Genomic DNA, 72,089 nt, shown 5'->3' with positions numbered 1-72,089 from the left:
TCTTTTTTCTTTTTTTTTTTTTTTTTTTTTGGGCCATTCACATTTTTACGCCAAGATTGCCGCCTTCGGCGGCTATTTACCTTTACTATCTATCTCTAAATTTTGTTATCCATCTCTATTTATTTTAACCTCCCCGCCCATTTCCTAATAAAAACAAAGATCTTTCAAAAAACAGCTTTTTTTTTTATTTAAGTAAAGCAAAAGAAAAAAAAATACTCAAATTCCCCGTAGTAGTGCAAAAAGTAGTGTTTGACAAACATTAAAAAATATCGCTGTTTTTATTGAATTAAATTCGCACAACCATGAAATGTAACGTAATATAGATACAGCAAAAGATCCAGTTTGTGTGGGGGGGGGGGGGGAGTGCAAAAAGAAATAAATGCAATCCCTAAATAAAACAAAAAAAAAAAAAAAAAATAATAAAGAAGAAAAGCAAGCGCTGCCGGAAAAACACGTAGTCATCACGTCATAAAATGTAGAAGAAAGCTATATAGTAAAAAAAAAAGATTAACATTGCTTGAGATTAAGATTCCATCGTAAATATCGAATCGAAATCCAAGTAGTGACGTCACAAGTATAAAAGATTGAAGAACGCTTTTTTCGACCGATGCGTGAAAAGACATGATGTGTTCAACATTAAAAAAAATGTAAAAAAAAAAACTATTCCGTATTTTTAAGAACTTTTTTTTTTTTTTTTTGAAGAGGGCGAAATGTTTTTACTATTACCAACTTAAAATTTATAAATGAGGCTTTGATTCTACTCGCAGGATGATATTAGAAAAAAATAAAGCCCTGGAAAAAATGCAAATTAAAGGTTTTTTCAAAAATTCATAAAAAATATAAATATTGCTCAATCTTCAAAATTTTTTCATTCATCATATTTAAAATTAAATTTTCTACACTATAGTACAAAAAATATTTGTATGGTGCGATTGGTTCGGGGTCTGTGAGGTAAAAAGTACTAAAAAGTGCAAAAAAAACGCATAAAACCTTAAATAACTTTTTTTCTAATTAAAATATCAAAAATCGAAGCCCGAGGTGCACATCCTCGGCAAAAACTGCACCAGTATACCAAATTTGATCTTTCTAGGCCTTACCGTTTTCCCGGGATGCGCGCCACACACACACACACAAACATCTTATTTTATTATATGTATAGAAGATATAGATAGATATAGATTGATTGACACCGCCACGAAATTTATTTAAGCAGCCGCCGAAGGCGGCAACATTGGCATAAAAAAACGAATGATAATACTGATTTAGAGAAAACATTGATTAATGTCGTCGCTAAATTGTTTAAGCAGCCGCCGAAGGCGGCACCCCTGGCGTAAAAAGGCGAATGGCGTAAAAAGGCCGACCAGCTGGTCGCCGCAGGCGGCTAGTCTTTTAATATTGAAAGGCAACTTTTGAGGTCCCAGGTATTTCGAAATTGCAAAATTCATCCCCCGCCTCACTCAACCCTATTACAAACAGGATGACATTTAGTTATACAATTTAAAAATAAAAATTTTTTAAAACAGATGTGTTAAAAATTGTATGTAAATGTTAAAAGTAACTACGATATTCCGATTTTATTTCTGACAAGTTTGATATGCTTTTCATCAATGGCTATGACGTGGCACAGATGAATAAATTCTGCAAAACTTAAGTATCAAGAGACTTATGCTTTCGATGACTTCTTGAATGGCAGTTTTGAGATGAGATAATATATATATATATATATATATATATATATATATATATATATATATATATATATATATATATATATATATATATATATATATATATATTGATAATTTTCAAACTTTTGCTTTAACATGCCTCGCGAAACTGAAGAAATGAGCCACAAAAGATAAAGATCAGGAGGGAGGTTTGCAAGTGATTTCCGCTAGTAGGCTCTGGATGCCACATGTCGGGCATGGACTTTTAGTGCTCATCTAGGACTTGGAAGCTTTAAACCCCTATTAGTCCATCCGTCTGGTTATGAACCACACTTTTTCAAACTGTAAGTCACTTTTGAAAATAGAGGCGATTATTTTGAAATTTTGACACATCGTATAACACTCAGACTCCAGTTGTCTTCAGCTTGCCTCAGTCAAAGTTCCATTGAATCGCAATTGGGCTGATATTGCTCGAATAATAGGCCTTGTCGATCAATATAGACTCAGAAACACTGTAATTCAACATTTTTACCAAAGAATAAGCAACAATAATGAGCAGGCTCTGAAAACAATGAAAAATTCCAACATGCCTTGAATTCAATCGCCAAGTTTTAATTGACTGTCTCTTACGGCTGATTTTTTTTTTTTTTTTTTCGTATTGCTTAGTAATTGGCATTCTGCACATACTTTCTGTCATACATAACTAAGATAACAATTATACAACAAAAGATTTGGTTTGTCTAACCCCTGAAATTTTGATACCTTTGGCAACATAGAATGGAAAAATGGGGCATGTTATGGCCCAACTTCTTTTTGGCAAAATAAATGCAATTTTTTAGCATTAATGCCTATAATAACATTTGTACCTCTCTTCTGATTGATTAAGATAAACAATTAAAAATTAATAAATATTTTTTTTTAATCAGGACAAAAAGCTAAATTTAGGAAAAATTATTTTATTAGGAAAACTCAGACCGACTGCTTTTCTTGCTAAATGGTTCAAGTAAAAGTCACAGAACCTGTATGCTTCAAAAAATTACCAAAGCGTGAGAATGCTTATTTTTCAATTGCTAGTCAATGCCAAAATGACAAATGATCAAAATAATACACGGGTTAGCAATAGCTGCTTCTGCGCAATGATCTTGATGTCCCTCAGACATTTACTAATCTAATAAACTACTATCCAACAATCCACAATACAACATCTCCACAATAAACAGGAATAGACTCTCTAGGTTAATGAACATCATACTCCTTGAAAAAGTTCTGATGCAAAACACTATAGGCAATATAATGGCTTTATTTTTCTATGAATGTGAATTTAATCAGGAGAAGTATAAACAGTTAACCCACTTCTATTGACAAAAATGGTGATCAAATCGATGACTTTACCCAGATATTACTTAATAGCTCCAGAGTGATAAAAATTGTCACAAGAATGAATCTCCTTCACTTTGAACTTACAAGTAAAAGCAAAAATTTATATCTAATATTTTCATATCTGTCAAAAATTTGCTGAAGTGCTGTAGATCGTGCTAGAAATGCCTGCTTACTTTAAAATTGGTTCCCCATTCCCTGACATTAGCACATACTCATACATCTCCAAACCTGTAAAAACAAACGGTTGTGAAGAGAAATGCCCTATGCAAAATCTTTTTCTGCTGTAATATGAAAGAAATTTTTGCTGAAAAGTTCTTCCATTGCACTATTACGTTTTAGGTACAGGGTGTGGCAGAAAAAATCTCGTATTTGCAGAAAAAAGAAAAAAAACTAATTGTAAGCATTCTGTTTCAAAAGAATAAATAAGTTTTCCAATAGGTTTTGTTATGGCTTTGTTATTCACAGTTGAAACATTTAAGTTATTTCTGTCACACCCTACACAATGATCTTTTCTACTACTAATGATCTTTTTTCTTTGTATACTACTAGCTCCTACTAGCCGACAGGTGCAAACATTTGAGCTCTACAGAAGGAATTTAAAAACCCGGTTTTTAATAATATTTTTTTTTTTTTGAATTAATAACAAAAAAGTGAAGTGTTTTGTTTATTTTTCGCCGATAGCGGTAAAAAAATCTTAAAAAATGTATCTTAGTTTTGAAGTTTAATGAAGGTCATTCTCACCAAAACAACTTTGAGAAATAATATGATACTTTGTTTTACCTCGCTCTACCAGTTTTTAAAAAATTTAAAATAAACTTTTTTTTCTGATTTCAATTGGACAATATAATTGTGGTTTAGAATCCTGCACCCAATGAGTTAAGATTATATATTAATGGAAATTTTGATCAGAATTCACCCGAGGAAAAATTAGTCGTTCAAAACCTAAGTTATCTGGACAATGGGAGGATCAGACTCATGATGACCTTTGTGTTATTAACAGAATGCTCTTACCAACTGAGCTAATAGGAATCCATCTCCGGATGCCATACACTAAAGCAGTTCATTATAAAGCAAAAAAAAAAAAATTATTTTAATGCTTCTACTTTTGAAATATATTTTCAAAAGGTTTTAATGTGATTTTCTATGCTAAAACTAATGTATTGTTCCCTAATTTTAACAACAATAGAACTTTAGCTCAGAATTCTATTTAGATTATGGAAATTCAGATCAGAATTACGATAAGAAGAGGAGGAATTAAAACGATTTTTTTCGGTCCTTGTAGATTTGAAATCTAAACTTTTGTAAAATTAGCACAACTCTCTAACCAACAGAACCAATAGACTTCCATTTTGAGATGCTATTCATTGAAGCAATTTAAAATAAAAAGGAATAAATCAGTTTTTTGACAAAAGAACCAAAATATGAACTGTCTCTTTGTTTTTCACCAAAAGCAGTGAAAAATATCTTTACAATGATGCCTTACTTATAAAATTTGAATAATTATTGAAGAAGTTACGGCGTTTTCACAAAAAACACCTTTGTGAAATAGTATGTATCTGATAAGGTTGATTTGCACAAATATTTAACTCTGCTGTTTCATTCTTAAAAATACTTGTGTCAGATAATAAAAGCTAAATTTTCTTGAAGTTAATACTTAATTCTTTCAAATTTAACTATTATCATTTCTGACAAATGATGTTCATTTGATTTTCCAGTTTTAAACCAGAAAAACAGGTTTCTGTTTCAGGAATAAAATTTAGTTGGGTCATTATAGTTTATCGAGGAATCCCAATTAAAATAGAGTCATATTGTGGGACCAGATGAACGCCAGACGCGCGACCTTTGACGTTCTCTGTCCCCCACAAAAAATGTGTCCGACCCACGTCCGTCCACTGCTTCCAAACACGCATGATTGTGCTGCTGTTACGCTGCACACGAGCGGCTATTGCACGATAAGACAATCCAGCTTCACGAAGGCCGAAGATTCTGCTCCCATTCAAACTCCGAAATTTGCCCAAATTTCGCTTTGTTTCGTCGAAGAGGCATAGTAAAGATTCAGTTAACGTTTACTCTAGCATATAACCACCGATAATCTTATACGCCTCGCTACAGCCGTCTATTTTTATTCGGTTCGATCCGCCGTTCAGAGGGCGTTGCTCAGCATACGCATGCGCTACCGGTCTGCAATTCTAATCATTTGCATATCATGCCCTACTTTACATTTATTTCCTGCAATTTTCAGCTCACTCGCGTAAGTGTTTCGTGGTGTTGCAATTTTCACAAACAGGAGTGTATATGTATATATTTGAAATTTGAAAGGGCCACCCTCCCATTTTTGTTTACAGCGTAAAATAAGACTTCCACAAAAATTTTAGACAGAAAAAAAATGTGTTTTAGGGGTCGCTACCGAGCTTCAAAGTTGTGCAAATTCAGCCTTTTTTCTAAATTCAAATAAACTTTACTGTAAACTAAAAAAATGAAAAAAAAATCAATACCGCCTGCTGTTTACACAAGAAGTCTACCTTCCCCCACAAGCCCCGGATCTATAAATCCCCTCCCCCCCCCTTCAACAAACTCTGTAGGGCCCCTCCCCAGCGGCCAGCATTACATATTTTCAACTTCAATAAGTCATGGTGCTAGTTTTTTTTTTTAGATTCTTGGGCCGCTGGGTCTCTTAAAGACGTGCACCCCCTCGCACTGCGGACTCTGCGGATACGCAGATCCGGCCGTGTCTCCATCGTACAAGGTAAAAGGGAGTCAAATTCAAGTTTAATGTTTTGATATGAAATTTTACTACCATAGAGAGCAAGACTGGTAATTTTCTTTTCTTTCATTCGGGAATGTAATACGAATAATAACGCCGCTGTTTTGGTAAAATGGGTAAAGTAGATGTAAAATTGTTGAAGGAAGAAGTAATGCTCATTAAAAAAGGGATTAGTTTCGAAAAAAATGAAGCAACGTGATGAAGAAAATACAAGACTACTGTTTGAACGAGTATCAACTAATTTAGAGGAAGATGAAGGTAAATGTGACTTGTTTGAAAGTTACAGCTGTTCTTTAAATGCAGACCAAAGTTTATCTTGCAACTTACCCCCTTGCAAAAGAGAAAGAGGCAGGAAGAACATTCTAAATAATGTTGTTGCTGTGAGTCTTGATGCATCAAAGTTGAGTGATAGAAAAGCAGCTGTTGTCTTGGCAACAACGTTTAAAAGCGTAGATTGTGATCCATTGGAATACAACTTAAACAAATCCTCTATTCGGGATTTCAGAATGAAAAGCAGAAAGAACGCTGCCTAATATTTGAAAAGTAAATTCTCAGTTGATGTTCCATTAACCGTTCACTTTGATAGAAAACTTTTGGAAGACATTGTAGGCAGTGAAACTGTTTACCGAATACCAATCGTTTCAGGAAAAGCTATTGAGCAATTACTTTCGGTATCGAAACTCCAATCGGAAACAGAAGAAGCAATAGATTCGTTTGTTTGCGAAACCCTAGAATCCTGGGAAATCAGTGACCAATTCAAATGCCTGTGTTTTTTGATACAACTTCGATAAACACAGGACCACGAAAGGGGGCATGTGTCCTCATTGAAAAAAAAAAAAAAACTGAACTGAGATTACTCTGGATGGCTTGTGTCGCTATCATATTCTTGAAATAATGCTTGAGGCTGATGTGGTTAAATCTATTAGATCATCAGGCCTTTCATTAGGCCTGAAACATTGACATTCAAACGATTTAAACATTTTTGGAGCTCCGTCAATCTGAGGTTTTTATCCACGAGAAAGTAATCGAAAATGCACCACATATCGTCGAGTTTGCCAAGAATCAACTTGACCAGTTCCAACCTCGAGACGACTACAAAGAACTTTTAAATTTGACCATCATATTTCTTGGAGAAACTACCAAAAGCTTCCGAGCTCCAAAGGGGTTACATCGTGCTCGATTGATGGTAATGGCAATTTAAGAGCTTAAAATTTATTTATTTAGAAATCAATTTTGATTTTCCGAACAAGAAAAAGCTGGTATTCGCGACATAGTCTCGTTTGTAGTAAAATGCTATGTAAAGAGGGGGTTTCTAGCAGCAACTGCTTATTTTGCCCCAAAAATTTTGTGCAAATCTTAAAAATCCTAAAAAAAAGTAAGAACGAATTAATTAGTGTCTGGTGGGGGAAAATGGTCAATGGGGTAAAGTGGTCATACGTCAAATAAATGGCTATAGCTTGGAAATAAATGTTCGAATGAATGTGAAAATTTTATTTTAAAGTAAGGCAGTTAGAAACTACATTTTGAATACAAAATTTTACAACTGGCAAAGCTTTATTCGGTGAAAAACTTTCAAATCTAAACACCTATTTTAACATCCTTGGGAGATTTTGTTTGTTAGAATTAGGAACAGATTGACTGTACAAGAAGCTTCCTACATGTCTCAAGAATTTTTACTCATTAGCAATTAGCTGAATCTATTTCAGATAATTTTTTAGAACAATTTAAGCAAGATGGGGTAAAGTGGTCATAATATTAGGCTTAATGAATACTGTTCTTCTAATGTCACTTAATCTTTAGGCGTAAGGCAGATAGAAATTAAATATTAATTTTACTTAATATGTATTGTTTTTACAGTAAGCGGGGTTAAATATACGAGTATATGCGTATATATACGCATATATACTCGAGTAGACATGTACATAGACGTATTCACATAAATGCGCCAATAAACACGTGTATGGGTATCTGCAAGTATTTTTTATCCATACAGCTATACATTCTACTATACACGTATATGCTCGCTTATACTCGTATATATAAGAACACTTATATACTCAGGTAGATACGTATATATGCGTACGTAATCGAGTAGACACTTACATACAAGCATATGATATAAAAGTATACAGGGTGAGTTTACATTCTTGAGCAAATTATTAAAACGTATTAGAAGAGAGGATAAGAAGCAAGAATCAATGAGGAACATATGGTCACAAACACAATGCTGACGCGCTACATGCACGCAAAGTGAGAAATTGATGGATGCAAAAAAATCACAAATTTTAATATATATATATATATTACACAAGTTTTATACAACATTTTAGGATTTATTAAAGTTTTAAAGCGATTGATGAAATTTGCGGCCTTCATCTGTAATACACGCGTCGCATTCACAGATCCCTCTCTGTTACAATAACGAGACTTTTGAAAAACTTTCATCAGCCGCTGCGCCTTTGTTGCGATGCGTGTATTAGAACTACTACAGACCGTAACTTTCAACAACTGCTCTAAATATTTCTTTAAAACTAAAATGTTAGATATAATCATCATAGTGCAACAAATTTGTGCCCTGCTTTGCATCCATCAGTTTCTGGCTTTGTGTGCATGTAGCGCGTCAGTGATTATAACTTCCTTAGGATTCTTCGCTTCTTATCCTCCCCTCTCACGCCCCTTTGATTCTTGCCCAAGAGCTTAGATTCACTCTGGAGGCCGACATGTATATAAGCGTATATTCTCGTGTATACATACATGTACCGGTTTATACACGTAAATGTACGTATATACGTCCAAACAGGTATTTAATCGTGTTTACAAGTATACATGCGTATATACTCGTGCTTCCATATTATATATACGTGAATAGACACGTACAAAGACGCACTGGATGTATCCGCGAATTAACTCGTGTATACCCGTATATGTATGTATGTACACTTATATATATGCGTATATACGTCTACTATACACATATATACTCAAGTATGCACGTATTTTCTCGAGATACAAGTGCATACGCGCATATGATGTTCCTTTATACGCGTATATACTCGTATTTACACGTGACACGTACATATATGTGACACGTATATACATGTGACACGTACGTACTCATGTAGACACGTATACACTCCTGTAGGTAATCACGTATACATGCTTATATACTCGTATATATACGTATATACTTGAGTAGGCATATGCATGCACGTATCTGATGTATACATTAGGGTGTCCCAAAAAAATGAAAGTCGTTTTTTTAAAACGCATACCCTCTTATTTTTTTCCTTTTACATCAAAACCGTTGTAAAAAAAGTTTCATGCAATTTGAAGCACGGTAACCCGTGCCGACTTGCGCCTAAAGGCCTAAACACGTGTAAATAGCACGCGTATTCATAAGCAAACGAACGCTGGCGACGCGATACTTTGCGAAGCTCAAAACAGCTGTAAATAGTGCACAGAAAACAAATGAAAACAGAAAAAATATATGTTGGGGGGGGGGGGGGGGCTTATCCGTGGCAATTTGCAAACCGTCAAACGTGACAGTACGAATACATTCCGGTCAGCGAGCGCAGTATAGTCGTTCCATAGGGAACGAAACATTGCACTGGAATTGCAAAGTTCGAAAAAAAAGAGATATTTTTAATAGGAGTCGTAAAACACCAAAATACGGGTTTGAAACTGTCCTCTAACGGACAAGTTCTGTCTGTTTTGTTTTATAACATTCGAGAAGTAAATTTAACCATCAGTGAAAGTGCAAATGTTGATATTCGGGAATGCATCATCTTTTGGGAAAAGGCACGCATTCCCACCAAATCGCAGCCAAATTGTGTGAATAAACATAAAAACCTATATCAAATTTGGAGAGACTTACAAAAAATGTAAAAAAACTGCAAGAAATTTTCAGGCAGCGCCAACAAGAATTTGAGAATAATTTAAACAATTTATTCAATATTGCACATGCTGATGCACTTCGGTTAGTCAAAATAGAGAAAGATGTGAGAGCCCGGCCGACGTGGTCACTTTAGGTGGAGTGGATAAAATACTGGCTGACAAAGAGGAAAGGGCTCAACTTTGAGCTGTCAAAGAAGAAAACAGGCGCATGAAATACGATTCCACTTCAACATCCTTGGAATTGTATGAACCTGTACAAGAAAATTCCTCTTCGAGCTCTAGTGAAAATATTAATTCAGAAGATTTCCCTGAAACATATAAAGCAGTACCTGGAACAAGTTTATCAGAACCTGGAACAAGTATATTAGAACCTGGAACAAGTATATCAGAACATGGAACAAATATTCCAGAACCGGGAACAAGAATTATCAGAACCTGGAACAAGTAAATATGTAATGAGGCGCGATTTTATTACTCCAAAGTCAGTTGCTGCATTGGACAGGTGTCCAAGTATACGAGATTGTGTGTTTATTCTTGAAGCTACGATTGACGCACTTGAGTATAACATTGATGAATTTCCCATAGATATCTTCAATTCAAAGAATTCGAACGGAAAAGCGGAAGGAGCACGAGGAAAGAATAAAAATTGGTTTTCAGTACGAGGTACCACATGTAGTGAATAAACTGTTGCCTGCTTTGAGTGCTCAAAAATCAAAAGAATATCACTTATTTATAGTTATTTCATAAGGATGTGACAAACAACTCATTGCTGAGTCTAAACTGGATAATTCTACAGGAAAAGAACACACAGGCTGTTTGAAAGGCAGTTTTAGATTGGAATCTCGAAGACAAAGTTCAAAGCTCTTTGTTGTGATACTACAGCTTCCAAAACAGGTCCTTTAAGTGGTACTTGCGCTATTCTTGAGCAAATATTTGATAGAGAAATGCTTTCCTTTGCTTGCCGCTATCATATATATGAACTGATCTATCCCACTAAAATACAATGCTTTGGAGGAGCTGCGGAGTAGTTACGAACTGTAGCCAAACTTGGAAAATGTACTTGACTTTTACCGCGCTGAACTCACTAATATTACGGTCAGGAATGACTATCAAGAATTGATAGAACTGATTATCATATTTTTAAGTGGAGATACAGAAAATGAATTTAAAATAAGACCACCGGGGGCCATGCACCAAGCTCGATGGACGGCGCGAGCGATTTACTCCCTAAAACTATTACTATTTAGTTCACAACTAAAATTAGATACGAAGGAAAATGAAACATTGTTTGATGTCTGCTTGTTTGTAGTAACAATATACGTGAAACCATGGCTTCAATGCATTTTGGCAGTCAAAGCACCCAACAAAGATTTGTGCTTTTTTAAAATGTGTACGAAAATGTGGACCCAATTATCTCAAAAGCTGCTCTACAAAAATTCATCCAGCTTTTATGGTATGGTCAATAATATTTCATTCTTAGATGTGAAAAAGACTGTTTCAATGCTTAGAGCAGTAAATGATGCAGCTCAAAGAGCGGTAAAAATGATGCAGGATTTTCATGGCTTGCTTACAGCTGATGAGGAACAAAAACAATTTGTGTTACGTTGCGTTCAAGAGCACCGGAAGCTTTATCCTGACTGCAAAAAGCAAACATTGAAATAAAAGTATGTGCAGTAATGTTTCTTGTAGTCTAATATTGTTGTAAATATTTGCTTTAAATAAATTGATGTCACGTGTAGTAAGGAATTATACAGTTAGCAATCTTTCCACTGTAGTCGCCGTGCAGGAAATCAGGTCCAACTTTGACCTCAAGTCGGAACGGGTTCCCATTATTTTACTGCAATGAAACTTTTTTCTCATGTTTCTGAGGTAAAAAGGAAAAAAATTGGTGGGTATGCGTATTCGATTTCTCAATTATGTTTTTCGCCATTATATCTTGGGACACCCTAGTATACATGTATCTACTCATATAGGAATGTGTTTACTCGTGTATAACACGACACGTATATATTCGTGTATACATGCATGTACTCGTGAATATACTTGTAACTATAAAAACAACTGAAATATACAAATATTAGGGTTCTTTATAATGGTTTTGCATCTATTTTTAACTATGACCACTTTACCCCATGCTATGACCACTTTCCCCCACCCCATGGGGTAAAGTGGTCATAAAAACATAGGGAAAAGAAAGTTCTATAAAACTACTAAAATCAATATTTTTCTTCCAAAATTTCAATCCACCGTGTTCTTTAGTAATGCAATGTAAAATAACAACAAAAAAGTTAGTGTTTAAAGAATTTGTTGCATTTATTATCCACCTAAGTTGGAAACCTACGATTTTATGACCACTTTACCCCACCAGACCCTATTAATTATGTGGTTGCAAAGTGTGCATTGAACTAGTTTGTTCGCCATTTGTGCAGTGGCGGATTGGTTGAAAAAATCAGCCCTGGCATTAGGAGATGTAGCGGCCCCATAGCTCTTATAGATATTAAATTTTACCTAACGATTGGGATATCACTTAAATATGACGAAATTATTCTTAACAACTAAATATGTTTTATTTAAATGAAATTTAATAGATATAGGAACACTTCTGCGCTTTAATGGTGAACAAATTGATACAGTATTAGCTAAACCTCATTTTGGGGGAAAATTGTGATCGTAATTGTCCATTTAAGTATTTTTATAATGCCTGGAACTTGATTGAATATTTCCGTAATGATAACACTGCTTGGCAAGTATGTCCTTTTCTGCAGTCATGACAAGTAATTTAATTGCCCTGTTTTATGAAACTGATCTAGTGATGTTCATGGGTGAAAGACTAGGGCTGTCTTAGAACGTGATAGGTTCTAAGACGTGATAGGTAAGACTTTGTGTCGAGAGCGACACAAACATACATTACTGGGCCCTGTCATAAACATTCCCTTTTTTATACTGTCATAACCAGACGACCCCCAGACTCAATACGAGGTCAAAAACCTGGTGGGAGGGCTCGGGTACGAGTTTGGCAACCCCTTAATTTTTTTTCAAACGCATGTATCAATACAAAAAGAGAGAGAGAGTGAACTTAGCTTTCTGGCTTTTGAAAGTCATTAAAGTATTAGCAATATAAAATTAATGGAAAGATTAACATTGAGTCTGAAATAGAGGGTCCAGGGGGCTTCTCCCCCTCAAAATTTTCGAACTTGTAGTCTTAAAGACTCAATTTTAGAGAATATTTGCTGATGTTAGGGGAGCGTAAGGTTCAGGGTTTCTCCTGCTGCAATTTTTCGGAAGTGGAAATTCAAAAAAAAAAAAAAAAAAGAATTTTAAATTATCTTCGAGTATAACTATGAAGAGCGGTTCCGGGGGCTCTCCTCTGAAATTTTTTTAAAAAATATTAGCTCTGAAAACGCAGTTTTAGAAGATCTTTGGTGATTTTAAGTCGAGAGAGATTCCGAGGCCATCCACCAGATAATTTTCAAATTGAAGTCTTAAAAGCCTTTTTTGGTGTAGACTAAGGCACCGGCAGTAACTCGAAAGTTAAGTTCCAAAAACGAAATTTTTGCCGACCTTTAGTGATGATAGGAAAAAGAGTTTTCAGGAGGCTCAACCCGGAAAATTTTCGAAATTGAAGCACTAAAAACGAGATTTAAAACGTCCCTCATTGATGATGTCGAGAGAGAGGAGGGGACAGGGACTTTCCCAGAAAATTTTTGATACCGTTAATTTAAAAACAGTTTTAGACCATCTTGGGAATGTTAAAAAAATGGGAGAGTTTCGAGTGCTTTCCTCCAGCAAATTTTCGAAATTGTAATTCCATGTTATGGCGGTAGTGGATTCGACTGTTCTCTTATGAAGTTATTCAAAACTGAAGCCCAAAAATTTAAATGTTACACTATCTTCGATGATATTGGGAGGAGGGGGGGGGGGAGGTTCTGAGGACCACCGGAATTCTTTCGACATTGGTTTTTATCAACTTATTTTCTTTTTAAACTGAGGGGCCTGAAACCGTGAGTTTGTACAGCGTACAGAATACTTTGTTTCGTCAAAAAATGTTTGAAACTCACATTTCGGCGGCCTTTGGCCTTTTATTTGATAATGTTTGTGTCCTCATTATTATTTTAAAATTGCATTTTTTTAAATAATTTTACAGGGAAAAATATTTTGTCACTTCTATTTCAATTGTTATAAACAAGATCGCCGAGAGCAAAAGGGGAAAAAAATGACATAGGTAAATTTTTTTTCACAGGCCCCTTCTACACCTTTCACCATTAGGATATTTTACCCTCTGCACGAGTTCAATTCCAATTCCGTGCCGGACCCCTATTCTCCAATAAGCTGACATGACCTCACGTCGGCCCTTGTTGTAAGTTGCATTTTAGAGCAATTGTGAATTGTCATCCTCATATAAATAATAGACGATGATAAAGTAACCCCTGTGTTTCAACAATGAAACTCGCGCCACGGCATAATAGTTTGATAATGTGTTTTGGTAATGTTTGACATGCAGGGAAAGGTCTGGAGCTTAGGGTTAACTGGTGTTAGAGTTAAAACTTAACCACTAAGATATCACCAAACAAGCAAATGCTGCGTTCAAATGTAGAAGCAAATTTTCACCCGTCGAACTATGACGAGCGACTTTCTGGTTTATAAATAAAAGCGTCAAAAGAACTAAGAACTAAAAGTATTTTAACTTTTTACGACCGCTAGGTTTCCCTGTTTTTTTTTTTTTTTTTAATTTATACATTTATTTTTTCTTATACCACCAAAAATATATTGGCAGCCCCAGGGCCCGACTAACTAAAAGTGAGGCTCTAGGCCCAAATTAATTTGGAGGCCCTCTGCCTGAAGACTATGCAGTGTTTGATTTACATTTTTAAAACACGAATGCACTTTTGAAGGCCTCTTTGTCTAATCACACAACTATGTATAAATCACTTGTGTGCATTTATGAATTCCTTTTGGGCTTCCTCATAATCGTGACCAAGGAAATTCGTTACTGGCAGAATGATTAAAAATTCCTCTTTAGAGAAGTTTTTTTTTTTTCAATTAATCAGTCATAAATTTTTATTTTTTAAAAAAATGCATGTATTTTTCATATCGTTGCAATGATATGCATAGTTCTTTGAAAAATTTGGGGCCTCTTAGGAACATGGGGTCCAGGCCTAGGCTTAGTCGGCCTGTGTGGTAATCAGGCCCTGGGCAGCCCCATTTCAGAAATCCCCCACCCTCTTGGTGACAGCCCTGCCTCCCTCCACCCGCAAGCTTTAGACCATGCGTAATAAGGAGCTGAGTCTGTATTTTGTGAATTTGCGTTCTTTTGAGCGCGCAAAATTGACATTTTGATGTAAATAGACAGGCCCGAAATACTTTGCTGTTAGTTGATCGGCCCGAAGCATGACCGGCCCACCGGCAAAATGCCCGGTTGCCCGCCGGCTGTATCCGCCACTGCATTTGTGGTATCTATCAGAGAAGCTCGTCGTTGTTGCGTTTTTTGGCGATTGTGGTTCCTCAAGAAATGAAAGGGAAGATGGTGGGCGCTTTAAAAAAAAAAAAGAGATGACAAACCGAATAGATCCAGATGCAATCTTTCAAAAAAGTTTGAATGATTTTGCATCGAGCAACAAAAATATGTGACAGAATGGAAAGAAAAATCCTACAAGCAAAGTAAAGAAGATGTTAGTTCACTAAAAGTTGTAAATAATGTATCGGAACGTGGAGTTGCACTAATGGAGAATGAGAATAAATTTCTTACAAAAGACAAAGAACAAAAGCAGTGGTTTTTGCTGTTAGTGAAACAGTTCAGAAGCAAATATCCGGACTCTAAAAAAGCATCGTACTGCCTTAAAAGGCAATATACTGTGATTTGGTTTTTTTATTTATGTCAGTCAAAAGAGTTTTTTTAAATCTTATTAGATGTGTTTAATTATAAATTGAAAGAAATGTTTAATAAATACTGTTGTTTTTACTAAAATGGCGAAATTTCGAAATTTTTTCTAAAAATTCAAAATTTTCAACAGCGGTTGCGATCCCTAAAATTTCTCTTAAAGATCTCAAAAAATTACAGTAATTCTTTTTTATGTACTAGATCAAAACTAGGGGGTGGCCTGTTGAAAATTCAATTTTAATTTTTAACCTCAAATAAGGACCACCCTAATATATATATATATATATATATATATATATATATATATATATATATATATATATATATATATATATATATATATATATATATATATATATATGTATGTATGTATATATATATATATGTATATAAACAGGCTGTTTCTGAACTCTTAGGCAAAATTTTAAGGGATGATTGCATCAGGACAAACAATATAAAGTCCAAAATAAGAGTCCCAAACGTCTTCCGAAGTACTTAGGTGCCATTAAAGTTTAGGGTCCAAAATTTCAAATGATCATAAAAAACGGAAAAATCGGTCGATTTGTTTATAGTTTTCGATAAAATTATTCTTTTGATCAGTATTTTCTTGAAAATAAATTTTGAAGTTGTTGTTTAAAAAATGCCGACAGATGGCGCTTTAGACATTGGAGTAACGAACAACTGTTCTTTACCGCTATTTTTGAATCTTATTAAATGTTTTCTTCTGCTTGGACTTCAACTTAAATTTTTAGATCAAAATCAGAATCATTGGGAGTGATTAAGTAGCGCAAACTGAACAGTGTTCAGAACTTGAAATGCATTCTGTAACAAAAAAAACAAAAAAACATTCACCTAGAAGGAAACGAGCGATCTTTACGAAACTGAAAATGCATGTGGCCTATGAGAAGATAAGGAAATGATTACAAATTCAAAACAAAAAATTGTTTTATTAAGAAGTTACGGCACAATAAAAATTACAAAACCATAAGCAGTAAGCCTCCTCTAGCAGCTATGCAAGACAAAACACGGCGTGGTATGGAGTGAAATATGTTACCTATGATCACTGGGACTAAATCGGGATTCATCTTTGAAGATGACGCGCTTCCTGTCTGTCACAGCCCAGTTAATCAAGTGGGCGAAAATCCAATCCATCGCAATGGACGCCGGTTCGAGATAATAGTCTTCCAGTCTACTCTGGATTAGTAAGTCTCAGTAGGACTGGGCCTTAATCAGACCCTGAGTGACTCTCACAGCTTGCAAAAGATGCTGAAACTCATAAAACAGTATTTGTGTCCATCAATGAGGCAGAGCAAATGAACACTACTTGCCATTTTAGACATGAACAATAATGACGCTCAAAAACAAATTAAGAAGCTATCAAACAAATTGCTACTGCAAAAGCTAGGAAGATACCTCTTTTCGGATTGAATATGGGGAATAAACCATCTTAATTTCATACTTTATAACATTAAGCAGATATCAACTTAATCGTTTCCCATCTTTGTTCGTCAAATTTGCGCGCTTTTTTTTTCTAATAGGGTTGTTTCCATCAGTCAAAAGTACTATTTTTCGTTACTGAAGTTTATAGAATGAAAAAGAAATAACACGGAGCCAGGAAAAACTTTTATTTTCAAAATTTTTAATTAATTTTTCAAATAAGGCATGGTCTTTATGACATCACAAGTGATGAACTTTGGCACACTGAATGTTGACGCTTGCTGTCTAGCGCGTTTCGAGGTTATGATAATTCAGAAGCGAATTAAATATTGTGCTCTGCGCTAAAGGCATCAGTGAATGGTATTTCATCACTAGTGATGTCATGTGTAGAAGTGTAAAAAAAGGAAATAGAATCTGCGCACTGATTAAAATAACTTTTAAGAATATTAAACTTTGTCAAATTTATTTAAAAAATGGTCAAATCCTATGTTTTTAAGCGTGCTCTTTCAGGAAAAAATATTTCTAATAAATTTCGGAAACAATTCCATTCTATTTATATCTTTTGTTTATTTTGGCCAGTTCAAATTGATATTATTGATCTGAAAAATAAACCATAATGTGTTAGGTTAAATAATATTCATTAATTTTGTGCTTTTAAATGATTATATATGTTTTCAGATTGATTTAACTGCATAGTGAATTAATTTTTGATTGCTTCTTTTTTATCTGATGTAGTGACATTTTACAGATAAATATAATTTAGTTTTTCAACAGTATTCCTTTTTTCGAAAATTGTTTTTGAAAAGCTAACACTTAATAAATATAAATAAAAGTTTCATTTGCTACTTTTTTAATATTAACTACCTATATAATTCAGATTTTTATCCATTAACGATTAAAGTACGAAGACGTTCGTCTATTGTGCATTGAAGTTGCAACGAACCAGCTTCATTTTTCTGTTCGCATGGGGGCGAAGTTAACGTCATGTCTTCGTACGTCCTCGGTTAAGGACGCAGAAGTTAGAGCAGAGGAAAGTAATACAAATTAATAAATGAAAACTATATTAATCTTTATTGTAACTCCTTTCGAATTTTCTACTTCTTTTAATATGTTTTGAAATAAAAAGGAAACATGATTTTAAATTTAAAATTTTTGAGAATTTATCATTTCTTCAATATGTTTGTTCTTCATTTTTATCGTTTGCTCCTTAAGTATTTTATTTATTCATTATTATTTTTATTCATGAATTTTGCAGACTAGAGATGCAAATCATTCAAAAAGCCTCTTCATTTTTTTTTTTAATCTTAAAAATTACTCAGAATTCAAATTGAGACTTTTGATTTCAATAATTGTTTTGAATGCAACAGTTGAAGCAGAGCAAAATTAAATAAATCAATACATAAAAAATAACATTCTATCCTCAAAAGAAAATAAACTCGTTTCAATTCCAATAATTAAAAAAAAAAGAGGAGTGAGAGATCAGGGATAGGTTTTTATAAAAAGTAAAACAATTTTATATAATTACTATACAATTCTGTTAGCTTCCATAAAATTTTTGCAACAGAAGAGTGAAAGATACAGTTTAGCTTTCCCTTTCTCTCTTTTTTTAATAGTGTTGATGGCATTGCACTATTTTTATATCTTGGTAAACTAAAAATATTTAACTTGTTGAGTATGATGCTGAAAATTTGCATTGAGGTACAATTGTAGTTCGGCAGCTTGTGCATGGAGCCATCTTGAGAATGCTAGCGATGTTCTATATACGCAAGTGCGTTCAGTGCCAGAAGGAGCGGGATGAATCTTGACGTTATCAGCGGAGATGGAGAAACTAGGGGGGCGGGGCTAATCCGGAGACTTTAAGAATTAATTAAAAAATAACTAGCAGTCCCAATGAACTGAAATAGGCGTGATCTTGGCTGAGAGAGCAAATGAAGAAACCAATCTGACTTCTGGCATTGCTTTTATCATGATGCACAAAAGGACGAGGTATGTATGACATCACTAACAGAAACTTCAAGGTCCTTTGCAATTAGTTTTCAGCCTTCCCAACTCCAATTGGAGCACACTCAGTCAGCTGATACTCAACACTTCTACATCCATTATGGAAACTTCTAAAGGGAACAATCATCTTTTGACAGCTGCTGTCAATATTTAAAAAGTGTCACATGTGAGTAATATAAAGAAGAGAACAAAAGCCAAGAAAAGTGTAATTACCCCTTTTCATTTTAATTTAATCATTGTCTGTGTTTGAGAACCTAATATTAAAACATTTCTCTAACATAGTTAGCAACCAAAAACACCCCAGGATATGACTAATGAGTACAAAAAAATCCTCTTGTAATAAGCGAGAATAAAAAGTATTTTAATTGGTAAAACTTTTTGAAATACATGTTACCTCCCAAAACAAGGACAAGCAGATTTTGATTACTTAGCTCTCTATTTTTTTATTATACTATGTTAAGGGGAGAAAATCAGTTTAGACAGGTCAAAAAATCCACTTTCATTAATGCCGTAAAATGTTAGTCAAACTATTCAAGAATATGTTGCTAGAATTTCAGTGAAAAATTAGGATTAGTTCCGATGCTATGGGCACTAAGTGACTGTGGAGAATTGAAAACATTCCAGAGGTTTTTTTTCCACCTCATTTTCTCAAAACTATATTTCAACTGGTGCGCATTCTAGCTCAAAGAGTTATTGACTAATTGTTCTGAAAAGTTGTGTGAATATTCTTTATTCAATTATACTCTATATGAACCTAATTATGAGATATTATTAGTAAAAAAAATTTTTAATGCAAGAAATGCAAAAAAAAGGTAGAAAAACATAACATTGTAATCAAACACCTTAAAATGTGCAATTTTCAATCACAAGTAGGTTCATATTCTTAGGAAGTATGTTGCTTATGAGAAAGCAAAATTGTAATGATTACAGATAAACATTGTGGCTTCAGTAATGCCCACCAGCAATGAGCTCTGATGGCGACTGCCCACAGACAGCAGCTTCTAACTCCACTATTTCTGGTGGAAATAACTTCAAAAAATTACAAGGTGTACTTCAAGAGATGACTAAAATATGCTCCAAGTTTAAAGAAATTCTGATTATTTCTTTCCTGTTAAAAGTATTCACAAAAAACATAGAAATTTCAGCCTCCTAAACCGGTCTCCCCCCCCCCCTTTTATGTACATAAAGGAAAAACTACTTAAGAAATCAAAATTCTATTCAATAATGCTTACGAAAGACACAAGTAAAAGAAACAAGTTTGTATATAACTTATTTTTATTGCAGTTATAGGAAACAAAATTCAAACTATTAACTTTCTGTGTTACAAAAATATATTTTGTGAAACATTTGGTACTGTAGATACTTTATTATTTGAAAAGTTTGATGAAAGTTTTGTCCTTTTTTGTTTTAAACAGCAAGATTTATTCCATTTCAATCCCATAGTTTTCTTTTGTGAAAATGAAAGTAAGTTTAACACTTGAATTATTTTGTGATAATATTGCAGTCAAAAAAGTAACTGGATATTAAAATTGATGAATAATTAGAATTCACCTTTTCTCTCTTTCCTATTTTTGTGATCATCATAAATAATTTAAATGCATCATCATAATGGTATTATACATTTTTTATTGTGATGAATAATCTCTTTTGCTCTAAACTTTTAAGTGCAGAGCTAAATGAATCATGTTAAATGAAATGACACAAAAAAGTTTTTTTTTTTTTTTACCCAGACTTAGTATTTTGTGTAGACTTCATCTTGGATAGTAAAGTATAAAATATACAAAGAGTAAAGAATGATTGCACAATAGACTAGATGAGATTATACTTGGGAGCAGTCAACGCTGGAATTTTTCACTTGACTACAACACAAAATATGATCTCTTGAATCACCCCAGCCACCATTGCCTTTTGGTGCTTTAAATGGTTTTCTAAAACTTTGGTGAACAGTTAACGATGTAGGGAACAAATGTTGGCTTGAAGAAGCCAGGACTCTCATGACTTTATGTACGACTTTATCACTGCTGCAGTCTTTTCCTTTGTGATGTACACCACTAAGAAATAAAATAACATTGTAATGTAAAATAATAAATAATGAACGATAGAGCAATGTTGACTGCTATATGTGTAAATTTATAAAATTGCCCAAAAAAGTTTATTTAACCTTCAGGCATGAAAGTTATTGCAATAAGAACAAGGCCACTCAGAATTAGATATATAAATTAGGATGTAATGAAATGCATTAATATACCTTAATGATTAATAAAACGAATAAGGATGTAATATAAAAAATACCAATGATTTATTAACAACGAAAAATAAAGGGGAAGAATAACTAAATTATTTAAATAAATACTAAAACGAGAAGATTAAGTGTTAGCATATGCTAAAATAACGTTTAAATTTCAGAAGAATTGAGATACAGAATGAATTTTGCAGCATGCAAAAGGATTGAATTCTAAAACATGACGTGCCATTTACAGCTATGTTTTTTCTTATGTGTTTGAATGTGTTTGAAATAATTAAAAATCATTTAAACAATAACAACTAGCATTTAAAAGTTCTCTATCCACATTTTCGGTAACGGTTTTTCAACAGATTCAGATCAATCTCGAAAACAGGCAGAATACATGTTAAAAATGAGGGAAACTTTCATGCCTGAATCTTAAAAGAACCAAAAAGAGTAAACTGTAATAGCTTAATTTTTGTGTTTAAATCTTTGCATTATCCCACATTTAAAAAAAAATCTCTATATTTGACTAAATGAAAAACAAACCTATCTTAATAATATATCTGAGGAACGAATTATTTTTAATAATTTTTATGGAGCAATTTCACAGATAACTGACTGACATTTTTGAAGCAAAACAATACGCATTTTGTAATGTTCAATGCAAAATATAAATTTCAAAACATCTTTTTCCCATAGAATATTGTATATTTTTTGGCTGAGTTCAATGGTATAATTAAAGTCCCATAATACATTTTTGAGGGTTTAAAAAAAAAAAAAATGTTAAAAGCATGGTATCTGCAGACATACCTGTTTTCAAAACGTCAGTCAATTACCACATTTTTATTAATATTTAAAAATCATCCAAAATGTTTTTTGGGAATTCAATTATCATTACATTTAGCTTAAAAAATACAATATTCCAGAGCAAAAGATGGTTTGCACAGCATTTATTTAGCATTGAATGTTACAAAATGCATATAGTGTTGCTTCAAAAATGTCAGTACGTTACCTGTGGAATTGCCCTATATGGCTAATTGAAAGTTTTTGAAAGAAAATCAGTTTAACAGGAAATTCATTTGCTAAACCTGAATTCTATTCACAACAAAAGTGGTGAGTAAATAAAACTAACACAGAACTTTGAGCAATATGTACAAAGCATTTTGCACACATTTCAAAAACAGATTTTCTCACTTTCACCAAGACTGAAGATTTCAGAAGAAATTTTTTTTTGTCTTTTCTTGACAGTTATCAAAATGTTCAGGCTCTACCTCAAATAGAATTTGTAGATATGTAGTGTGACTCTATATTGTAAATGCTTCATGAAATTCTTAGATTTTTAGTTAAAGTAGGTGTCCAAAAAAAAGACAAAAAAAATACATATCTTCTATCTTTGATACACTATGAACAGTTAAGATAACTGAAGAACAAATAGTCAAAAGTAAAAAACTCGTAAAAGATCAACAATAGGAGAATACAGTCGAACCACCATATATCGAACTTCCACATATGAGGCAGTGAGAAGCAAAGGGATGTAAGTGGACATTTTCAAGTTTTGAGTAAAATGCATTTAAAGATAACACCCTAAGTAGACTTTTATTGATTTTTTTTTCTAAATCATGCTGTATATCAGCAACTACCAGGGCTACTAGTACCATCTCTTGCCCCAAGACAGAAGAGAGGTTAACCTACTATGTGTACTGGTTATCTCCTCATTTTTAGTTTTGCCACTTACATCCCTTCGCTTCTCACTGCCTCATATCGAATTTTCTACATATCGAAAAATCTATATATATATATATATATATATATATATATATATATATATATATATTGGGAAAAACTTTCGAGACATTCATAGATTTTTTTTTTTTTTCTACTTAAGACTTTTTGTCTCATGAGAAACGAAGGTTAGGGAAAAAAAATTATGTTCACTAAAGGTTGCTAAGAAATGCATAAGGAATATGGGGTTGAGGGGTGTGTAGATAGGACGTTATTCTGTTTTAGAATTCTAAATTCCCCCCAAGTTTATTTTCAATCTTAGTTGCAACCAGTATTACAATAAAATCAATCGGTCAGTAGTCAAGTCAGTTGTCTGTTGATTATCATTCCTAATCTTTTTAGCTTCAATGAAAATCATTCAAGTTAAGTAGATTGATATTTTACTTTTCTCTCAATTACAAATCAAAACGAAAATCCCCTAATGTTGCAGATCAAGTTGAATTGACGAAGAATGAAGGCGCAAAAATGTCATTTCTGGTAAATTTAGTATTTCCACAAGCAGAGTGCCTGCTATTATGAGAAATCGAAAAGCTGTTATAAAAGTACTGAAACTTAGACAATTTTTACTAAGAAACATGAAATGGAATTACAGTTGATTTTTTAGAACCTATGCAGTGCTCAGTAAATGTTTCAGTTAATTTTTTAATTATTGAATTTCATTTTATCCAATGCTTGTATAAATTAGAAATTGGGTTTTACACGAAAATTAGCTTTAATTCTAAAATATTAAGATTTTTTTTATGTTAAACTAAGATCGTTTATACGAATTTTTTCCCCGGCAATATGCTTTTTTTATAAATGGAGGTCAGACTGTACTTTACAAATCCAACTGATTATAATGTATGCAAAAGCATAAAAAATAAGAAAAGCCAAGTTTCTAATGAATACTGAAATGACATCCGGCTCATAAGGGACATGTGATGGGGGATAAGGGAAAACATCTAAAAACTACTTTCAAAATGCGAAGTTTATAAAATATATAAGGAAATATATGAATGCTGTAAAATCTGTATTCCATACTTGAAAGTATTCATTTTATTTTTTAAAATTTAAGTTTTACAAGATATTTTTCCAATCAGAAATATGATGGCACAAATTGCTTCGACATCATATCACAGCCCAGCAAGAAAAGTGACAACTCGGGGGGGGGGGGGGGGGGGGGGGAGCAATGGTGAAAATCAAGGTTTTACGAAATAATAGTTAAAAGTGATTTAGTCTGCAATGCTACAATATGCTCGAAACTATTATGATAATACGTTTATTGGTTAGTTTTTGTTGTCTACATTAATAATGCACATTTACAGTTCGAAAATTTTTCTTCTAAATTAGGAAATTTCAATAACTTGTAGCTATTGATTACATTGTTTTAACACCATCATGCACCAGTTACGTAAACTATCTTTGTGCGAGTTGCTTGTGGCATGAAAGAGCATTAAATGTAGATTTTAAATCAATCTATTCTAATAATATAAAGCTGAGGAGTTTGTTTGTTTATTTGAATGTGCCAATCTCAGGCAACTACTGGTTCAAACTGAAAAATTCTTTTTGTGTTGAATAGTCTACCTATTGCGGTAGGCTATACTGCTGTGGGCAGGTAAGCAGCAATATCTGCCAGAAATGAGACTTTCATATATTTGAAGAAACACATTTTGGATTTAATGCTTACCTTTGGGAAATGTCGGAATTAGATGTTTTTTCGCACCTTTTTTTAAAACGAAAACCAAATCAGCAAACGTGCGCAGTAAAGCTAATGTACAATGGATGAAAAAATGCAAAAAAATGAAAAATTTGCAGTTTCAGCCCTTTACCTGCCCAGGGTAGTATAAGGCTATAATTTACATTGATATTTTAATTAGAAAAAACTTATTCAATATTTTGTGATTTTTAGCAGTTTTTAGTACCTTTTACCCCAAAGACCTTGAGCCAATTAAGCCAGAAAAATAATTTTTGCACTCAAATGTAGGAAATTTAATTTTAAGTATGATGAAAACACTTTTTTGCAAATGAAAATATTTTTGTACTTTTTATGAATTTTTGAAAAAAAAAAAACCCTTTATTTCGCATTTTTTCCTGGGTTTAACTACCAAGCATAGCAGAAGTTATAGCAATCTTTAATTTATGATGGTCATTACCTCATGGCAATGATGTCAAGGCCACATGATCGAACTGCAGCTCTTGCTTTTGGTTCTTTTTTTTCCATTTAGGAATTTTATTCATTTATTCCCCCCCCCCCCCCCGACGTTTTGGTGTTGCTATTTCGCCTTGCATATTTGTGTGCATCTGATTCAATAAAAGCAGTGAGTTTTGTTAAATCTTTTGAGCACTATGGGGAACAGAGAGCTTTTTTTTTTTGGTGTTATTTTAATGAAATAAAGGGCACTTTTTTTGCAAGATCTTTGTTTTATATACATAGAAAATGATTGTTAATTGCCATCAGAGATAGATATGCATTGATCGTACAGATAGATCGAAAAATAAATATAGAAGTTGATATAGGTAGATGGTCAGTAAGAGTTAGATAGGCCGGTATTTAAGGAACTTCAACCCAGATGATCAATGCCACCCCCCCCCCCAACACATTCCCTGACTTTGAAATAAATAAAGCATTCACATAAAAGTGGATGTGCTTTTTGTTATTTTTCAACAAAATGGGAAATAAGTGTACACCCTCCCTCCCTCCTTTTGGGGCTGCCTAAATAGGAAGGGGAAACAGCTGGTTGCCACAGGCAGATATCTTTTTATGCGTTTTGGCAAACAGTTTTGAATTCCAAAGAGACTTGAATAGGTTTTTTGAAAAGTTGTGTACGCATTTCAGTTGAAGAAAAATTATCATTTCACATAAGAACGGGGGACAGGTACTTTTTTTATTTAATGGACTCCATTTAAATTCTTAGCAAGGCATCGCTGGGTACCGCAAGTAGTTTTTTTTTTTTTTTCAAAATTTTGAGTTCTGTCACTTTCCTTGCTGGGTTACAATGTGAGAAAATAAGAACAGGGGTAGAAGTGATCGAGTCACATATAGGACATTTTCCACAAAAAATATAGGACAAATATAGGACACATTATAAGAATAATTTTGCTATGAAAAAAGATATAATACTTATTATATATTATTTAGTTATTTTTATCAATGATTTTGTTTAAAAAAAACTGCAAACAAAATTATAACTTACAACTGAAATGACTTTCCTGTAGTTGGAAGAATAATTTTTGAAAAAACAGTGTACTTTATAGACTAAATAACTAAACAAAATTTTTACTAATTCCACTGTTCTTTGATTTTATACCTAAACTGATACCTTTACCACTTGTATTAACAATAAACAGGGCTTAAGAGGGATCCTCCCGACGTTTTTCAGATGCTAGAATGTTTTAGCATGCTGCCTCAATTGTGAAAATCCACTATTGCTTATGGGTACTGAACAGTTGCAAAAATGGCAAAAAGCATTAAAATCGTCTTTTCCTTTGGTGCACCATGCACCAATATTTGTACCATTAATGTCCTCCTGATCCAACCACTCCACCCGAAATTTTATAAAGCGATGCGATTTCACCATTAAAATTCCACTTATTACAACAAAATATGTTTTAATATCAAAAGGAACTTACGTTCCACGATTCCAAAATTCTACAAAAAGAAAAGATTATCTGATGTCAAAGCTTATTTACTGTTCTTTTTAAAAGATATATAGGGTAAAAAATGGGAATACAGGAAATATAGGACACTTTTGAAAAATATAGGAAATATAGAACAATTTTGATGCTTTTTTTGAAAATATAGAAAATATAGGATACATAGGACTACTTCGACCCCTGTAAGAACAAAAAAATGAATTGCTTTCAACATTTTTTCTCATAAAATATATAACTCAAAACACAGAGATTCAGCTTATTTGTAACATCCATTAAATTAACAATAAATCATTTATATGAAACTTATGAACGTACCATTCCCCTATATGAAAGACGCGAGGTGCAATAGCAACCATGGCAGTTAATGGAGATGGCAAACAAGTTGCACTCACATGCTGTAATGACCAATCCCAGTTGTAGTCATCAAAGGAACAAAATGCCTAGAAAAATTAATTCAAGGTCTAACTAATAATATCTCATTTCTGCTGTACACTGCATTAAAATTTGAAACAATTGCAACAATGTTTGGTGAACAAAACAATAATGTTCAATGAACGACTTACACAACTTTGCTATGCATATTCATGCATTATTTCAACAATTAACTTTCATGATGCATTTTTGCAACTGTCAGTCCTAGATGCAGACTTTCCATTGCAAAAATGGTCAAAAGAAGATGCACAGTTATGAGATAAAAATTTGAATATATATATTGAAATACATATTTATATATATTGAAAACATATTAAAGAGAAAAAAAATAGAATACCATAAACCACAAGCCTAAAGATGCGCAAAACAACTAAACAAATAAGCCAGGTAAATATAAATATCAATAAAACAACAAAGTTACAACATGGCTAAATGACAGAGATGAAGCCAGTACTCATCAGCAGTGGAAACTTCATCCTATGGTCGAAAGAACAAAAAATTTAAAAACTAAAAGTAGGATGTCCCGTTCCAAAAAAGCTAACATTCAGGATTACATAAGGCTAAATGCACCATATGTCAAAAATGAATGCAGATTTTTGATATATATATATCCCATTATTATTTTTACAAATTGTTTATAACTTGTTATTTGCTTGTATATTTTATATATTTACTTGGCCTTTTAGTTTTGCTGTGTTGAGCATCTATGGGCTTTTGGTGTGGTTTTTTTCAACATTCTTCACTTGTATTATAATTATTATATATAGATACATATATATAAAAACTAAATTAAGCATTAAAAGTTTGAATTCAAATATATCCTTGAATTTTGGTCAAATGTTTCAATTTTTTTTTGTGTTAGTATAATTTTTTATTGGAAATAATTTCCTTAAATATGACTTCAGTAAACTGGGGAAGATATGAAAAACATACAATTAATATCCTTTTCATTGTTACTGAAAAAGAAAAATGAATATTGTGCCAAAAGTCATAAAAACACACTTCAAAAGCTTACACAAGTTGGGGGAAAAAAACCAAAAAAAAAAAAAAAAACATTATCTATGCATAAAATTTACATTATCAGCTGCTAGAAGGTCCCCAGAAGAAGTAAATGCTGAGTTTAAAGTCTTAACTCTGCATTTCGTATCTCAGTGAAAATTGGTCATACTAATGTCAATATTTAAAGTTACTTGGGTTGCTAACCTCCTTCTGCACCAGCAAGGAACATAACCTTAATTTGCTCAACAGTTATCAGGGAAAATACTGGATTGCAAAGGGGGTAAAGAAATCTTAATACATATGCATCTCAAGGATGCACTTTATACATTTTATGTGCACAGGACTTTGGAATGCATGTCATAGTATCTCTAAGAGTAAAAGCCAAATTTTTCAGAGATCAAATGTACACAACAAGCAGACAGCGAAAACAAAAGTTATATTTCATATAATACAAATAAATACAGCAAAACACATAATCCCAAACAATAAATATAAAAGTACAAAAGAAGAAATAAGATAATACCTTGGCACACTTTTTTATTTGCTGCCACAATGACCTGTTAATCACCATTCCCATATTGTGTTTACTTGATAGCCACTTCACTATTTCTATCTAAAATGAAAAACAAAATTGTATGCATACATGAATTGCATACATACATTTACATGTACACAGTGGCACTCCTTAAAATTTTTTAAAAATAACTTATTTTTATTGCAGGTGGCCGGTTTTATATAAAATTTAAACTTAGACACATACGCAACTGCCTTCTCGCCCAAAATCTTGTGCTCTATTGTCTTTGAAATTTCATAGTATTTTTAAATTTAAGATACACAGTCGTACTTTGTTATCATGTCACCTTTGGGACTGTCAACAAAGTGCAGTCATAGCGAAAATGACATCATAACCGGAAAAGTTTAAAAATTCATAATTAAACATTAGTTTATAATAAAATAATAGATTTAACTAATTACAAAACATAAAATTAATTTTTAAATATTGAAAATATGAACTGTAGCATCTAAAATTTTGAGTGTGCAGGAACAATGAATATTGCATTATCAAGCAAAGGCCACACATTTTTTTTTTTTTTTTTTTGATAAAAGGTACACATCAAGGAAAATAAAGGCAAAAATCTTCTTGATTTTGAAAACAATAGCAAGTGATGGCAGAAATAAAAACTTCAAAACAAAAAGTATTGACATTAGTGATATTATAATGCAATACCTTTGTTATGCACATTTATTTTCAAAGCAAATGTTTTTGAATTTGTCAATCAAGGATAAATCAATTTAAAGTGCAAAGAATTCTCATTAAGCTATCGCTAGGATAAAACTAGAAACAATTTCTTAGGCACAGTGGTATATTGTGTAAATATAATTACTGCATAAACATTTTTTTAAAACATAAAATCAGTAGTAAACTATGAACACATAAGCCATTATATAATCATTGCTACAAAGTTCTTTTTGATGAACTTTCAGAACAAAAATATGCACAATATTTAAAAGTGTAAAAAATTGATGATGCTCAGATTGCTTAAGTTTTTCTACATAGACAGAATTAAGCATGTATTCTTTACACTTGTGACACCAAACATTACATGGGTACAATTTTATACCCAAGAGAAAAGTATGAGATAAAACATGGTTCTGAAAAAAGAATCTCCGCAGTAAGTTTTCATAAAAGCAGATTTTTTTAAAAAAATCTAAATATAATTTACATGAAAATGGAACATATACATATGAAAAATAGATGTTAAAGAACAAAAATATCTAATGTTATAACAATGAACACCATATTTTTACTTTTTTAACTGAAATTATTTCTTTTCAATTTGAAAATAAAAACAATCTAATTAGTTAAATATAACATTTCAGTGAAAAGCTTTGAGACACATAAAAATTTACATTTGTAATTCTTACCTTTTTACTAAAGGCAGCATAGTTATAAGATTTTACATAAGTTCCAAGACACAAAATGTTGCATAGAGGGCACTTCCTTCATGGACAGAAAAAGAATTAATATTAGTTGAAGCTTTTGGGATAACATACATTATTAAGCCTTTCTTTTAGGCAATTCTTTTTTCTAGTGTAACTGAGTAGTAACTCATCACCATTTACATACTAGTACAAACCCTAAAGTTTGGTATCCATTCCTTCATGTGGTATTTCTATTGGCAAATAGCCATTATCATTTGAGAATTTTGTTAACAAGCTTTCTACCAGATCAAGCCTTTTTGGCTCCCACTGTGAGATAATGCACTAAGAATATGATTAGACCTGATTTTGCAAAAATAATGGAAAATTGAATAAGTTCATTTTGATTTTAAATGTCTCAAATATATTTTGAGCCACTTTTTCATAAAAATATTGGCAGTAAGAATCAAGGGGATGTAAGTGTAACAGGAATGGACATTCACTGGAAAAAAATGTTAGTTTACTAGCTAGGCAAGTTCATTTACTTGATTGTACCACTTTTCATATTTGAACATCTGAAAACCTGATGTGATGCCACTTAAATACTCTCCCACTTTTAAAAATAGTTATTTGCATCCCGACCTAGATAAAAATAAAAACCATCTGCCAACTCGAATAATTTCATAAAAAATTTCTGCAAAAAAAAAAAAGGCTGCACTCCTCCCAAAGCTTAGGACGGGGATAATAGCAAAAATGTAAAGTTGAAAGCAAGTCAAGAACCACTAAGCAACCAGCATGTTTTTTTATTTTTCCATTATATTTATGCCTGGTTCAGTGCTATTAATTAGGTGAACCTCAAAACTTGCAGCCAGCATTTGTCATTAAACAATAAAATTTAATAAAGCATAAATGTGCTTAAAAAATATAATTAACTGCAAAGTTAAAAAAATTTATGTTAACGGCATTCACATGTTTGTCTATATTACTTAGATCTGCATGCCACAATAATTTTTTTTTTATATCATACGCCAAATGTTACTTATTTAAATACTAGAAGTTTTTAAAATGAAAATTTGGTTAAGTCTTCAATTTACTGGTTAGAACACTAAAACAAATTAAGGATAGGGATAAAAACATCCCTATCGTGGTGAATTCATAACGTGTCCAGTATTGGAACGCTAGCATGAAATAATTGAATTTTGAGATGGGACTAGTTTTATGTGAAAGTGGATTTTAAATAGTACTGGAAGGGTGTTCTCGTGGTTTCCTGCACCAACTGGCTTGATCCTTATCTATGTGTTTAAAAAAACTTTAACTATGCAAGCTGGATTTGTTTGAATGAATTTTGAAAATGTGACACTATTGGAAATTCAAGATAGCATTTTGTTTATATGAAATGTTTTCATAAAAATTAAGAAAGATTTGGTATTTATTTGCATGTGCATACCCTTTCTGCAACGAAAGTTACAGCTTCAGTAACCTACAGAGAATTTGACATTAGCCAGTTCTTGGATATCCTCCACAGACAAACAAAGTGTGTTACAATAGTATTCAAACAGTAAATATTTACCCTGAAATATGCATTTACTTACATTATCCTGGCATTCTCCATCATTCTAAGTAGGTAAAGAAAATCAGGAGCAACATAATGGTCTTCTTCAAGGAATAAAACTGGTCCTATATGTTTACTAGTTATTTGTAAACCATCCATGAGATGATTCACCTAAAAATCATATTTAATACATTTTAATTAGAAAAATATAATTATAAAAATAGTGCTAAAATGAATTAGTATAGTGTTTAATTTTTCAGCATTTTCAGAGAATGTATTTGGAAACAAATTTTTTTCATTACAATGCTGAACAGTATGAATACTTTTGAAAAACATTAAAATTATAAAAATTAGTCAACTAGAAGAACTTAAATTACTGAAATTACAAACTGTCAGACAATCGTGACTGTTTTTGTCTTTTCTTCCAAGCAGTATTTAACATTGATAATATTGAAAAATGTTACAAGATGCTTGGATTCTCTTTAAAACATCACAGTAATAAAAATTAATATAAATAGTTGTTAAGATTTCATTTTATTCTATACCCTATAGCTATGTAGGGGAGACTGGGGAGGTTTGACCACATGAGTGCTTTGATACACCCTATCATTTTCATATTTAAACACGTTTGTAACTGGTGAGCACTGGAAGGCAGCATGATATTAAGTCCAATTAAAAGTTGTTTCTATTTTTTAGCCAATTTGAAGTACAATTAAGAAGAAATCGCGTGTGATAGCTTTCTCACTCAAAAAAGTAAAATTTTTCGTAGCAAGTTCATCTCCTCTGTGCGATTTGCCATTCAGTTTTACAGAAGTAAGTTGCATTATTTGTATACCTTGATTAAGGTGCTAAAAGCCTGTATACTTACTTTAAAAATTCAATTTATTTTAATATGTTTTTTATTATATTTTCTAAAATGGCTATTAAGGGAGGTTCGACCCACGTCAGTTACGGGAGGTATGACCCGGGTCAAACTTCCCCATTTAATTTCATTTGATGGTGTAACATTTTTAAAACAATGTATTTTATTTGTTTTAAGTAAGATTGTGTTTGGTTCAAATGAAATAAATGTTGCTCTTAACTTGTAATTAAAGTCACTTTAATATAGATAGTAGTATAGATAGTATTATAGATAATAGTCACTGTAAACACTTCCTGTTTGTGAATAATTCTGATCAAACTAAACACAACTGAAATTTGCTCTCTTTTCTACTTTGTTTAATATACTTATTAAGATATTCAACCCATACAGGCCCTTATTAATCCAATTCACAACTCGTGACACCTAAACAGCTACGCCCATTTGCCAAAGCAGGTTCTAAAAAATTCAAAGGAGGTAGAAAACGGATCACATCTAGAATTTTGATGAACACCCCTGTCAAAACAGAGATAGAAAAAATGCATAATATGAAAAAGAGTAAGAAAATGACTAAAAATGTATTTTTAAAAAGCAAACAATAAAACAAAAATTACACTTGTTTTCAGGCAGTGAGTAGAAACGTGGAAATATTCTCATGTCATTAAATAAATTTATGGATTTTCTTTTGATATAATTGTTGCTTGTACCATATAAGAGTAGTAAATCAGATGTATGAACATTTCAGTATAGTTTTCATAACTTTTAACCTCTGTTGGTCAAACCTCCCTTATGGTGGGTCAAACCTCCCTCCAAGTGGTAAGGTTTGACCCATTTTGGATGCTCTTGAAAAATTGCTAATAAAAAAAAATAATTTTAATAAAAAACAACAATGTAAAAAGTTGTTCAGATATATTTCCTCTCGAAAAAAGTCAACTATGAATTTTACTTATGGAAACTTTTTTTTTTAAACTATGTTTGTAGAAAGTGGGTCAAACCTCCTGAGTTTCGCCTATGTAGTAACTGACCTTTTCCAGACAGGCGGAAAAGCACCCATTTTGGAATAAAAGCTGAAAAGTTGACCTTTTTTTTTTTCAGGTACAGTGTTAGTTCTATATCATATAAATCTGGGAATACAATGGGAATAAAAGATACAATGCAAGTGCTTGTATTTTAGATATGCAGTATACTTGTGTTTAGTTTCTATTTTGTAGAAATTTGAGAATTTTTGTTTACTAATATTTTTGCCAAATCAAAGATTCTTGCCCAATTCACAAATTTATTCTATTTGGTACAATGGCCAATGCTTAGCATAGACCCAGTAAATCAACCTTAATAAGTTGACCACTTAAGTAATACAATGCTAGTGGTCAACTTATAGGTTTCACTGTAGTATCAAAAGCGGTTTCTCTGCCTTGTTTTTGTAATCATGAAACATTTCTGCAATTCTTACAGCTATTTGTGCTTTTTTGCCATTGTTATAATGTTTTAACACACACAGTTATTGAATATGAAGTTCCTCATTATTAATAAAATAATGTTATAATTACAGTAAATAACTTTTAATAGAATCAATAACTTTACATTTATTGATTTCCCCATGTTTTCTTTTTTTTTTTTTTTTTTTTTTTGGCTTTAAAGAGCCACACATTTTTACTTGTATGAACCATCAAAGCAATGGTGAATGCAAAACTTTGGAGAACAAAATTCAAAAATTAATTTTAAAAAAACACGAAAGAAGATTTTTTGTGTTAACAGAATCCTAATTTTAGGTTGTCTGTTTCGTATATTATTCTATTTCCAACGTAAAGGGAAGGGTGGGCCACAATCAGACATGAGCTAAAATCAGATATATGAACATTTCACCAATGATATTGTAAATTCAAAAATAAATACAATTTTAACAGCTACTGCCACTTAGGACGACTAAACACAACCAAAATGCTTCCCAGAGTTCCTATTTTCATGCTGTTCTATGCTTTGTTTTGTAGAAAAAAATCAGTTTGGACACACTGAAAGTTATTTGGATAATTTCTTGCATCTATCACAATCTTGAAAAACTTCAACAATTAAGGTAATTGTTGTTGCTTATGTTGTTACTGACACTTTAATCTTCTATTATTCAGCTATATTATTTTTAACTCATGGTTTATTTTAACTATATGAAGCAAAAATCTTTATTTTGTTGTTTGGGCCCCAATGAGACAAATTTTTTGGGCCACAATAAGATGTCTCTCAGGCGGCCTAAGCAGCAATAAGTAAGTGTAGAATCACAGGATGCGGGAGCGTCCCGGCCGCCAAGAGAACCAAACAACAGCAGCCAACAAAAGCAAATCCACCGCCAAGAAAGAAAAAGGCGACTTAGGACAGGGGTGATTGTGAGTTCATCAAAAAATACCTGAAAGTTTCAAAGCTAGAACGGGGGGGGGGGGGGGTGTAATCTTTGGCCCTTATTACTTAAGTGCACCTTTGACATAGTATTAAATAGTTCTGAGTCAAAATATTGTGTGGACATTTAATTAAATTTTTAATGGGTTACAAAGTTACTTTTGAGTGGTGTTATACAAATTATCCTGACATTTGTCCATCTTAAGGCTCTTGCAGGTATATTTGATGAGTATTATATAGTTTTAAAAAAAATGCGGAGGTAGGAAGATAAAAGCATAACAAAAAAAAACATAATTCCGGTATTTTCGGACATAAAAATACCGGAAATACGTCCGAAAATACCAGAAATTCGGTAAAATACCGGAACACAATCACCCCTGTAAGGAACAGTTTACACGACAGAACAAGTTGGGGTTTCCACGCCTCTGTATCTCAGCCCCATGAAGACCCCCGGAGTTGATTTTTGGTGTACTAAATTTCTAGTGGCCCCTGACGACATAAACCAAAATACAATCCCCAGAACAATCAGGGGGAGAAGGAATTCAAGTTAGAAAATCATTGTTCAAAAAAGTTTTCACTTTCTTTGACAGGGCTACAGCCAAGACGAAAAGACGAATCAAGCTGAAATTTTGCACATTCCTTGTGCCCTATTGATGTGTCTTTTGTGCCATTTGGCGCCCCCTCCCCCCCTCGTCTTTACCCCCAAATTGTACCTTCCCGGGGTTGTCACAGCCCCTGGGGGGCTATGGTAATGATTTTTGGTATATATATTCTTGGGGGGTCATGGAGTACATATACAAAAAATTCAACCCCCAAAGACATCATTGGCTGGAGTAATTACAGTTTGAAAATCACTAATTTCCCTTAAATTCTTATGTACTTACTCTCAGCTCATAGGGTTTGTTTATCTCGGACTGCAATTGCAAGGTTAGAACAGATCTAACAGTTGTTCAAAGTTGTCTTAGGAAATGAAATTCAATCAAGACAAACAGATCCAACCGTTGCAACTAAACTTTAAATCGCAGATACCTCAAATTTGCCACAGCAACTGTGCATGCGCGTGGACTTAGCTCATTAGGCTTTCTGTTTTAAAATTCTATGTTGTTTGTTAGCTCATTGTTCTTTCTGTTTTAAGATTCCATAATGCTGTCCCCCCCAAGGGGGGGGGGTAAACCATTAGAATATTTTGCATAACATATTATATGAAACTATTAGCATATGAATATGATGCATCTTACTTTAAACAGACAGTAATTTGTTAACAGACAAAATTTTTGCAATTAATTTAATCAAGACTTTTAAAGAGCATCATGTGCAGTTGCTGTGGCAAATTTGGGATACCCGCCATTTGACATCGAGTACAGTTGTATAGCTCTTCTGACACTTTCAAATTTAAAATATTTAATGGCTTAGTTTTTTTTGCTTGTTAAAACATGCTTTCTCGTCTTTTTAATGAACTGTTAAACAAAACTAGGCATTAAACAAGACAAAGACCTAAATCAAAAGAAAGAAATCTCCAAACAATTAAAATATTCCCATAAAACGTAAATACAATTTAAGAAAAAAGTCATAAAATAAAAAGTGAAAAGCTAGATTAAAATAGCCCGCAAGCTGTAAAGCATTTTAAGAAACCTTCATGAAAATGCTGAATAATCCGTCAAATAAAGAAACTAATAGAATTTATTGCAAAGTTGTAAAATATTCGAAAACAATATAATTTAAAATATAGTATTTTATTATCCAAGAATTTTTCTATGCAACAGGGAGGATACAAGGATTGCTATAAAATTTAAATAGCTCAATTCTCACAAAACGAACATAGAATCTAAATGGTCAGAAAATGACGTAAAACTAGGCTTGCCATTATTATTCCTTAAAAACACTAAACAATGTTGTTTCAATTGAAAATTTTCTGACTTGAAGTTCTCAATTCTAAAAATACAGACAAAGTAATAATATCAATTCAAAAAGATGTGATATCTCATAAAGAACAACCTTGTTGTAAAAATTTCCCCACCAAGAAAACCTTTAACTTTTCCGCAAAAAGAGAAAGCCTTTATCCTAAACCCAAAACCCCTCAGCCATAAAAAGTTATGATATCTAGTTTGCCCGCCAAGTATGTCAGACTATGATCCTCCCTCTTCTCCTTTTTCATCACAGCTACTTCCATTAGAACCTCCTCCCACCTTCAACTCCTCAGAAGCATGGATAGATCCTTGAAATTATTTATCCTGTTTGGAGGGAAGCTTTTTGCTCACCAAGCAACCACTTCACTTTGAAAAGCTTTTTGCCAAACAGGATAAACAATTTAAAGGATCTATCCATATTTCTGAAGAGTTGAAGGTGGGAGGAGGTTCTAACAGCAGTAGATGTGATGAAAGAGGAGAACAGGGAGGATGATAGTTTGGCAGATACTTGGCGGGCAAACAAGATATCATAACTTTTTAAGGCTGAGGGTTTAGGGGTTTAGGATGAAGTCCTTCTTTTTTGTGCGGAAAAGTTAAAGGTTTTCTTGGTGGGGAAATTTTTACAACAGGGTTGTTTTTGATGAGATACTTGTCTACTTCTTGTTTTAGTTTACAAAAAAGAAATTTAACAATAAAAATAGGCTGGATTTAAAGATATTTATATTTTAACTAATTATTACAAGCGAACTTTTTGTTTTAATACACAACTTTCTACAAAACAAAACTAGAAACCAGTTAGGTGTTGATAAGTTTGCCAAACATGGTACTTCTTTCTAAGCACTTTATAATTATAATTAATAATTTTATAAAATAATTATATAAGTTCAATCAGTAATAACTATCAATTAATATTTGGTATTTATTATTTTATTCTTTTCCTGTTTTTTAAATCCCAATGTTTTATTTTTTTTTTGCTTACTATAATTAAAATTGTTTCGTATGTCAGAAAAAAAAGTTTTAAACATTTGAAATATGCATTTAGCAAAAATAATATGTTCCTTTGCAACCCTGGGCTTGAGTCAGGGGATATCGAATTTATAAAGAATCATAACTTTTTTTCAACTTTAAATGAGCTAAATTTATTGCAATATACTATAACTTAATACCTTTAGTATAATCAAGTATGTTTCTGTGCTTTAGAACTCACCAATATACAAAAAATGAAAAATATGTGTTTTTTGTCTCATTATGGCCCACCCGCCCCTACTGTAAATACTGTTAATATAATATTTTACAGAATTAATTTTTAAAAATTCAACTAAATACGTTTTTCTACAAAAAGATAAAAAATCATTTACCTAAACACTCTAAGCATTTTTTCTTTTCTTAATTTCCGTTTTTGAAGATAAATTTGTTTTATAGCTGTTTTAGGAATTCTTTCTGCTTCATATTATTGTCATTTGGAGGGTGGGAGGAAACTATCTCAGACAATCTTTCTTCACAGCAATTGAAAACCAGAGATGCTAACACTTTTCTTGAAAATATTCAAGAAGTTGATAAGGCATATATTGGCTCATCAAATCAAGAATTACTTTGATATTATATTATATACCCTCTTCTGATGATAGTGATGAAGATGATAAAGAAATAATGGAAGATGTTGAATGGTGATTCAAAGAATAAAAATTCTTAAACAATTTTTATTTACTAATCCCAACCACATATTTCTCCCACCAGTTCAAATGTAAGGGTCAATTTATAAACAATATTTAGATTTTTAGCCCTACCCGCAATTTTTCTGCTTCGTATACCTTTCATCACGACAGAAAACTTTAAATGGGGTATTTTAAAATGATTAACAGCCAATTAATACAGTAGATATTAAAGTAATGAATTCATTAGAAAAACATATTATGTAATATGTACATCATAGTGGTAGCATCACTTTCAAAAAAAAATCCTTGAAAAAAAATATTTTAAGCAAATACACATTATTGAATGGATGGCTGTTTTCTAAGTATTAAAAGGGATTCAAATAAATACATTTTCAGATTTCAAAAACAAATGGAGGGAAGGGGAGGTTGAGTAAACTTCTTTTAAGCCTCAGAATTTTTTTAACAGTTCCGATCGATCTTTATGGTTGTATGCATCAGCAATGAGATATGTTATGAAACTTTCTTTTCTCTGGATTTTTCTTTCTACCAATAAAGTCAAATCGACTTTCAAAAATGATGCCTAAAAGAGATAATATTCTTTAGTTCTTCGTTAAAAACTGGAAAGTCTTTTTTTTTTAAATCCTTTTAAGGTGTTTATAAACAACTTAGTTGTTACTTTTTTTAAAACTTAAACTGGGATGGTCAGTATATATTCTACCGCGTAAGCTGAAGTGGAAGAGCTGAAGAGGAAGTTTCATTATAACTATCATTTTATCTTACTCAATGTATGTATTAAGAGTTTTAAAGATTGGAAACAGTTATACAAGCTTTTCCCTAAAAGCACTCTAAACATTTTGAACTGATTTGCTGGTTTACAAAGATAAATATGAAATGAATCAAAAAGTACACTGCTTCAAAGAATATAATCATGTGCTAAATAACTATATAGTTCAGGAAACTTTTTATTCAAAATATAACTGAAAACTTACTTTCCACCACCAATGATGCTTTGTTTGTGTGAATTTAGCTTCTCTATAGTGCCCATACAAATCTGGGTATTTAGCATTATTGCAACCTTGTTGTAAAGCCCTGTTAAGATAGTTTTATAACAATTAGTTAAAAATAAACCATTCTTTAAAACAACCATAAATATACGCATATTTTTTATGCTTACTGAGAGGAACTCTTATCCTAAGTTCATGTCACCTTCTCACACATATACAGGGTTTGTCCGGAAAGTAATGAGCCTTATTTTATTGTGACGCGACCGTACACCGCCGAGCGGCGCGACCGCTTGGAAGTGGTGGGGCTAAGCTTTTCAGCGAGCCATGCCTCAGTCGCCTCCGAGCTCTGAAACGGTGAGGACGTCATTTTAAGGAGACCCCTGTTTCGCGCCCTTGTCATACTAAAAATGGAAAGAACGATTGAACAACGCTACGCGATAAAATTTTGCGTCAAAGTGAACAAAACTGCCAAGGAAACCTTTGATATGCTTCAGGAGGGTTACGGGGAGGCTTGTATGTCCTATTCGGAGGCAAAAAAGTGGCACAAAGCTTTCAAAGAGGGTCGTGAGGATGTCACCGACGAGGCCCGATCTGGACGCCCTTCAACCTTGAAAACGGACAACAATGCGAGTTGTGTGCGCTAATTGTTGAACTCAGACCGCCGAATGAGTGTTCGTTTGTTGTCTGACTCGTTGAACTTGCCGAAAACAATTGACCATGAGATTGTGTCGGAAGAATTGGGCATGCGAAAGATTTGCTTCCAGAGACCAGCTTTGTTGTGACCTCCTACTTGACCAAAATTCGCGTCGACGCGCTTCCCCAGCCACCCTACAGTCCCGATTTGGCCCCGCCCGACTTTTTTTTGTTTCCCAAACTGAAACGAGTGCTTAAGGGGAAACATTGGGACACCGTGGAAACCATCCAGTCTACTACGACGTCACTTCTAAAGAGCTTATTGGTCGAGGACTTCCAGGGAGCCTTCAATTCATGGAAATCGCGCTGGCAAAAGTGTATCGACGCAGAAGGGTCGTACTTTGAAGATTTTTAAGTATTTGTAAGAATCTGATCATTAAAAGTATTTTTTAAAAAATGAGGCTCATTACTTTCCGGATAAACCCTGTAGATGGTACTAACATCAAAAACTAATTTAGTTAGTTTTTTGCTTTGGTTAAAAATATTTTCCCCATATTGTTGCCTCAGAGCAATAGTAGTATGTACTGTTATTCTGAGGCTTAGATGTCTTACCGCTGCAGTCCTATTCTAGGCTTGCCATCAAAATTTTACTTGAAAATAGTTGCTTTAGTAGCCTCAAATTTAAAAAATAGTCTCCTTAGAGGAAGAGTTAAGTTGCATTTAGAATTTGTAACGTTGCTTTTACCAATAATATATATATTTTTTAATTTGCTAACTCAAAAACTACATTGCATGACACAACCACACAATACAATATCTTGAAACATCACAACATTTAGTAAGTACAAGCAAATCAAAACTTAACTTCTCAGATTTAACTTTTGTTTCAACATTTACTTCGTTCATTTCTAGCATTTTTTGATGGAATTACTGTTTTAAAAAGGCAAGTTACTTTTCACATAACGTCACGAAGATGTTACGTGTAACATCACGTTTTAAGTGTCTCAAAGTGAAAGAAAAAACCTTCAGATATTTTTTTTACTATTAAGGCAACTTAAACATACTTACTCTGGTTTTAAAAACGTAAAGAAGTTATAAATTGAGTTTCATATGTGATGGAAACAAACATATTAGTGTATAGTTAAAAATTTTGAACATTTAAACTTTGATGACAAAATGGAAAATTTCACTTCTGCCTTGTCTTTGTTCAGTTGATATTGTTTTACAATTCGTTTACTCCTCTCTCTGCTTTTTTTTTTTTTTTTGTAATTATCTTTTCAATTTTTTGTTTTTCTTAAAGTCTATTAACTTTCTTAGTTCCTCCAGATATTTTTTTATATGATTTGTGTGCCCATATGCTATTTTTTTATACTTCCTTCATTATTTTTACACATTGGTATTTTGCCAAAGAGTGTCCTATAATTAGTCTTCATTTAGCATCCACTCAGACGTTTAAAGCTAAAAATGAGCAGCCAATTTCCTTCTGTTTTAATTGCCCATGTCTCACTACCATATGAAATGATTGGTCTAATAAGGTTTTTGTATTGAGTTTAGATTTTAATTGGCTCTTTAAACCAAAGAAGCATCTATTTGTCATCGAAATTCTATAAAATTTGTTAGTTATTAAAATAAAACAAAAATAAGTTAATCTAAGGTAGCATACAATCAAACTTAACCCTGATTGTTAAAAATATAAAAATATTTACAAAATGCAAAAAGATTGAAATCTGAAATACGGGAAAATTAATCCGCGAAGTTTATTTATTATTAATCAAAATAAAACATAAAATAAGTTTATAAAAGATAGAGTATGCCAAAATAATTTCCGATTGTCAAAAACATTAAAATGTTTACAAGATGCAAAAGGATTGAAATCTAAAGTAGAGGAAGCATTTTTCTCGACAGATGTGTTAAGCACATAGTACCTATCGCTCTTTCTTTTTTTTCCAATAAATATCCCAAAACACGAAAAAAGTCGCCTAAAATTGTAAAAAGTCGCTCATTTTTGAAAATTAGTTGCTTTTAGGCCGTTTTTGATCAAAAAAGTCGCCATAGTCGCCTACGTTGCAAAAGTCTCCTTTTTAGTCGCCAGTGGCAACCCTATATTCAAAATCAGATCACCCTTTCTCCCTCTAAGGCGTCAATCTACATATCTGTACCTCAAGACCAGACTAATGTACATTAAAAACTGCAAATTTTCAGGTTATTAACTGCATCATACATAGAGTCTTATTCCATTTGAGACAAAAATTCTATAAAAAAAATCCTTTACAATTATTTACCAGTGTTATATGCAACATATGCACCAGATATTCTGTTGTTTCTGATGCCCCTTGGAGCACCCAAGGTGATGGATAATGAAGGCGTTAACCCGTTTTTGAGGCTTACATGCAAGTTTTTGTGTAAAAAGTAACCGGATTGAGTTTGTGACGCCCAGGTAAAACGTTTGTAAACTGGTTGTTGGTGCTTTAGTTGTGGTGGGGGATCGAGGGAAGGGGAGGGGACCCGAGTCAGTTGCTTCCAAACACTTGGAGGGTTAGCGTCGCGCGAGAGAGCAGTGCGTGTTTAGTGATCTTGTCGGAGTGAAAATAGAGCGTACTATCGAGCAACGTGTTAACATCAAATTTTGCTTCAAACTCAAGAAAACGCCTAGGGAAACTCTTCAAATGATCAATGAGTTTTACGGTGAGGAACCTTTATCCAGAACTCCAGTGGCATAAGAATTTCCGAGAGGGCCGTCATGACGTACAACACAAACAGCGCGTCGTACGTCCATCAACCAGTCACATGGACCCAAATGTGCAAAAAGTGCGTGATGTGTTGAACACTGACCATCGTCTGAGCATCAGAGCAATCACAGAAGAGGTCGGGATGGATAAGATGACCGTTCATGACATTGTTAAGAACGATATGGGCATGGGGAAGATCTATGCAAAGCTGGTGCCAAAACACCTGACGGATGAGCAAAAGGAGCGTTGTGTGCCGGATACGGCACCACCGGACTTCTTCCTATTCCCCAAGGTCGAAAGAGTACTAAAGGGGACGCGGTTTTGGATTCTGGAAGCCGTTCAACTCGCTACGACGAGGACTCTAGAAGCTTTACGGGTTGCTGACTTCCAGGGGGCGTTCAGGGACTGGAAAATTTGGTACCAAAGGGTTATCAACTTCCATGAGGAGTACTTCGCAGATTTCTAGAGAAAAAGAGTAGAAATTTTGCCAATAAATATGTTTTCAAAGCTCATTTCGGTTGCTTTTTATACAAACTCTGTAAGCGGCTTCCGTTTGATTGAGCCCCATTTAGGTTGAAGTTTGACTTTTGCTCCAACACATAAGACAGATAGCACAATTCAGATTTTATTACAACACAAGGAAATCAGTTGAACACCCAGGGCAGTAGGCAGGAATCAAATTCTTCTCTCTCTGCTTGCAAGCAATTGCTAAACAATACCACTCGGCCACCGATCCCCCCCCCCCCCCGATACTCTTCTACAAAGTAATGATAATGTGACTTAACGTTAGTCTGGCTTTGAGGTACAGACATTACAATCAATTTCACATCTATAAATTTGAGAATTTTGATAATTCTTGCAAGAAACAGTTTCAAAAGAAATGTGTGCACATGTGAGAACAAGAAAACCATAATGTTGTTCAGTTTTTGATGCTTCTTTTTTTACCTTCGCTGTTTTTCAGTGTCTTTGAGCCTAAAGCTTAGTGCCATAATGTTTGAAATTCTTGACAATCAACTCCTATCCTTTAAAAAATTATATTCTAATAATGTAAAATAGTGTTCCATTAATAAAAATTGCAGTGTTAGATGATGAGACAAAGTATTAGTAAATGAGTACAAAAACTTAAAAAACAAGAACAAATAAGCAGAATCTCTTTACCTGATTGTAAGAACAAATTTCTACCACCTCACTAAATGCACTGCTATAATTTATAGTTGTAACCAATGGCATACATAGCAACATTGCAACCCCGTGGCGCAAGCTCTGATAAAATAACACTATATCAAAATTATATTAACAAATTTCTTATGGGAGTGGGGAGCGCATTTATAAATTTTGTGGGGGGGAGGGGTGCACCAGAGTCAATGTACACTACTGGTTGTAACCAAAATTTAAATTGGAGGTTAGGACAGAACACTTACAAAGGCAACTACAAATTTTCAAGAAAGTTAGTTTTAGTACTAGAATGGACGCCATTTAATTGAATCAGTGCTTAATTCAATCAACTGCTTTATTGAATTAAATTGTCAAAAATAAAACAAAATCCAGGATTTTCAAATAAGCCACTTTATTGAATCCATCGCTTTATGTTTATGGAATCTAACCTGTTTAGAAGAGACGTCATTCATATAAGCGGCAGCCACAGTAATACTAAAGTTTATTACTAGCTTTAGTATTAGTACTTTAGTACTAGTACTTTAGTACTTTTTTTCAGAGCCGAATATGACGAGAAATGGGCAAGTTTGGCATTTTTTCGAACCTCATTGTTCATCACTGGCACATGCCCATCATCAAGCTCAAGTGTGATGACATCATCCTCTCCAACAGCCAGTCAGAATTGACCTTTAGACACATAACACAAACAATTGGATTTTAATAGCATAGATTTTGAATTTTACTGTGTAGAAAAAATGGTCAGTTATTAGCTGACACTAGTCATTTTCCAAACGCAAGATGTCAATTAATAACAAAAACCCATTTTTAACTCTGTTGGAAAATAGTTTGAGGTATAGTAAATCAAACAACAAAAGGATTAATTATAATAAAAAGCCATATATTTATTGACATGTAGGAAAAATTTTAACTTTTTTCCTATGATTTTATCAGGAGAGCTAAATAGAACTCTTAGAAACTTCCACTAAATGGTAAAGTACCGGCAGTTTACCCTATTCAACTTAGTGAACAGTTCAAAGAATATTTAATACAAATTGTGAAAATATGATTGTAATTTCAAAAGACTTTAGTATTGATGTATGATATGCTAACATTATTCCACAAATTAACAGGCAAGAAAACTCTACCTTGCTTTCGAATCTTTAAATTCAGTGAATATTTCAAATTAACCTGCAAATCAGGTTATACGAACTGACTTTTGGGATCATCTCAACCTTGAGCCCAAAATATCAGTTTGTCATTTGTACTAATTATGTCGAATAGATGTTTTTATTAACTCCTGCTGTGTTCCTTCAGATCTACGTCTGATATCACCTTCCACATGTGTTTCTGGCTGTGGGTTCATTATGTAGGTTAATCTCTAATTCCCCTGAAAATTTCTATTTTACAAATGCTCTAGTTTTATAAAAGTATTAAATATGTCCATAATTTGAATGTTTTAATTTGCAGCTAATAAAAAGGGAGGGAACTAAGACAAATAATAATTATAACTAAATTTTACTTTCTCCTGCTTAGAAGATTTAATATATATATATATATATTGAGGTTGTTGCTCTGTTTTAAGAAAATAGTTAAGATGATGCATTATACATGATACTTACACTTCTCTTTTCATATTTCTTGGACAATCATTTGGATCATGACCAGGAAACTCATTTGGATGAAGTTGAATGGAATTAGGATAAAAAATTTGAATTACCTAAATTACATACAAAACATTACTTCATGATTATATTAAGGATCATTAGAAGCATAGCATATGTATTTCCTATTCACCATGCAGATGCATAGGAAAAATGACTGAAGTTTTTTGAAGCATTACTAACATGTGTGAATAAAGGGATTGCTCATTTGCCATTTATTTTTCATTACTAACATGGAAAATGTTTTTCTGTACAGGGTTAAAGAGCATTCATTATTATAGCAAACAAACAATTGACACAATATACTAACCAGGATAATAAGTCACAAAAAAAAAAAAAAAAAAAACTAGTAAAAGGTAACATTTTTGCTCAATTTCATGAATTATCTGCCTGTAATGAAAATCATATCACAATGATAAAAGATGAAAAGTTTCAAAAGCAAGTTGTGAGAAACAAAAATGTTTTGAAACGATTAAAATTACAAGGATAACAGAGGTGGGCAATGTTGTTCTTTTTAATGATCCGTTCATCAGAGGATTGTTCTTTCTTTTAATCCGTTCATTTAACTCGTTCATTTAAAAAATCTGCATGTGATCTCTTTGCACGACATACTCTTTTTTTTTATTATCTTTCTTACTATTGATCATTTTATATTATTCCATATTTTGTATATTTGGAATAATCCATCCAAGACTGGTTGTATGAGGAATCTATAATCCTAATAAAATAGTACATCACAAGGCAAAATAAAGTGAAATAAATGGAAATGATTTTCCAAATGATTTTGATAATGTCTAAATGATTTTTGTTCTAACTTCAGAACAACTCAGGTACCAAACACATTAAATGTCCAGAAAGTTTTCACACAGGGCCCTGCTTCTCCCCCCCCCCCCCTCTTTTTGGACCCCACGGCTAAGGGTATTACAATAAGATAAAATAAATTTGAAAATAATTGCAAATGATTTTCATTCTAATTTTGGAATAACTCGGGTGCCATAGATTTGAAATTATGTTTTTGGGGGATATATGGTTTTTAAAACAAACTGCTTAATTTTTTCTTTAACGTTTTAAACCCATTGTGTTCAAAATGAAACAACCCTGTAAGAAAATATTTGCTAACATTTTTTTCCCCAAAGTTAAAAAAAGAATTTATCACACTACAAAACATCATGACCACAGACAGAGGACAGATATTGGATTAATCTGTGAATCTAACAATGCTTTATGGATTGTTTGATATCAAGGGCAATTTTCAGCTGCTGCTTGCATTCATAATACTGCCTAATATGAAAAAACAAGTTAAAGAAAAAGGATGGTTTCCCCCTTGGCAGGACATATAATACCAGAGTTCTCAACAGGTTTAAATTTTTTCCTAAGGGAAAAGGGAACTTGAAGTTAGGAAGTGTTTCCGATCTTCTGGTGCAGGAGTCCCAGCCCCAAGACTATTTTGAAGAAAAGCATCTAAAAATTTTCTGAATTTTGCCCTTGATAAGTCTTGCTTGTGATAGGTAAAATAGGAAGAAAAATTAAATTTCCCCAACATTTCTTTTTTTGTATTTCTAAGTACAGTGCAGAACCTTTTATCCAGGAACCAAAAAACCGGGGAACCAGAAAACCGGCAACTTTTTGCCGATTTTCCCGGCACTTTTTAATAAGTATGTATTTTCGCCAAATTTTTAAAAACTAAGCATTTTTTTGAAATACCTAAAAGATTATGAACGGTTTCTTAATAAATACCATATTACTCACATATAACCCTGGACAATGTTTACAAAACAAACAACAAACAAACAAAAAACAAACTTCAAAGGATTATCCTTTACTCAGGGTAAAATTTCAGAAATATTTTCTTGAATTAAAAAGCAAGTTAATTAAAGCCGTTTAAAGCATAAGTGACGTCACAAAAGTTCGGAAAACGCCGAAAACCAGATTTGCGAATTTTCGTATAGTAGATTGTGGAATCTCGAAATCATAAAACGCAAGACCGTAATAAGGTTTAAGAACTCATAAATCAAAGTTCTATTGATATTAACCTAATGCAAAAGCAATAGTTATCAATAACTACCGTAATCGCAAACACAAAAAAAAATTTAAAAAAAAAAAAAACGTGTTCATGAAAACGAATTTTTTCATACACTTAGTAGAAAAATCGCACATTTACATTCAAAAACTTGTTTCTTGCCATTTCCTTCATTTTCTTTTGTTTTAAAACATCAAAAAGTGGTGGGGGTTTTTTCTTTTCCAACCTGAATGTGAGGGTCTGAGTTCTTATGAATAACTTATGCTTTTGGTGTTTTAATTCTTCTTTTACAATTAGCTTTTAATATTTCGATACTTATAAGCATTTCTGAGCTGTTTCCTTTTTATTTTAATATGCATTACTATTTATGATAGTAATTTAAGTTTTAGAAACAATCGGCCAATAGAGCTTTTTAGAAATCCAAAAAACCGGGAAATTCAGATATCTGGGACAGCGATGTTCCCGAACTTCCCGGATAATTGGTTCTCTATTGTAGTTTAGGTTATTCTTCATATGGTGTGAATTTTAAAATCCAAGAAATGTTTGAGGTTTTGAAAAGTATTTTGTTTACCTTGTAAATACAGCTGAAGTGAAATTAGAAACAGGAAAAATAAAATAAATAAAAACAGACTTTTTGTGACCTTTTTTTCGTTTTGGAACACATGAAGAAAATTATCAATTCCTATCTGATACTTCATAGAAGAAAGCAAATTTGAAATTTAGATTAACTCAAGTAATAACAAATGATTTATTTTTTTTTAAGATTAAAAAAACCCTTTACAATTTTGGAATAGAAAAGAATGCAAAAGAAATAAGAAATGTCTTATGTGTGATAGCATTGGTCTACTTGATTCAAAAAACTATAAAATGACCATCACACTTAATTTTGATAAGATTTTTAAAAAACCAAAAATACAAACATACTTACTTTAGCAAAATCAATCCTCTGTATAAGGGCATTGATATGAACATCAAATAAGTCATGACTAAACACCAGAAGGGTTTGATTGATATATTGTGCTTGCTTTAACGATTCTATTAATGCATAGAGATATTGAGCTCTGTTATGTACTTGTATCACAATTACAACATCATTTTCATTGAGTGGTCCAAATTTTTCTAGGTTTGCAACAGTTTGTAAAACATTTATTTCTTCTATTGTATTTGAAAGCAATATGAGATTAGCAGGCGTCGTGCTGTTGACAGAATTTACAATGGCACTAAAATTGGCAAAGAATGCAAGTTCTGGATCACTATAATGATTTTTGTGCGAAACAAACATATCTGACTTTATGTTTACAATGCGCAGTTGGATCCACAAAAATGAGACCACAAACAACAGTCCAAAAGTTTTTAACAAATGGGAGGAACACCGTCTTAACATCGTAGTACAAATCCATCCTCTTGCCATTCCGTCATAACCTAGAACAGAACAATGAAACAAATTATGGAACAATATTAATACTGATCTACATTCTTTTAAAAAAAATTAAGATCTGCGATGGGTTTGGAAAATCACATGAAATTTACTTTATGGAATTTTAAATGCCATTGAAATGCATTAAAAAGTCCCTAAAATTAATTTCTGGGTATTCCACTGGAACATGCAGCATGCTATGTATTTAACTTCTTTTCTTTGGCCGGTATTCATTTCCAATGTTACGGTACATCGGATGCCTCCAAATTATAAGAATATTCTTTTCTCATTTCATAACTCTAGGTAAAAAGAGGGAGCGAAATTGTAAAACTGCATCAAGTAAGGAGTCTTGTGATTGACTAAATAATAAAATATGCTAACTAGTTAATACTTATCTGTTTTTTTTTTTAACTTTTTTCATTTTAATATGGCTCTGCTAACATAAAATAAAATTTTAAAAAAAGTTCCTGAGCTGAATGCTGATTATGTGCAGGGAGAGAGGGAGCTTTAAAATAGAAAAAAAAAATCAATTTAAGTATGAGTTATTCAGCAATGTGTTAAACTACTTGTCACATGATCGAGCTTGATGCCCATTATGGGATGAAGTAAACCATATCTTCCAACAAGCTACACGGTAACTCAGCCCAAAAGGTTGATAATTGAGAAGCAGGGAGCTAGGGCCGCGGCCGTCACAAAGTCGGAAAAAAAAAAAGAGTATGAAATTGGCGGCCCCTTAGTTTTTTAAAATACAGATACATGTGTGAAAATAAAATATGCAGAGAGAGAGAAGAGGAAGAGGATTCCTCTTATTGTTTAAGAGGGAGTCATGAGTCATTACTAAATCTAAGTATTCACTCAGAAATAGGATGTTCGGGGGGTTGTCAATCCGGAATTTTTCTATTTTGTAGCCTTAAAAATGCATTTTTAGATGAACTTTGGTAATGTTAGGAGAAGAAAAGGATGGGATGTCTCCCCCGTTCATTTTTCAAAATTGAAACTTTACAAAAGTAGTTGTTGACTAATTATATTAAAGAGAGGGGGTTTGGAGGCTCTTCTTCGGAAATGTTCGAAACTGTAGCTCTAAAAACGCATTTTTAGAAGATCATTGGTGATGTTAGAAGAGGAAAAATTCATAGCCCACATGCAGAAATTTTTTGAATTTGTAGTCTTAAAACCACCTCATAGGCGATCTTTGGTAAAATGAGAAGAAACGAATTTCGATAGAAAACCTGAATTTTGATGAAATTTTAAATAACTTAGCAGGAAAAAATACACAGTTGAAAGCTTTCCACTTATTGTTCAATGTGCTGATCCTTTTGTCCCCCTTTACTTCCTAAAAATCATTCATATTGTAAGTAAATGTAGCACATTTTCATATATTAAGCTACTTTTTTAACTTTATTTTTATATGAACGAATTTATCACTGATCGTTTTAGTATATTATAATTCATTATATTTCCACTTTGAAATAGCAATAAACCAGTATGAAAATCAGTAACACCGAGTTTTTCTCATTATTTGCTCGATACCAAGGCTTCCCAAACTTTAGAGCCAGCGGTCCCCTCTCATAGATCAATATTTAGGGCGGACCCCGGCCATTAGGGTGTATAGATATTTGTAGTTAGTAGTAAATAGGGTGTCGAAAATCATACATAACATAAAGAGAAGAAACAAAACCATTCCAGATAATTTTATTATCACTAACATGAGACTCACTAACACTCACTAACATGAGACTAATGGAACATCTGAAATTTTGTTTCCAGATCTTCAATTTTGCAAAATTCCCAGGTGAAGTCCCCAAATTCTCAGTGACATCGGAAATTGCGTTTTTGGAGCTTTAAGCTTCGAAAGTTACTGGCCCAACTAATATTACAAAATATGGTCTTACATTGCGATTTTAAGACTTGAATTTCAGAAAATATTGAGGCAAGGGCACCTGCACCACCTTTCTCTAATATATATAACACAATTAGGTTTTTAAAACCATGCTTTTTAAAAAAAAAGGATTGGAATAGCTCCTGAATATAAATCATTGTTTAAGTTTTTAGGACCACAATTTAAAAAAAAAAAATCCAGGACAGAGCAGCAGAACCTTCTTTCCCCTGCAAAAATCTTCAAAGATTGTCTACAACTGAACTTTTTAAACTTCAATTTCGAAAACTTGCAGGGGGGAGGAGAAATTGATTTCGATGTATTAAAAAGAAATTGATCGGCAGAGTTACTGAGTTTCATCACTTACTCTAAACCCTACCGTCAATAAATATGGTTTATAAGTACGTTTTTAAGGCCTCAATTTCTAGAAATTTCCGCTGAGATCGCTGACCCCCTCCCAATATCAGCAAAGAAAGTGAAATTTGCATTTTTAAGACAACAAATTTTAAAACTTTTCTGGGGGAGAACCGGGACCCCCCGCCTTTCCGGTCAGATAAAAGATTTTCAGAAGAGATTTTTTTCACTATGCCTTCTCTCTCCCCCCCCCCCAAAAAAAAAACACATTCTGAATGCACCACTGTACCAGGTGTATCTCGAACACATCCTGCTGCCGCAATGATTTTTAAAAAAAAATAAATATTTACTCTTTTTTTTAATGAAATGCAATTTATTGATTTTAATAAATATTACCTGATTATTTAAATAAATATTTGGTTATTTATTTTTAATAATTAATTTATAAGTTATTCAGATTAAAATGAAATAATTTTATAATTTATGTTCTGAATATTAATTAAATATTTCATTAGTAATGAATATGAAGTTTTTTATTATTATTAATTGGAGAGGCGCCTGTCTTCTCTGGATGCCTGAGCCGAATTTTATTCCCAGTCCGACCCTGTTCTCACATTGGAACAGAATTGTTCTGCAGCTCAGTCGCAAATTTAGTAGCACTCTGCTTTGGAGATGTGGGTGTACATAAGTGTTTTGTCATTAATCATCCAGCCCTAATGTGCCTATACTTTCTTATTCGTCACATTGAAGTAAATTTTAACACACCACCCAATTTATTTTAGCATCCAAAGGAGTCTTCTTCGCATATCAAAGAGAGAAGTATGAAAAACAAATTGTGCAAAAGACAAACTCATCTAATCATCTCATCATTAGATGAATAGATCAGGGATTGGGCCAAAGGAAATTTCGGTCCATTAACGGACCCTTCACAAAAATCCAATCAACCAAAACGGACCTTTCACAAAATTCCGATCAACCAAAATGGACCCTTCACAAAATTCTGATAAACCAAATCGGATCTTTCACAAATTGCTAATTGGAAGAGCAAATCTGAAATCAAAGTAACGCATATCATATTTTCTCATATATTTTCTCGTGCATAAACCAATAATATTTGGAACCTTTTTCAAGTTTAATTAGAGAGATCAGCTTACACAGGATCTGCTGTGCAGGATCTTTGCAATAAAAAAACGGCACTCATGTGATGCTCCTGCAAGCAATAAATAACTAATACTGCCAATTAGATATGATGCTTGCTGTTGGTTTCTTTACAAAATTAACAGCAGAAAGTCGATTTTGTTTTAAATAATTTTCCTTGTATGTTTTATCACAGCTATTTTGCAGCTCTGTGTTGTTATATAAACTTCTCTTAAAAGGCAGTGTCGGCATTTTTCTCCCCCCCTCATGATTTAATAATATTGATAATAATGAGATAATAATAGTATATATCAGCGAAGTGAACAAACTGTAAACGGATAGGGGGAAAATGTGATAGCTTCAGATCTACCAGCTTTAAAATTATTTCCATTCAGCAGCGTTAGTAACTTGGTTAGAAAAAAGTCCCATCATTTTACCAGCTTGGCAAAATGACAATGTTTGCATTTTTACTGTGAGATGTTTGAACTGAACGCTAATTTGGAAGAAAATGATATCGGTTTGAATTGTCGATACTAACTAGGATGATTAACTTTAAAGAACTTTATTTACCATTTCTATACTTTTGATGTCTTCATTTTGAAAAATGCAATCTGTTTACATCCAATAGAGAATCATACTTTATTCTTTTTTCATGCTAACTTCATTTTATTAGGATGCAAATAAATGAAAAGTCTTCTTTTTTTCTGTTACAAGGCTTACTTCAAGTTTTTTAAGTGAAATTCCATTTTCTTTTATGAGTCAAAAATTAAAATGCTGAATCGATGTTTTAGTTTTATTTTTGCTTCACCTGTGTGGGTAGATATTAATGATATGTTTATCATGAGCCTCTAAAATGCAATTCTAAAGTAATTTTACAAAAATACGATCTTTTACAAGCCCTTTTTATACTTTTCACTTCGAGGAATGCAATTTTATTGCATCTGCTGCGGCCAGGGATGGATACAAGGGAGGGGTGCTAGGGGCAATCGCCCCACCCTTGAGGGACTCTCCAAAAGTAATTTTCGAAAATGAAGTTCACAAAACGCAAATTTAGATGAGTTTCATCGATGTCGAGAGAAGGGAGGTTTGGATTTGGGACCCTATCCCAGAACTGTTTCGGAATTCAAGTCCAAAACCTTTGTGATCAATACAGTAAAACCTCGCTACAACGCTATCTGGTACAACGATAAATCCCTCTACAACGATAATATTTCGTGGTCCTGGTGAACTTGCATAGGAATTAATGTTATCCTCCTCTCAATATTGCGATATTCTCTACAGCAATAAACCCCTATTAAGCGATGTTTTTTTAAGTTTTCAACCCCTCTTTATTACGATAATTTGGTTTTCAAGTAGGGTAAGATCCTGAAAGTAACCTCTCCTATTTAAAAAAAAAACTTAGAACTTTATTTTTTCTTTAAAAATGGTTAGTTTTAAGTTTTGCGCTACATTTTAAATAATGCGTTTCCAAAGTGGCGTCGCGCTGGAGATAGTTTATTTTCACAAGTCAAAACAAAAATGCACCTTCCAAAATAAATAAAAAAGCAGTACAATCGTATAAATTTATTTTGCAACACATATGAACAAAAAGAAAAGGCGCCCTTGTATCAAAAGGCGTCTAGACCAAAGGAATAAAGAGCTGAAACCGTCCTTCCCCCCCCCTCCCGACATTGTTCTCATTGTTCTTTTATTTTGTTTAAACCACAGCGTTTTTTTTTTCTTTTTTGGGAAAAGAAAACATGCACATGGAGAGGGAAACTAAACATCTAAAAATGCTTGCCAAGTAAAAAAACAGAAAATGTTCAATTTTTTTTTGAGTCAGTGGTGAATGAAGATGATCCGAAAAGGTGTAACATTCCCATCTAATTGCGTCATCACTGTCACATGATCGACGAAAACGAAAGATTTGATTTCATTCACTAGTGTATTTTTCCCTAAGATGGCAGGGAGAAAGCAAATTTTATTTCAAGATAAACTCAACGTCATCAGCGATATTGATGATGGAATGAAGCAGGTTGATGCAGCTAAGAAACATAGATTATCTCAGTCTCTACAGTTGCAATGTTCCTCAAGAAGAGGAAACATATTGAAGATGCTGTGAGATCAAATTCAGTGAATCCCAAGCGAAAACGACTAAAAGTCGCGACTAATGAAAACATTGATGCTGCCGTCCTGAAGTGGATTCAAGAGCTGAGGGCAACAAATATTCCAATAAATGGACCCTTGTTATGTGCACAAGCACGGAAATATGCAGCAATGCTAGGGAATGAAACTTTTAAAGCTAGCAATGGTTGGCTAATGCGTTTTCAGGATCGCCACGGAATCACTTTCCAGGAAATTCACGGAGAGAAAAAATCTGCTCCGATGAATGAGGCAAATGCCTGGAGACAAGAGAAGATGAAAGATATTCTTCAAAAGTATGCACCAGAAGACATTTATAACGCTGATGAAGCTGGGCTGATTTTCAACTCCTCCCTGATAGAACATTGGCGTTTAACAGGGGTGATTGTAACTTCATGAAAAAATACCTGAACTTTTTTCCTAACAAGAAAAAGTGTTTTGATGGGCATATGCATTGCATGTATGTACACATCATATGTATACAAATAATTTAGATACATAGTTATTTGTTGGGGCTAAAACTCGAAGTTTTAATTGGACTTCATATGTCCATGTGCATGGTGGGAATTAAATTCTTTTAATTTTTCTCATTTCTTAAAATTTTTCAAAGAATGTTTTATTTTCCTCCTTTGTAACTGAAGTTCAAATGAATAAATTTATCAAACAAAAAAAGGAGCGAAATGAAAAGTAAGAGTTAACTAGTAAAATTTAATACAACAAACTAATTTATATTTACGAGGAGCATATTAATAACGATAAAGTATAATTAGAATTTGTTCAATAACAACAGAACGCAAGCAGATAAAGATCATAAACCAGAATATAAAATAAAGAAAATATTTGCATACGATCAATTCCTCCAACTGCCATAAAGAACAAAGACAGGAGTCGAAGCTCTTATCCCTTTTCTCTTTCTACCTTCCCCCAGTTTACAAAACATGACCATAGCTTACGCTTTATATTTATATCAAATGTCTTCAATTTGGATTTTTTCGTTTCATTAAACACAGGGGCGGCATTTCACCATTTCATTTGGGGGGTCCAGTTTCTTAAATATGTATAACCCCAAAGCGAAACCAAACACACATTAGCTAACAAGAAGTTGTCATAAAATCGGTTTAATATGAATAAAATTAATGTTTAGAAACAATTAAAATTTTGATTCATTGACTAAAAAGTTATCATACAAAACATCTTGCTACTAAAGTTTTTATACCTTTTGGAAAAGTTATAATGCTTGATTTTTGGAATTCGGAAGAGCAGGGGAATCATGTTACTAATTTATCAGTGCCCAATATCGTGCTGTTTTGCCAGTTTAGCTAAATGGAAAAGGTTTTTTTTCCCTTTGCGCTTCGAAAATATTTCTCTAACTTCCTGAGACATAAAAAAAAAAATCTTTCTCTACTAGCTGAGCTGTTTGTAATAGTTAAAAAATAATTGAAGTATTACAAAGTTATGTATGAAAACACTTTTTATATCTTGCTCTTCAAAATCACCCAGGCTACTTCAAAAACTGTGAGGGGCTTTAACTTTTCATGATTGAATAATCTAGTCATGTCGGCACTCGCAGTTTCAATGAGATATCATCTGCCTCCAGCTCTGTTATTCACTATTCCAGACTGATGAGTCCATAACAAGGGCGAAACTGCAGTCTCTGGATGAGAAAACCATTCTGTCGGTATATTGCTTGCAATTTTTCTTGCCTCATGCTAAAAATTTTACTCACCGTTGAAACATTTTATTTTTCGTTTTCAAAATCCAATCCAAATAACCATAATCCCAGCCAACCATACAGAAAAATAATTATCATCAAATCTTGTGTTAATTTCATTCGAAACTGAATCTATTACTTCATACAAAATATTCAAAAATCAATGTTTGACTTCACATCATCATGTGAATTTTTGTCACTTTTTTTTTTTTTTGCGCCTCTTTAAAATTGACTCGGAGGAAGAATTTTTTGGGAAAACTTCGATTGATTGAAATATACATCTGTAAAAAGTCTATTATCAGTTTCAATTGTAGTAGTACGGTGCACAGATCAATTGTAGATTGAACTGTGGTTTGAATAGTCGAGTAGCGGATTGAAGATATAGATTTTGAGAGAGTAAAGCATTTTTCAAAAACCTTTTCCAGATGCGAACAAAGTGGATAAAAATTCAAACGAAGTCATACATCCTAAAGGGCATGAGCTTTTTTACCATTGAAAGAATCGTTTTGCAATAATTCTTCCAGTCGTCAAATTGCTGCCTTGAAGTTAGAGAAATGTTTTGATCGTTTTAACGCTTGAAGATTATCTTGTGTCACTCCGCGATTGCATAATTATAGAGCCCCATAAAAGGTATTTGGTTGATATGTCTTTTTTTTTCAATAATCACATGCATTTTTAAAAAGTTTCTATGAAAGCATTATAATGTATTGAGCAGCTGAAACTTGTTTTGAGCAGAAGAAAGCGAGGAACACTCATTAAATAAATATACAGTCGACTCCCGCTACAACGCGATTCAACTTACGCGAAATGGCTACAACGCGAATTTTCCACGAGCAACGAATTTTAGAGCTGACGCAAGCGAATTTCTCTTCCACAACATGAATTTCTTTAGAAGGAAGTATCGGCTTCGTTATTGATAACTAAATATATATTTTGTGAATGTTATTACATCCCATTAGCATCACACTGACCATCGAAAGTTCCTACATCAAACTAGTCTAGGAATCACGTTGTTAGTGCATAAAAAAACCGCTCAGCATATTTCTTTTTTTTTTCATTCTAAACATTAAAGTTGATGAAATATAATGGCACTTAGTGAGCTGTTTAATCTAAAGTTTATGAAGATGGGTGGGGGGGGGATAAAGTTTCTGACAATAAAAAGATTACAATTCTCGATATAGACAACTACTAAACGTTGACGGTAGCAATGCAATAAGTATGAGTGAATCTTCCATGCGTACAATTAAAAGTCAAAACAAAATGATATCCGTATAAGTTCAGAACTTTGTTTCAATGTTAAAGCTTGCAGAGTCTGAGTAAAGTGTATGAAAATGGAAGCTGCTCTTGCATTGTGGATTACAGAGATTGGGAAGAGGGGTTTGTTGCCATAAATGGAAACGTTATAAAAGAAAAGGTGAAGGAACCGTATTTTAAAATGTATTCAATAAAAAATAACGATCTGATTATGCAGCATAAATCTTCATCATCTTCATTTTTTAACTCATAAATATTATTACCATATCTATTGTACAGTACTATTATAGTGCAGCATTTTATTATTTCTACATACTGTACGTACCGTGTTGTTTTATTTTATCAATCATTCTTTTTGTGCATTTTAACTATTTAATGTTGAATAAAACAGCTTTTTTATTTTTTAAATATAGTAAAAGTTGAGTTCTTTATGTAAGAAACTGTAATGTATAGTTGAGGAATGCTTTAAAGCAGTTTGAGGGTTGCTTACAAATGTCTAAAAAATTTGGTACGTTTCTAAAAAGTGTTTATGCATACATTTTCCCACAACGCGAAATTTCGACTTACGCGAGGAGTCTTGGAACGCATCCTTTGCATAAGTCGGGACTCGACTGTACACTTAAAAATGAGAGTAAAAGTGAATGTAAAATATCAAGGAATTTTTTAGTGAAAACCATGCAGCCACACCACTTTTCACGAGCCATGGTGATACCATCGTTACACTGGGCACACAAGTGTGAAATATTTAGCCAATATAAGGGAATGTCTTCTTTAGTTAAAATTAACCATTGTTCTCTATCAGTTGTCTATGTTGTGAAAAAGCCGAAAATACTTCACGAATTTCTAAGTCATCATCCAAATAACGAAAAACACTTTTTCTAGTCTGAGAATGTGTCGAGTTTCATCAAATAGTTGCTGAGAACTAGCGAGATTTCCTTTCATGAACATTGATTTCCGACTTACATAAATTGAATTCACCCACTTTCTATAATTCTGCTCAAAAAATTTGGGGGTGCGACCGCCCCCTCTTGACCCCCCTATTTGCCGCCCCTGATTAAGCATCGCCCTAAATTTTACTAAAATGAGTTTTTCTGAAAATATAGAAGTTCCAGTATTTTCGAAGATGAAGATACCGAAAATCCAGTAAAATACCGGAACACAATCACCCCTGGTTTAAGGGTGAAAAGTGTCACGGAGGGAAGAAATCAAAACAGAGATTGACTGTTCTTCTGTGTGCCAATAGTACAGGAACACATAAAATTCAACCTCTTGTTATCGGCAAATCTTTGAAGCCAAGGTGCTTCAAGAATGTGAAAAGACTTCCTGTGGAATATAAAGCCAATAAAAAGGCTTGGATGACGTCTAAATTTTTTTCTGAATGGTTGCTGAAGTTAGATAAGGAAATGAAGAAGAGGAAGAAAAAAATTGCATTGTTGATTGATAATTGCTCCGCTCACACCTCAATTCCAAAACTACAATGAGTTGAAATTGTTTTTTTTCCCGGCCAACTGCACTTCCATATTGCAGCCACTCGACATGGGCATAATTAAATGTTTTAAAGGATACTATAGGAGACGTTTGGTAGAATCGATACTTCTGGGGATTGAAAATAAAGTGGAAGACCCTTTTAAAGCTGTAAATGTTAAGGACGCAGGTGACTTTATTGCTGGAAGTTGGTGGGCAGTAACAGAGAAAACCATTCTGAATTGTTGAAAAAAGGCCGGTTTAGGTGTCTTAGAAGATAAAATGTTATCTGATTGTGATGAAAATTCCTCAGACTGTGATATTTTATATGATCAGGAAATAGTTTTGAATCTCCAAACATCTGTGTCCCAACTCGAGGAAAAAATGGGCAAAAAATATGAAGTGATTGTGGAGGATTATTTGACAGCAGATGACGATCTTACTGTTTTCGCAGGAGTTACAGATGAAGAAATTCTCTCTGAAATTACTGGTGAGATGGAACATAGTGGAGAAGAAGAGGATGATGATGATAATACGAATCCATCAGTCCTTATTGTCGACACAGGAAGCACTTTAATCAGTCAAATCTCTGCGGACATTTTTTTTTCAAGTTTTCCATCCACAAACGAGGATCATTTTCGTACTTTGGACTCAATGTATACCTTGTTGGTTGACTTAACAGTCAAAAAAGCGGCCAAACAAACAAAAATATTGGATTTTTTCAATAAAAACGGATTTGAGGTATGTTTACGAGCTTATTTTCGGAATTTATTTCAATTGATAGTAATATTTAATCATAAATAACACCTTGCCAATAAATGTATTACATATATACTATATATAAAAAAATATTTACACCTAGGTAATGCATATACTATAACATTTAAATAAAAAAACCTATTGTATTATCAAAATATATAGGCCCTCGATATAACAATATATTCCTCTACAACAATATATTTCTTTGGTCCCCAAAATATCGTTATAGGGGCATTCCAAGGTATTTTTGACATTTATGTAGAGTCCGTAACGTGACCTTTTATGCCATTACTTTTTAATTTACTGTTTGATTAGCACGTTATTTTATTTTGATCTTTTCCTACCAACACACTAGCTCAAATTAAAATAATTTGCAAATCAAACGGTAAATTAAAAAGTTATGGCAAAAAAAGGTCACGTTACGGACTCTACATAATGTCCAAAATACCGTGGAATGCCTCTATAGCGAGGTTTTACTGTATCTTAAAATTAGTATACATAGTAAAAAGTAAGTAATAAAAATCAATCTCTCCCCAGCCCCTCCCTTGAAAAATTTCTGGATCTGTCCTTGGCTGTGGCAATCTGCTTTTTGAATTTTTCGATATTCAGTACACAATGTTAAGAGGAAAACAAATAAAATATCTAATAATGGAGGCTTTTAGGGCCGGTGTCAATAATGTTTTAAGATTCTGGGCTGTTGTGCCGTGGTCTGAGTGTTGTTACCCCCCCCCCCCCCCAAAAAAAACAATTTTTTTGGAAAAGTATTTGATTTTTCATAAAATTACTTGGTTTTAAATAAAATTATTTGATTTTTCACTAAATTATTCGATTTTTCACAAAACTACTTGGTTTTAAATAAAATTACTTTATTTTTCGCAAAATTATTTGATTTTTCACAGAAAACGGATCCTGTAAAAAATTCTCAACAGATCCCTGCTATTACAGTGAAGCATCAGTTAGCCAAAAACTTCAACAAGTCGAAGTTAATCTCTATTCCCATCTGAATTAATATCATTTATCTTTCATAAGCCAAATTTTGCACAGTTGAAAAATATTCGATAAGCCGAATTTCATACCCTTTGTTAGATTTTTCTTGTAACTTCGTAAGTCAAAGTCGTGTTCTCTCCCAAATAGTATGAACAAAAAGAAAGGCATCAAAATGTGTTTGGACAAAGTAAATCTAATAAATCTCAGACAATAAATTTACAAATTGAGTGGAGCTTTTTTACAAAAGAAAATGAGCATTTAATGAAATAGATTTTATGGATTTTGTTGCTGTTGATAAAGGAATTTAGGTCAGAGTACCCAACTGATAAAGATATGGATACAGATGTGACCCCCCCCCCCCCATTTGGCAACATCCAAATTTGTATTATTTAAGGCGTTTACTTGTTAGCGGTCCATGTTGGATAGATTCTTGTTTTTTCATGCAATATACCTTCTAGGAAAACTTATTTTGTGTTGGTTTAGATTCAACAGTTGTGTTTTGATGAATAAATATTAAAGAATGCCAGTTTCTTTAAACTTAATCGTTAATTAAGAGTAAAATCCAACTTGGGGTGTGTCTCAGTAAGGCGCATTGTTTCATATGTTGTGTTTCAGACTGAGTGTGAAGATTTATACAATAAAAACTTAAGTTTTTATTTTAGAATTTAAAAAAAAAAAACTCACTTCTGAAATTCTTTGTTTTTACAAAATCTTGAGGGTTTCTTGTAGTTTTTTTTATATTTACTGCACGTAAATTTATTTTATAAAAAAGTACAGTTATTTTACTCTAAAAGTTCATTCTGATCAATGCAAATAACTATTCAAGCATATTCTCTAAACGTGCCTCCTTTAGGTACTGAATTTCTGAAAATAAGTTGACTCTACGATTTTATAAAAATATGAAGGTGTTATCTTATGTAAAATATTGTAGATATTTTTAGTAGGCAATTTGAAATTATTTTTGGATAGCAAATTAATGTATGGTATTTTTGTATTGTTTATGTTTGGGATGTTCTGTCGAGACATTTTTACCTTTCATACATCAAAATTTAAATAACCAAGCATTTTTTTAGCTGAAATAGTTATATTTATGGGATGGTTTCTGCTTTAAACATCGCATATTGAATCGCTTTGCTCTTTTTTAGTAGAGTATGAAAATTGTTTTTGTTCGACAAAATTCATGTTGGAAAATAGCTTTAATTTCTATTGGTACATTATTTCTTTGGTGAGCTGTGATAGTAATTTGTTAATTTAAGCATTTTAAATACCTACTAATAATTTTTCTTTGTGTACAAAAGCTTTCTAATAGTTTTGAAGCAAATATTCACCATGTTTTTTGCTGTGGTTTTATGTTGTTTTTACGTATATTGTCTTTTGAAGCGCTTAGATCATGTTTTTTCATCTGAATTTTTTCTGTTGGCGCTAAAAAAGAAAGAACGATGTATGACATATGTCGTCACACATTGTTTTCTTTACGACGCTTTCTTGGCGCCAACAGGAAAAGTTGCCAAGGGTAGGGTATATGACATTAGTTCCAAGATATGTTATCATGCACAAGCAAAAATATACTAATTTTTTGGTAAGTAACTACTTATATTTCAGCATAGAAACTTAATTTGTTTTCCAAACTATAAAAACTTATGAATTTTACATTACACGCTAAGTATGTCAAGTAGATATATAATCTTCTAGTAGATATATAATCAATCTATAAAATTTTATCAGTTTTTGCTCAAATTATAAATATAAAGAGTTTCAGTCATAACATTTCATTTTCTTCCAGTTTCAAAAGGCCGAATTTTTGGTAAGTTGTATTATTTTCGCTTTCCTTGCAACTTTGACTTATCAAAGTTTCACTGTAGGTTTTTAAAAATTTATTTTAACAACAATGGAAAAAAGGAACATCAATAATATATTGTGATGGGGGCTCCAAAAAGATTAAATTCACCACTAATGGGGGAAAGGTTTAATTATACTTTGAGTTAAAAAAATTTATTTGGTTCAGAAAAGTATACGTAGTATCAGGGTTGGGTTTTTTGCCGGCAAAAAGGTATTTTTGCCGGGACAGTGGAAAAAACCATGGCAAAAATGGAAAAATCCGGCAAAAATGGAAAAAACGGCAAAAACCTAATTGCAAATAAAGTTGCATTATAATCAAGAAATAGTGACAATATAATAGAAATAATGCACTTTAATATTTTAGTTATGTCTCTCCATGTTACTTCTAATTTATAAGGTGAAAAATAAATTAAAAACAAATGTTGGGATTGCAAAACGTAAGATTTTAAATGTTTGCTAAAGCAATTTTTTTCAGAATGAGCCTACTTTTATTTTATAGTTGTATCTTGATTAAGTATACTTTATATAGATATTTAGTATTCTGTAAAAATGCTATAATAAACAAGCTAAATACATTTTCATTGTAAGTTAATTATTTGTCTTAGATGTTAATAACTGAAATTTTATGTTAATGTTTAAAAATTTAAAAGTAAAAATGCTCCATAACTTTAAAAGTAAGTTAAACCTTAAATTTTTTTAAACTATAAAAATGATTGAATTAAAATTTTATCAAAATCTTTTCATGCTTTTACTTTTATATAAAAAGGAAAAAAACTGTCCGTAAGTTGTTAAAACAAAATCTATTTTTGCCACTTTGGCAAAAACTGGCAAAAACCTATTTTTGCCGGGCGGTAAAAACCGTGGTTTTTTCCGCCCCTGGCAAAAACTTGCCAACCCTGCGTAGTATTTACTTAAGTTTCTACACTTTTGAATTTGAAAGATTTATTCTTCAAAACTTTCATCCTGCTTATTTGAATAATACAGAAAATCCCCTTATGAGCAAAAAAAAAAAAAAAAAATTAGCTCACTAATTTACAACAATTCCTTTTGGAAATTTATAAACCTCCACTTAGTGGTTTAGCGTGAAATTGCAGTTTATAGAAGGATTAGTTTCACTTGCCTGGAAACCCCACATTAAAGTTTGAATCGAAACAGAACTTTGGAAGCACATGTAAAGTATGAGTTTGAATTCTTTTGAAAGAAAGAAAAACCCTAAGCAACAAACAAAATATCGACAGGAGAAACAACATAGTTTGTAAGATTTAGAAGTATAAAAGAATATTTTTAAGAATTAAAAGCTACCAAGAAACTAATACCTTCAAAATCAGTTCAAAGGCATACTTTTATCAAAATAGAAATAAAATTAAGTCTTTCAGAACGAAAGAAAAATTTTTTTTTAAAACTATTTAACAGAAGAAAGTAAAAAAGGTAATTAAAAAAACTTTTGCAAACAGTTTTTTAAAGGAAAGACAGCAATTGACATGCAACAATAAAGCAATGAAAAAATTATCACGCAGAAGTGTGTTTTGAAGTAAATAAAATCTCACCTTTCATCTACTTTAAAAATTTGTTCATTTTGTCGCTGCAAAGAGCCGCACTGTATGATCTGGATGATCTGCATAACATGAATTATATACATATGCAGTTAAAAATTTGATTTTCAGTTATCTCAAGTAATGTTGATAACAACTAACTGATGTAACATAGTATAAAATTTAACGCAAACGTCAACGCATTTACACATACATGACTAAAATGTTGGGTATTTTCAATTGAAAACGAGTGCAGAAAATACGAAATAATCTAAACATATTGCAGCTAACATGTTGCAGGCTGATCACCGTAACTTAACTCCCTGTTCCAACCTCTGGAAATGATACCGTCATATAAAATACCCAACGTAAAACGTAGAATAGCGAAAACACATCTACCGAACCGACAGAACTTTGACTTGCAGGTACAGTTACAGTTAAATAAGTCATCTGTTCTGCCAAAAAAAAACTAGATGGCTTTACTTGAGTTTTCTGCCGAATGACGAATTAATACTATTCCGTTCCCTTTGTTAGAAAAATTCTTCGCCAGAATATTCGCAACTCCAATAAACTATAGGGGGCTCTGCAGCAACTGTCTAATGGCGGATGAAAAAGGTAAAAGAAACGCATGCCGTAGCTTATAACTTTGCTTTGCCGCTTAGGGAATGACATTAATTTTTCATCGTGTTTGTGGGAAGCTTTCTTTTCTATTCCTCTGAAATCAGATTATGCCACAAACTGTCTGAAGCCTGTAATTTACCTCAAAGAAAAGACGTGGAACGGAATGTTTTACCTTTTTCTTTCGCAAGGTAGCGTATTCGAGCTTTGGAGTTGCGAATGGTCCGCAGCTCATAAAATTTCTATGAGCGGTTAATATATCTTTAAAATTAAAAAATAAAATTGCACTTTATCTATCCCCTATGCTACAAATAAATGACAGTTATAATCGAGAGGAGTGGGACAGCACTGAATTAATGCCGAAATAAAAAGTGAAATTTTTTCATCTATCCGCTGTTGGAGTGAGGTGCTGAATAAGAATCGTGGATTTGTCGCGCAGATAAAACGTGAAGGTGAATATAGGTGCAAAGGTAGCAGTATGGATATGGTATAGGTGCAAATGTAGCAGCATCTAGCGTACGCCGCTCTGCGGCGTACGCTAGAGAGCTAATATCCCAACTTTGCCCTTGATCCTTGACTTGAGGTTCTTTTGGTTCAGCGGTTTAAGCATTGGATTAGCATCACAAAGGTCCGTGGATCAAACCCCGCCACGGACACGTCGCTCACCTTGCATGTACAAGTACATTAAGGTGGGTCAAAAAGAAAAAAAAATTTCGAAATGTTAAGGGGCAGAGGATTAAAAAGGTGCTAAATGGTCTCAAACCAACATGTGTGAAATTTTATTTCATTCTGTTAAGTCTTTTTGCCTCCGGATTAAGTTTGAAGTTTGGATTTCCTTACCCAAATAGGATACGTTCCATGTAGGATTGCAATAATGATAAATATTACTTAGTTTACAGTAACAAGTGATAAAACTTTCAATTTGCACCTGGTTTAAATTCACACTTGCCATTTTAGGTGTTGAAATTGGCTGAAATGTGTGAGTTTGATCAAATGCTTTCTGCCTACTGTGCAACATAAATGAGTAAGGGATGCTAAATCTACCTCTTGAAATGCAGCAGCAGTCTTTTGAAATCCTATCTGAAAATAACTAAGGAAATAATCAGAATCATTTTACCAAACTATTAAATTGCTATTTGACACTTCATCTTGCAAATGCAAAGATATTAACGACTACATTTGTCCGGAAAAAAAATAAATAAAATAAGAGAGGGAGAGAAATCGCAGCTTCTCAGTCTCAAGAAGAAAGGGAAGACAGTTTTAGTATCATTACTTCATCACATATCTTCTATCGGATACGAACAGTGAGGATGAATTCAAGGGAACTTTACAAGTTTGAAACTACAAGTGTTTATATCGAAATTTACTACTACAAGCAATACAGTGGACTTTAATTTGCTTTCACGGGCATGTGATAGATACGAAGTATCAGACAGGTTTAGAGTCAGGGGCGTGCACAGGAGAGGGGGGAAGGGACAACTGTTGGCCCGGGCCCGAGCCTGAGGGGGGCACAATATTTTTAGTATAAGGGGTGAAATACAGGGGCAAACAACATGGAGGGGGGCCGTAAATGTCATTTGTGACGGGCCCCGAAATTTCTGTACACGCTCCTGGCTGGAGTAACTATTGCTTCAGCAGTACTTTACCCCACCACTTCAGAAATTATTGAGAAAAACATGCTTCGTCGGAATCGTAGAATAGCACGAAAATCTGCCCTGGCAAGAGCCAAAGCCTAGCAAAATGTCTCATGTTCTTTGCCTAACTCGTTCTAATCGAATTCTACGGTCGTGTATATCAGTGGAATCTCCTTCTGAATATTTAAAAATTCTTGCAATATAAGTCGCCAAAGTTAAGGCTCTAATCTGGTTTACTATTAAAAGTTACTCTTTATGTGCAGATTAGCTCTGCAGTTGTTCAAAATCACTGCAACTAGATATTTATCCACTGAGTTGAAGTGCAAAATAGATCCCTTAATCCAAAGAAACAGTGTTTTCGCATGTCCTAAAAGTCAATTTATTGCAATGCTGATACACATTTTGGAACAGCATATCCGTGAATTGGCAGCCCGTTGGATTTTAGAAGCTCGTAGTGCTCAGCAAAATAGATTCCCAAAAGACAAATATTTTACATCCTTGTTGTTTAATTTGATGCAGAATCTTACATTGATCTCAATGACTGGAAAAATGTGTCTGAGCCAACAATACTGAAATCAATCTCTGAAGAAGATAGTCAACTCTTTGTTTCAGGTGAAAAAGAACTGTTTACTATGTCTGCTATGTCATATACACAGGCTATTGAAAGGCAAGGGGGGGGCACCAAGGGGGTTCATGGAGCAGACTGCGGCATTAAAATTTTTAAGAGGGTTGATTTTAGATTTTTGACCATATTTTTTTGGGGAAGGGGGACTCTCGTTCAGGTGGATACTTCCCTGTATTGGGGGAGGGGGGTTGCATCATCACCCTTTAGGGATGGGTATCCCTGCGGAAGGTCAGTTAAAATTACATAAGCTTTAACTAAATTGTGTAAAAAGAGAAGCTTTTTTAAGAACCAACTGGAGTCCCGGAAACTTATGCCAAAACTATATAGTGAGGACTTTCAAGCTAATTTTAAGATGAATAATTTTAATTTTGAAAATTAATGATTATCGTAAACGTGTTCGTAAATAAATGATTAATACTTAGACCACCTAAAGTAGTTATATATATTTGTAATTTTATTTTCCGTTTTTTAATGAAAATAGATTTTTCCCCTTAAATACCGGTTTTTCAAACTCAATCCGGAGGCAGAAAATGAACTCCTAATTGAATGAAATTTTATATATAATCTTAAAACATCATTTGGCACCTTTTTTCTTGCCCTGCCCGATGGAAATCGGAAACTTTTTTTTTTTTACCATAGGACGATGACCCAACCTAATGTACATCTGCCCACCACATTTTGGTGACTCGGGCGTTATTCAGCCTCCACTTAGAGATACCAAACTTTAAGAATTGAGAAGGGCACCTCAAGTATAAAGCTGTTACATTTGATAGACTAGCCAACTAATGCAGAGCTCATTGGCTTCTGGTGCTCTAAAAAATGTGTGTGTGGGGAGGAGGGTCAAAGGATTTGCTGGGGAGGATGGTTGGTGCCACCCTAAACCTTTTTTTTTTTCAATGTGCCAATAATTGAATTTTTACGTCATTATTGATTTAAAAAAAATTAGACACGGTCTCAAAAATCGAGACAGATGGCCACAGTCGATTACCTCTTTCCAATTCAAAACTCCGTTTTAATTTTATGAAGTAATAACATGAGAAAAATATAAAACGCACACTTATATTCACAATTCTTTTTAAACGCATAAACCGATCAATTTTATTATTTTTCGGTTGATCGTTATTCTTGAACTTGGAAAAGTGGAGGAACCCTTTACTTTTGAGGAGGGGGGCAGGTGCTCCCCCCCCCGTATGAGCCACCTGTGGCCAGCTCTGTCGGAATCCTCCCGACTCTCTCTTATCGCCTGTTATACAAGGCCTACCGATGTGAAAATTAAAGATTTTTCAGGAAACGCAAAAAAAAAAAAAAAAAAGAACTTTTGGCGTACACGTGTTTTTATTTTGGATATACCCAATCTTAGCCCCGCTCCTCCACCTTTTTTTGTAATTCGAATTTTTTGGAGGGGAAAGCAACAGTGCCAGATATTAAAATTTTTCGAGATGGGCAAAAAACTTGATATTGTGGCGTATCGCTCTATTTATCTTACTTCAAGATTCCTCATCAAGTTTTATTTATTTATTTCCAAGCGTGGAAAAGAGAAGATTTCATTACATCTAAGATAAGTTTAAGACTAAGAAGTTCATGATGTGCAACTTATTACCTTGAAGCAAAATGGATAACAAAAGTTACCAACTTAAAACACCAATTTTAATGCATCCGGTTACGACAGAAGAATGACGGAAGTAGGGGAGCATTGCCGGAAGTTCCCCCGGAAATTTTTCGAAATCGTAAAAACACTTTTTTAGTCAATCTTTTCCGGATATAAAGAGAACTAGGGGATGCGCGTTTGGAGAAATGGGGCTGCCTGTAAGGAATTTTCAAAATTTAAGCAAAATATTGCAATTTCTGGTATAGATACGTAAGGAATAGGAGAGCTTTGAATTCCCTCTGAAACTTTTTCAACTTGAAGTTAATTTTGGGTTATCTTTGATGACGTTAGGAGATCGGCATTCCTTTAGGTAACTGAAACTAAAGTTCTAAATACGAAATTTGTAGCTATCTTTACGCTAAGGAAGCTAGGAAGACTTGAGGGATCTCTCTTGAAATATTTAGAAACTGAAGCATAATTCAGGACGTGTTTAGTAATGATATAGGAAAAGGGAAGGAAAGGAGATAACCTGGTGAATTTGTTTTCAAAATTAAAGTCAATTTTATACCATCTTTGGTAAGGAAAAGTTCCAGGATCCTCCCCTGAAGGGTTTTGCAAATTTAAAAATGCAATTTAAGGTTATCTTTGGAGACGTTTAAATGGCAAGAGGCAGTTAGGGATCTCCCTCCAAGATTTCATATAACTGAAATCTTAAAGGCGTTATTTTGGGCAAAAACAATAGGGCAGGGGTGGTGGCTTAGGAAATTTTCTCCAGAAATGTTTTGAAACTGATATCCTAGAAGCGCATTTATTTATGTTATCTTCTATGACGTCAAGAAAAGAGTCTGGATTCGGGAGCTGCTCCCGGGATTTTATGACATATTGAAGTTTCAAAGACGCAATTTTAAGCTATAAGTTCAGGAGATAAAGTGGGAAGGAGTGCTCTCTCTCAGGTATTTAGCAAAACTGAAGGTTTATAAATGCACTTTAAGCAAAAGTGTCCAAAGGAGAAGGGTGCACCATTGTCAAACTCAACGAAGTTCCCCCTTAGAACGAGAGCTACACCAAACAGAAAAGAATCCCTAAAAATTCAATGGTGCAGCCTGCGCCATGACCCTTGGTGGGAAGAGAGAGTTTTATTTTTTTTTTTTTTAATTTGAAGGCTAAGAACTTATTTTCGAATAAACTCCAAATTAATAACTAAACGTTATTTTGAATTTCTTGCGGGGAGAAAAATTAAGGGCGTAGGCATTTTGAAGACTCCTATTTTCAGACTGACTAGAAAAAAAGGGTTACTAAAGGAAAGAAAGGAGAAAGTGATTTGATCTGTATCTGTTGAAAATTTTTTAATCTAAAGATTTCTTAAAAGAATTAAGAATCCCCTCCCCCCTCCCCAATTATTTCTTTGTTATAACCTCGTTCTCCTGAGACACATTCTTTTCTTTTCCTGAGTAAGGGACTCAGAGACCTCCTTACCCCTTCTGGTTACTCCCCTGCCTCGTATCTTAAGTATTTTTGTTGTTATTATTATTATCATCATTATTTATTTATTTATTTATTTATTTCAAGAATCTGCAACATGCGTCGCAGATTCTTGAGAAAATCTGCAGACTTGTGCCACATATTTTGAGATATTATCCACAGGTAGCATGCACTTGTATTTTAATCTCTCTCGGGGCCGATTTAAATATTTCGAATATTTTAAATTTGTATCTTGCAGACAATTTCTTTATAATTGATCAGCGTCGCCGGCTGTTGAAACAAAATTCACTATCGTTTTCATTACTAGAGGAAAAAAAACTGTTCTGAACCACACAAATAGTAATTTGTACTTGGTTTAACTGAATTTTTTTTCGTAAAAGTACTTTGGATCAATAGGCTACGAATTCGATCCAAAATAGGAACAAACATACAACTCTTTTGATACAATCAATCGTACTTTCAGAGCAAAAAGAACTTAGTAGTATTTATTTTTATAATCTTTTCTTTATTCTTTATTGCATTTTTACTTTGATCTTCTTGTTTTTGAGTTTCAGAAGTTGGCTAGTGTGCTATCGCGCGATTACGATGTTTGTTGGAAAAAAGTGATATGACATTTTGAATATCAGTCGACTTTAATATGAAAGCAAAGCAAAACAAAGAATTTTTAGAAAATTTGACCCGGCTTCCTGGGGAAGTTATTCGTCTTCTGCGTTTGTCAGAACTGATTTTCAGAAATTATTAGGCTTTTAAGGGTAAAATTAGGATTCAGATGCATATCAGGTAGTCCTAACTGCTGAGCAGCGGACCCGCACCAAAAATTAAACTAGAAGGACCTGATATTCTTACCGATTTCTGTTAAAAAGCTATTCGTATTAGAAAAAATAATAAATGGATCAATTAATTAAGCAGAACAAATGATGAAAAAATTAAATCAATCAATTAAAAATATATATATTGTAAGATGTTTTTACCCGACTGCGCGTGCGCGACGCAAAGGAGGGTAATGTGTTTATCAGTCTATGTATGTATGTCTTATCCTATGTGGCGTTCTAGGGGCTAAACGTCTTGGTCAATTTTTGTAATTCTTACGTCAATCTATTTGTCTTAACCTTGGGAGTGTCACTAAACACATGACAGTAATCAAAATTCACCATATCAACAACCAGTTGCCATATTTTGTCAGTTCGGGATCGGCGCACGTTTGGTGCTGCACACTGTGTCGCACGCTCCCTGTGTGCGACAAATGCAGGTAGTTTTTGCTGCCTGAATTTTTTTGCTTACTAAGTCTACTAATTGGGATCTCAGTGGCCGAGTGGTCTAGGCGATTGCTTCTCCCACTTGAGGCGGTGGGTCAAGATACCCTCGCTTCGGATGCACTCTCCCCTCTTTCTGATGTAAATTCTTTCATGTGTTCTTTATTTGTATTCTGTACTGTAATAAAAAGTATGTTGCATGGGTTTTTTTGCCTTGATTCAAGGGACTGCGTTTCGCGACGTGTACTTTCCGACAGGCTTTTTTAGTTTTGCGAGAAAGATTTGACTGACGACGTTTCCGATTTCGCGTCATCATGAGTTATACAGGCTGTTTATACAGCTGTGCTGTGGTTGACTTAAGTTCGCGCATTTTTACCGAAGGTCAAGCACATGTAGCTTTAAGCGGAAGTTAGATCCCTAGAGGGACTAATTATCAGTAGTTTAGACCACCGCAAGTTACTTAATAGACCTCACGATAGAAACAAACTCTCTCAATGAAATGACAAGATTGCGAAATGTACCGTATCATAATCTTAATAAATAAGTCAATAAAAATTAACTAAAAAGTGTCAAATAAAAAATTATTAAATAAAAACAAAAAACCCGACTGCGTAAAAACCAAAAAAACTAAAAAGAAAAATGGACAAGCCCAGTAGGGGCCGTGGTAGCCTGATCGGTAGGGCATTGGACTCGGGACCGGAGGGTCTCGGGTTCGATCCTCACTGGTCGAAGACCCACCGTCGTCATTAATGGTGACTGGGCGACGCTAAATATGCTCGTGGTCACAATGTCCTCCAAGTGAAACGATACCTCTGGGGGTGCTAGTACTAGCTAGCTATTAGCTCCTGGACTAGTTCTAAATTC

At 33.2% G+C, this 72,089-nt stretch overlaps 1 protein-coding gene across 1 annotated transcript; it reads right to left on the bottom strand.

Moving 5' to 3' along the window:
- Positions 1 to 20,298: 20,298 nt before the first annotated feature.
- On the bottom strand, positions 20,299 to 64,424 carry LOC129218349 (alpha-1,6-mannosyl-glycoprotein 2-beta-N-acetylglucosaminyltransferase-like). Its single transcript, XM_054852593.1, has 9 exons — positions 64,041 to 64,424; positions 48,503 to 48,996; positions 45,513 to 45,610; positions 39,362 to 39,461; positions 31,607 to 31,737; positions 30,021 to 30,096; positions 28,618 to 28,707; positions 26,979 to 27,103; positions 20,299 to 21,072 (listed from the first exon to the last, which is right to left on the bottom strand). Exons 1-9 carry the CDS (start codon positions 64,045 to 64,047, stop codon positions 20,841 to 20,843), a joined length of 1,353 nt encoding a protein of 450 aa, XP_054708568.1. The 5' UTR covers positions 64,048 to 64,424; the 3' UTR covers positions 20,299 to 20,840.
- Positions 64,425 to 72,089: the final 7,665 nt, after the last annotated feature.

Source organism: Uloborus diversus, chromosome 3 (assembly GCF_026930045.1).
Source record: "Uloborus diversus isolate 005 chromosome 3, Udiv.v.3.1, whole genome shotgun sequence".
In the NCBI taxonomy this organism is placed as follows: domain Eukaryota; kingdom Metazoa; phylum Arthropoda; class Arachnida; order Araneae; family Uloboridae; genus Uloborus; species Uloborus diversus.
Note: the sequence above shows the minus strand (reverse complement) of the source record. Positions and strands in the feature narration are given on the sequence as shown.

Coding starts and splice junctions, on each gene's coding strand:
- LOC129218349 (XM_054852593.1), bottom strand. Junction 45,611..48,502: donor AGAGGATTGATTTTGCTAAA/GTAAGTATGTTT, acceptor TATGTAATTTAG/GTAATTCAAATTTTTTATCC. Junction 39,462..45,512: donor AGAAATATGAAAAGAGAAGT/GTAAGTATCATG, acceptor CTATCTTAACAG/GGCTTTACAACAAGGTTGCA.